The sequence below is a fragment of the Antechinus flavipes genome, chromosome 2, assembly GCF_016432865.1.
Source record: "Antechinus flavipes isolate AdamAnt ecotype Samford, QLD, Australia chromosome 2, AdamAnt_v2, whole genome shotgun sequence".
NCBI lineage: Eukaryota > Metazoa > Chordata > Mammalia > Dasyuromorphia > Dasyuridae > Antechinus > Antechinus flavipes.
In genome coordinates this window covers 630,422,679-630,494,767 of record NC_067399.1, presented here as the reverse complement: position 1 = coordinate 630,494,767, position 72,089 = coordinate 630,422,679, and the positions used below count along the sequence as shown (strand labels likewise).

Genomic DNA, 72,089 nt, shown 5'->3' with positions numbered 1-72,089 from the left:
TTTATATATTTGTGTGTATTACCTCTTGAGAGAACTCTATGAGTGATGTGTTAGACTCTAGGGAATTTGCCTTTGTTTCTATTTGGGGAAAAGCCTGGATACTTTGGGATGGATTCACCATAAAGTCTCCAAAACCCATATTAAGAGCTAGTAAGTAATCAAGTCCCACCACTCCCAAGCACCATACAAAGATCACTTTCTAATTCTACTTTTTAGTCATTAACAATTATGTAATGATTTTTAAGGTTTGCCAAGTGTTCTGCATGTTATCTCATTTAATCCTCTCAACAACCCTATGAGGTTGGAGTTATTATCATCAGCCCCATTTTATAGATGAGAAAACTGAGGCTGAAGGAATTTGGGCAAGGAAGAATTTGAACTCAGGTCTCCTTAACTACACCTCTAGTGCTCCCTACTCCATCCCTTAGCGGCTTACTGCACACACATTGCATTTAGAAAATTCTAATCTAGGTTGATTTCAGAAAAGCCTGGAGAGACTTACATAAACTGATGTTGAGTGAAGTGAACAGAACCGAGAGAACATTGTACACAGCAACGAAAAGATTGTGTGGTGACCAACTGTGATGGACGTGGCTCTTCAATAATGAGGTGATTCAAGGCAATTCCAACAGACTTCTGATGGAGAGAGCCATCTGCATCCAGAGAGAGGCTTGTGGGGACTGAAGGTGGATCACAACATGGTATTTTCACCTTTTTGTTGTTACTATTGTTTGCTTTTTTTTTCCTTTCTCTTGTTTTTTTCCCTTTTGATCTGATTTTTCTTACACAGCATGACAAATATAGAAATATGTTTAGAAGCATTGCACATGTTTAACTTATGTCAGATTGCTTTCTGTCTTGGGGAAGAGGAGGGAAGGAAGAAAGGAGAAAAAATTGGAACACAAAGTTTTGCAAAGATGAATACTGAATACTATCTTTTCAAGTTGTTAGAAAAATAAAATCCTATTAAAATTAAATGAAATTTTTAAAAAAGAAAATTCTGCTCCTAGTGCCTTTTAGCAGTTCACTTTATAACATCTGATGTGTTATAGTAAAAACTCAGTTTTTTTGTGGATGGTAACACTCAAGGAACCCAATTTTCAAATTTAGGGGCTGCCATTCCTTAGTTCTACCTATCTCTCACCATGGAGATGATGATGACCTTGAGAAATGAACATCTCTTTTCCACTGGGTTCCTGCGAGAGCTGTTTTGAATTCCAGTTACTCTGCCAAACACAAACACGCGCACACACACACACACACACACAGAAAGAGAGACAAAGAGAGAGAAACAGAGACAGAGAGAGACAGAGACAGAGATAGAGAGACATAAAGAGAGAGAGAGACAAAGAGAGTGAGGAAGAGAGGAAGAGAGAGAGAGGCAAAGAGACAGAGAGACAGAGACAGAGACAGAGACAGAGAGACAGAGAGAGAAGGGAGAGAAGGAGAGAGAGACAGACAAAGAAAGAGAGAGAGAGAGAGAAAGAGAGAGAGAGAGAGAGAGAGAGAGAGAGAGAGAGAGAGAGAGAGAGATTTATCTATTGGATAGGGGTAGAAAGGCAGATAGCTAGAAAGAGGGACTGTGCATGGGTCACTATGTTGACACTCATGATTCAAGACTTGAGAGCCTCTTCCTAAGCTTGGGCCATTCTTTCTGGCAGAGGGTGGGGTGAGAGAGGCTGGAGAGGACAGACAACCTTCTGGTCTTGCAGGATCAGCAGTCTGGCCCATATAATTATAGTGAATCATGGCAAGAACTGCCGAGAGGGGAAAGAGGAGGAGAGATGGTCACTGTGGCTGCTTCTGGGAAAGGACACATTCCCAGGAGGCTGGGGAGGAACATATCTAGACTCTAAAGTCAAGTATCAGGCAAAATTAGCCTCTCTTCTTCCACTCTGCCTAATCTGAATACCAGCCTTGTGCTCACATTAATATTCTCCACACATTATCATTCTTGAGCATCTGGTAGGAAGAGTATTTTTATTCTTGATCATCGTTCTTCTAACCCATTATTATATGGGCAGAACACTTTGCCTGAGAAATAAAATTCAGATGGCTTAGCCTGGCATTCAAGGCCCTCTACTATCTTATCTCAACCCCTCATGTGATATATCCGTATTTCTTATATCACACAATGTGCCTCTAACTACACTCCTCACTTCAGCCAAACTATCCAGTTCCCTGATCACATCTGATACTTTTCTACTTCGGAGACTTTTTCTCACAGTTATCTCAGTCTAGAATCCCTCAATTCCATTTGTATAAAAGCTATTTGTTCCCCAAAACCCAAATCAAAGGCCATTTTCTGCCTGTTTCTCCCCATACTTACTCCAAACAAGAAGTGCAGTCTGTCTTTTGTTATCATCATGTGTGGACGTGTCTTATGAAGCATTATTGTAGAAACTGTCCTTTACATTTTTTAATCTCACACAGTTCCTAGAACTATATATACATGTATTAGGTATTCATATATCTATGGAATAAATAGATAAATGGATGGATAACAGATGAATGAATGAAATAATTTCCAAGCTATTACAATTATCATTTTACAAATGATAAATTTAGGAACCTCAAGATAGCAGTTAGTGGTCAAGCTAGGACCTCTTATTTAGGGATTCTGAGCAGTGAACTTCCTACTATACCATCGACCATTTGCTATTTGCTACCAACACACTTTTCTCCTCATTAATTCATCTTCTGAAAAGTTCCTTTTACTGAAACGCTGTTCAAGGAAGCCTCAGAAGTAGTAGTTTGCCCTTTCCCTTGCATTTTGTAGCTGGAGAAACTGCAGCATAGGTTAATTAAAAGAACATCGTTAAACAACTTGTTAATTTGTCAACTGAACCCCAGGTTATGGCCACTATAATTTGCTCTGGCAGAACACATCTGGGGTATTGTGTTAGATTCAGTTCTGAATGGAGAAAAGCTGTATTGTATCCAATAGGGGGAGACCAGAATTCTACAACTAGTCGAAAGAACCACGAATGCTTACTATGGAGAAGAAAAGATTCTGGGCTCATAGGATAGAAGTCTTCAAATATCTGAAGGGCTCTCACACGCAAGTCTGTTTGAATACTGAGAACAAAGTTAGGAGCAAAGTGTAGAAGTTAACATAGTGTTAGATTTAGGCACGATATAAAAAAGAACAAACCAACAGAAGAATGGATAAATGAATAAACAAAGAGTACATAAGTAAATGAATGGACAAATAGCTTCCTGAAAGCTAGAATTATTTCAAAGTAGAAGTAATGGGTTTGCCCTCAGTGGAGGATTTCAAGATAAGACTGGTTGATTAGCTGTTGGAAGATGTTATAAAAAACATCCTTACAAAAGCTTTGGATTGGATTCATTGGGCCCTTCCTAGGCTGAGGAGGAAATAAGTCAAGAAGGTCTTTTCTAACTTGTAAATATAATTATTGATTCTGTGGGTGGTTGAGCATCTGATAAGTGCCCAGCCCCATGCTAAGTCAATCATAGAATGAGTCAGCTGTTGCTCTGTATCCAGGAAATCTAGCTCTCTGTAGGGTACACTATCCATCAGACCCCTGTCATTCTGCCCTGGGTTCGGATCCTTCTATCAATTACACGGGGCTGACCCAGGGAAAGTCGGAGGATGGTGTATGTCAAGAAAAGGCCCTCTAAGCAGCATCTATTGACCTGACCCATAGGAACAGAGGTCTACTTACTACTTACTAGCTCTGGGGGAGCTTCTTGTTTGGCTGCTGAATAGGCTGAGACCTAACCATATTAACCTGTCTCTTCTCAAACCTGGAGAATAGGAAATAGTTTAGAATGGAACATGATTGGCCAATTCTGTTTCCCCTAAACCAAGGCAGTACCCCACAAACTAGATTTACTCTCCAAATCTCAGCTTCTGCCTGTCTGGAAACCCCTCAGAGGTGAACTGAGAACAGAAAGGGGAGTCCAGGCCTGTCTGGAAGTAGCCAGAGTAAGGTTGAGTTTCCCAACCCTTCAACAGGCAAGTTCAGACCAGCTCAATTATCCACTAAAATTAGTTCAAGGCCTCAATTACAGGATGACTCTTGCTCTCTCTCTCTCTCTCTCTCTCTCTTTAACCCAAAATGCAGCCCAGCTCAAGAGGACAACACTTAACCCCCCTCCACCCCTCCATCTTTAAATTTAAGATCCATGATCCTTCCCCCTGCATAATCCCCTGCCTCCTACTGGCTAATGGAGACAGAGGGCCCATCTCCATTGAAGATGGGCTCACCAAGACTTTCATGGGATCTCTGGCCAGTGGTCATCTAGCTTCCATTTGAACTCTTCCCCCTGCCCTTCCTTTCCCAACACTCGCCCCTACCAAAAGAGAGCCCACTATCTTCCAAGAAAGCTTTTTTTTTCCATTTTGGACAACTCCATTGGGATATTTTTTCTTACGACAAGTAAAATCCATCTCTCTGCCATTGTTCTAATTTTGACTTTCTGGGTCTAAGCAGAACCAATCTAATCAATTCCCTTTCTAAAACAGAGTCCTTCAGATGCTTGAAAACAAACCCTCAGTCTTCTCTTCTCCAAACTAAACATTCCTAGTTCCTTCGACAGAGAGTATAGCATGGTCTTCAAGCCTCTAATATATATTCTCCTCTGGATACATTCCAATTTGCTTCTCTCCTTCCCAAAATACAGTTCCCAGAAATGAACATAATACTTCAGATCTAATCTGACTAGAGGACTCAGAAGTGATTACCTCCCTTGCTTAAGACACTCTATCTCTCAATGCAGTTTAGCATGCCATTAATTTTAGTTGTTGTTGCTCTGTCAAACTCCTGATTCATATTGAATTTGAAGTTCTCTTAAATCCTAGATCAGAATCCTTTACCTGAAATGCCGTCTAGCTGCATCTCCCTACATCCTCCCCATTGTACTTATAAAGTGGTTTTTTTTTAACCCAAGTGTTAGACTTTGTATTTATTCATATTAAATTTAATTTTCTTATAATCAGTCCATTGTTCTAGCAAGTCAATATCTCTTTGGAGCCTGACTGTCATCCAAAAACTCGCTATCCCAGCAGCCCAGTTAGCAGCTGGAATGAAGGGTATTTTCCTGCCCTCTCAGGCCCAGGCAGGAAGGCCAAATCTTGGCATTGGTTCAGTCCAATCCTATTACAAGCAGACCTGCCTGGCCCATAAAAACCCACTGAGGGCCCCAAGCTGTTTCCTGGCCAGAGGGCACGCAAAGGTGGGGGTGGGCTTCCTGCTCTAAGAGGACTTTCTTTTCCAGGTGATGGAATTTGTCAGTTGCTTGGGAAAGGATGGGAGGAGAGAAGTAGAGGTATGGAGCCAGGTGGAGGAAAAAACAGGAGAAAGGAAAGAGAAAACATGGAGAAGGGGGGACAAGTGAAGAGAAAGGAATTGAATGTAGAAGAGGGGAGAATGGGGGAGGAAAGGTGACTCCAGCCTGTTTAGTTTAGTTCAGTTTAAATTCAGGTTTTTCTTCTGGGGACTCCAGGATGTCTGGAGCTTGGCTCCCCAGGGGTCACCTCTGCAGGGCCCTTGGGATAGATAATGACTGCTGGAAGAAGGGAAGGAGCCAGGACTAGAAGAGGCCAGTCTGTAGGGAAAACAGCAGGGAGCTGATACTGTCTCTAAGGCAACTGAGATAGCAGAAGGGAGTTCTAGAAGGCCCATGGAAATGCTGGCAAGAGAATTAAAGGCTTGGGAGCCCAAAGGAGCATTGGTTGATCGGAAAGGTCAAGGTAGGGCCTCAGCTGCCTTTCCTAAACTGTGAAAGCTCAGGACCCTCTGGCTCAGGGAAAATCCCTGGCAGGGTAAAGGGGAATTCCTGGGGGGCCCACTCCAGGTCTGCAAGCTGGTTCTGTAACAGGAGTTAGCTGAATAGAGCAGATTCCTCACCTCTGGACTAGGTGGCCAGCAGCCAGCCCTCCTTCCCCTCCAGTCCCAGGGCCTTTCTTCTTGTGTAAGCAACCCCCAACATCAAGGAATTCTTCAGCTGCCCCCAGCTTCCTCACGGAGCAGCAATCCATCTTTTCTGAATTTCAGCTCCAGATCCCCAGGGAAAGAAATCTTCTCCTGTTTTTTCAAGAAAGTGCTGGCCCACCCCCAGTGAGCGCCAAAAAATAGCTGCAGGTACACAGTTAGTTCTCCTTTTAGTCTAACTTGAATCCCTTATGCTGGGTTTTTTTTTTAACATAAGAGTTATTTCTTTTATGACAAATCACAAGTCTAAGTAAACCTATCTCTAATCATCTGTGATTCTAAGTCCTGTCTTCAAAACTTGACTGTAAACTGTCAAGGGCCAGCATCATTCATCTTTATTATCTCCCCCAGTGTCTACCACAGTGCTCCATGAAGGACTGCTGATGAATGAATGAATGAATGAATGAATGAATGTACACTTGGAAACCCATCACCTTTAATGCTCTCTAAAGTCTAATGTATTACAAACCCTTTGTGAACAGCAGGAGTTCGTCGCAGATTCTGGTCCTAGGGTCTGTTGTCCTAGCCCCAAATCAGAGCTCCTCCCATGGACATAATCATCAAAATCCTCCTTTTAAAGGGGCTCCGAATGTGGGATGCAAAGCAAGTGCAAAGCAAAAGAGTGCTGCCTCTGATGTAGTTCTGAGCAAGTAACTTAATCTCTCCATGGGCCAAGTAGCTTTCTAAAATCTAAATCCAGGGTGTTGTGGAATTATAATGCTGGGCTTAGTTGGAAAGACCTGAATTCAAATCCAGTCTCAGACACTCACTCTCTCTGGGACCCTACTTAACTCTCTTGAGCATGGTTTTCTCATCTGTAAAATGGGAATTATAGGGGTAGCTAGGTGGCTAGAGTAATAGCCCTGAAGTTAAGAGGATCTGAGTTCAAATCTGCCCTCAGACACTTAATACTTACTAGCCAGGATGACCCTGGACAAGTCACTTAACTCCAATTGCCTCAGGAAAAAAAAATGAGGATAATAATAGTCCCTATGTCCTGAGGTTGTAATAAGATTTCATTGCACTCTTGAGATGATATTTGTTAAGCACTCTGTAAACTTTAATATAATAGGTTCCCAAGAAGTTACCAGTCAGCATTAGTAGAAAAAAAGCCTCTAATCCTCATTAGGGATTCCCTATATATCAGCAAAATCACAGATCTATATAAAAATTATTTTAAATTTAATTTTAATTAATTTAATTTAATTTAAAACTAAATTTAATTTTTAAAAAAAGCTGACATTTCTAGGGTATTTTAAGGTTTGCTAAATGATTTATACACATCATCTCATTGAAACCTCACAAAAATAATGTGAAATAAATACTGCTTGTATTTTTCTCCCTGCCTTTGACCCAGAGGGAAACAGAAAGGCTAGCCAAAAAATAGCTCAAAGGGCAGAAAGGAAGCTGATGTTGCGCTGTGAAACAAAACCGACTGTGTTCAGTGTTGCTTTCAGAGTCAATACTACTACCACCACCACTGCTACTATTACTACTAATAATAATATTATTGTCACTACTACTTCTATTGTTGCTGCTACTACTATTACCATCAATACTACTACTATCGCTACTATTACTATTGCTGCTGCTACTACTACTACTACAACTACCACTGTTACTACATTACAATGAATACTACTAACTATTGCTATTATAACTATTACTACTATTGTTACTACTATTATTATCCCTACTACTACTACTGTCACTACTCTATGACCATTACAATTATTACTACTATTACTTCTACTACCACTACTACTATCACTATTACTACTATTATTGTTACTCTTTCTATTACCACTACTAGTACTATTACTATCAATTCTACTACTATTACTATTATTACTATCACTAACTACTAGTAGATTGCTACTACTACTACCACTGTTACTACTGTTATAATCAATATCACTACTATTGCTATTATTACTATTGCTACTATTGTTACTACTATTATTACCTTTACTACTACTACTATCACTACTCTACAACTATTACTATTATTATCACTATTATTGCTATTACCACTACTCCTATCACTATCATTAATATTATTGTTATTCCTTATATTACCACTACTAGTACTATTACTATCAATTCTACTACTATTGCTATTATTACTATCACTAACTACTAGCAGTATTGCTACTGCTGCTACGACTGTTACTACTGTTACAATCAATACTACTACTATTACTATTATTACTATCACTTTTACTGCTAGTAGTATCAATACTACTACCACTGTTACTACTGTTACAAACAATACTACTACTATTGCTATTATTACTATCACCACTACTACTAGTATCATCTACTACCACTACAACTACTACTACTATTGCTATCATTATTATTACTACCACTAAAACTATTACTATCACTACCATTATTGCTACTCTTTCTATTACTAGTACTACTATTACTATCAATATTACTAGTATTACTATTACTATCAATATTACTACTATTGCTATTCCTACCACTACTAGTACTAATAGTACTACCACTGTTAGTACTACTATTCTTACCACTACCATCACTACAACTACTACCGTTATGACTGCTTTACTATTATTACCACGGACAGCGTGAGTTTAGGTGAAAAGAAGGAGGAAGGCTGGGGAAAGAGTAGTTGTGCAGTAAATGATAGAGTTAGTGGTGGTCAAAGGTTTTGTTTTGTTTTGTTTTATTTTTTTCTCACTGAAAGGCAGGAATGTGGGCAAGTGAATTGAAAGCAGTAACTTTGCCATTTTAACTTAGATTTTTGTTCTTGATTATTTTCATGTATAAACGAATAAGAGAACATTTTGAAAACTAATAACTATAGCTTCCACAGTTCCTATAAGGTTTGGGAGATATGTCTTTCCCTCAGGACACAAGACCCCACTTAGGGAATAAATAGGAGTTATAAGGAATTTCCTAATCCTAAATCAGAGAGTGGTCTGTGTAGCATGAGACTCCAAAATTCAAAATAACAGAAAATTTTAGCTTAGCACATTGAGGCTGGATTTTTTGTGTGTGCCCTTACCTAGATGTAATGGCTTTTACCTTCAGCCAGGGACTGAAAAGCTTTTAATCTGACCTTGTTAGGAAGAGGCTTTCTAGTCACTGCCCCTTACCAGATGAGAATGAGCCCAGAAGATAAACCTGAAAAGCTAAAGAACAGTAAGTAGCAAAAAAAGAAACCCAGTAACATTGAAACTGTTGGAAATACCCAGCAGAAACAAAGTAGTGTCCAGTGAGAAACAGAAGTGGAAAAAACCCGTAGGTGAAGCATGCCCATTTGAGATATTATCCAAAGGAGAGCAGAAACATAATACTCAACAACATAATTACTCTGTTGTAGTACATAAGCAGCCTCTGTAATGTCAAAGGTGGGCAATGTCATGGTCTTATGTGAACCTTCCACATATGCCCTGAAAGTGTTCCCTAACCATTTGTCTTTTTTCCATGTGTGTCCTCCCTATTGGAAGTATGGTGAATTGTAGTACATCAAGAGACTTAAATTGTTACTTTATTCGCTAGACTGTTTGATTTTTTTGTGTCTGTTTTGAATTAATATAGCTTTTGACAAGTTAGTAAAAGCAAAGACAATCTTGGGGCTTTATGAGCTATAATTTTGAGTGAGTTTGCAAAAATCCTTCATATTATTACACTTGGTCCTCATAGCAAATCTTTAGAAATTAATGCTGTTGTTATCTCCTCTTTACTGATGATAAAAAATGAGATTTAAAGAGCTAATAAGTATTTGAGGAACAAGTCAAACTCAGGTCTTCCTGACTTCAGATCTGGTGTTGTAGCTACTCTGGTACAATGCATCTCAGGTCTAACGTTGATGAGTGCAGTCTGAGCATTGAATCCTTGTGACTGGTAGAAGGTGAAGAGCAGATTTTTTAAAAAAGGGATTGGGGAAGGAAAGATGGAGGAGGCTTCATGGAATTCTTCACCAAACATGGCTCTGGAAGTTCTCTGGAAAGCTGGAGGGAGGGCCAGTATGATAATGAGATCAGCAGAAAGGTCCTTGGGGAGGATAGGGAAAAGCCCCATGACCTCGGATAAAAGACCATCACTAGAGTGATGTCCTTCAAGGAAGACTTTCTGAAATGACAAAGGGGGGTACAGTTGGAGCCCCCCAATTTGGTATTCTTCAGGCCCAAGTGCTCCACCCACCAAAACAAGCTTCTGCCCCTCTTTGTCCACAGAAACCACAACATCTGTCTGACTGTTGGTTACAGAGACACAGGGAGCCCAGCCAGAGGGAGGCAAGGAAGCAGCAGAACTGCCTTTTCCCTCTCCCATTCTTCACGCCAGCTCCACAGCCCCCACTGCCGGGGCCATAACTTGGATTTATGTTTGTGTTATAAATTAAATGACCCTCCACATATTCTCTTAAATGGGACTGTGGAAGAGATGCCCTCCCCCTCCCATTGTTTATCCTGGGTGGGGAGGTAGGGGGGTGCCGTGGGGCTCTTGGGGGAGCTCTATCCATCACCAGCCTTTGTATCACAAGACAAGGGAGAGGGCTTTAAAGAGAAGGGGAAAGAGGGGGTCTGGGCGATTTTTTATGGTCATCCCTCGAAAGCCAAAGGAAACAAATGATCCTGGAACTCTGAAACAAGAGGGAAAAACACACATGTACCAAGTCCATCACGTAGAACTCAGCGGATCTACTCCCCCAGCCTTCCTCCCTCTTCCCACTCCCAAATACAAGTGTTGGCTGACTGCAAGGAGCAGCCCTACAAACGAACACAGTCAGCTTTGTTCCACAGCCCAGTTTCAGACTCCTTTCTTCACCCAGATGAAGTGCTTTTCACTGAAAAATTACAGGCTATAATTTTTCCAGTTCTAGAGAGTATCTATCCTACCCACCACCCATCCCAGGGGTACTCTGACTGGCTTTTATCATCTGCCCATTTACAGATGGAGAAAATGGAGGTAGAGAAATGAATGTCTTACCCTGGGCCACATGGCTAGTTAGTGACAGAACCAGGGCTAAAATCCAGGTCCCTGGAGTCCCAATGTCTCCCACCTTTTCTCCTGGGCACAGGTCATCCATTCATCTTGTCTGAGATGCCCTCCTTTCTCACCTAAGCCTTTTCTCAAGCACAGCCCAGGTACCACCTCCTCCATAAATCCTGTCCTGATCTTTGCAATCCTTAGCTTTCTGCCCCTCTTGAAATGACATCTTATTTACTTTATGTGTGTTTTTGCATGTTGTATGCTCCATGGCAACATGCAAACTCTTTGACCCCAGGTAGCTTAGTATGCCTAGGGCAAAGCAGAGTGCTTTGCATGTAGTAAGCACTTAACAAACATTTGCTTAATTGAATTGAATTATTATCTAGTCCAACTACCTAATTTTATAGATGAGGAAACTGAAGTCTGGAAACTTAAAATGGTTTGCCAAAGGTCACGTAGTCAGTTGGTGACAGAGAACAGATTTTTAATTGAAACCTTCAAATTCCTAAGCCCGGTATAATGCCCACTCTACCACACTTCCTCCTTGTTACACCATGAAAAGCAGTTAGATGAGGGTGGGAGAGCCTTGGAGTCCCTCCTGGCTTCTCCTTTTCCTGATCTGAGCGTGAAATCTGGGTCTCTTTCCTCCCCTTCTGAGAGGATCCTTGAGACATAGGGGAGAACTCTGAGGTCCAGTGGGCCAATGGGAAGAATAGTCAAGAAAAGTCTGCTGCTTTTCTGTTTTCCCTGGGCAAAGGCCAATCTGAGGGAATGGCCAGACTTTTAGGGAGGTCAAAAGGTGGATAGTGATACCCTGGCAAGGGTAAGTGATGAAGGAATTGGCATCTGGGTAGTGGAGCACACAGCTGCATGGTTGGGTAAGATAGGCTCTTTGAGAGAAGACATGCCAGTTCTTGCCACTGAGCTGGGCTGCTCCCCAGGATTAGCAGCTGGAGCAGATGCAACCAGGGTGCCATTCCCAAGCAAGGGCACGGGCTGGGCTCAAGAAACTGCTTAGAGGTGAAGAGGTGGAGGCAGCAACTCAGGTTTCGAGTGGCTGGATTCCAAGTTAGCTCCAGGTATACTTGCACTGGCCCTCTGGGCTTTCATAGGTGTGGCAAAGAGACAGAAGTTCTACGTTTTATTTAGAACAGAGAATATCAATGTTGGAAAAAACTCCAGAGATCATCTAACACAATACATGAACAAAAATCCTCTCTTCAATGTTCTCCAACAAGTGGTCATCTGAATTTGGCTTGAAGACCTCCAGTGACAAAGATTCAATTCAGCAAAGGACAGTTTTATTGAGCTCCTACCAGATTGCAAGGCATTTGGCTAAGCTTGGTGAATACAAAGAAATATAAAGCATGATCACTGCCCTCAAAAGCCTGACAATCTAGCTGGAAAGACAAAAATTGCACACAGAGCTGTAGTTTAATACTACAAACCAGCACATGTCAAAATGACTGGTACATTAAAAAAAGTACAGTCCAAAGTTAGGAGTGAATAGTCATGGAAGACATTGTGGAAGTCCAAACATAATTTGGACCCTGAAGGATGGGAAAGATTCAAATAGATGGAGATGTCAAAGTAGGTATTCCAGCCTAGAGATCACTTCATAAGCAAAGAAAAAAGCAGGAATGAGTGTGGGATGGGATGGGAGGTATTTTTTATAAATCTCTCATCAGTCTCTTGGCTCAGCCTTTTGATGTGTTGGCCCATTTAATTACCCAGACTAAAAAAGTCTTACCAGGTCTCTTCTCCTTTTCCTTCCCCGTGGGTTACCAAAGAAACTCTGAGAGGATCCTACTCAGGAACAGCTCTCAAGCACTGCTGCTTCTTTGTCACGATACGGAAGCCACCTGCCAGTGGCTGCTGGAGAATAATCCAGAAAGGCGGGTATAATATGTACAATATAGATTTAGAGATGGGAGAAACTCATCTAGAGTTCATCTCTAAAAAAAAAAGATGAGTTTAGATCATCTAGAACAACTTCCCCATCTTACAGATGAAGAGACTGGCCAAGAGAGGGAAATGCCTTATCCTCGCTCTCACAAAGCGGCAAAGCTACGATTCAAACTCCAAATCACATACCCCACGTATGTAGACATGCAAATTATCTCTGAAGACTACATTTTCATAAAGCTTTTTATTTTCAAAATACATACATAGTCTTCAACATTCACACTTAAAAAACTTTGTGTTCCAATTTTTTTTCTCCCTCCCTTTCCCCCACCCTCTTTCCTAGACAGCAAGCAGTCCAATATGTATTAAACATGTGCAATTCTTCTATACATATTTCCACAATTATCATGCTGCTCAAGATAAATCAGATCAAAAAAGAAAAAAATGAGAAAGCAAATAACAACCAAAAAGTGAAAATACTCTATTGTGATCCACACTCAGTCCCCATAGTACTCTTTCTGGATCCAGATGGCTCTCTCCATCACAAAACTATTGAAATTGGCCTGAACTACCTCACAATTAAAAAGAGTCACATCTATCAGAATTGATCATCACATAATCTTGTTGCTATGTCCTGGTTCTACTCATTTCATTCAACATCGGTTCCTATAAGTCTCTCCAGGCTTCTCTGAAATTATTCTACTGATCATTTTTTACAGAACAATAATATTCCATAGCATTCATATACCATAACTTATTCAGCTATTTCCCAGTTGATGGGCATCTGCTCAGTTTCCAATTCCTTGCCACTACAAAAAGGACTGCTGCAAACATAGTTGCACATGTGGGTCCTTTTCCCTTTTTTAAGATCTCTTCGAGATACAGACCCAATAGAGACACAGCTAGATTAAGAGTATGCACAGTTTGATAGACCTTTGAGCATAGTTCCAAATTGCTCTCCCAAATGATTGTATCAGTTCACAATTCTATCAACAATGTATTAGTGTCCCAGTTTTCTCACATCCCCTCCAACATTCATTATTATCTTTTTTCTTTCATCTTGGTCAATCTGAGAGGTGTGTGATTGTACCTCAGAGTTGTCTTAATTAGCTTTCCTTTGGTCAATAGTGATTTTGAGCATTTTTTTCATATGACCAGAAATAGTTTTAATTTCATCTGAAAAAAAAATTGTTTGTCCATACCTTTTGACCATTTGTCAATTGGAGAATGACTTGCATTCTTATAAATTTGAGTTAATAATCTATATAGTTTAGAAATGAGACCTTTATCAGAATCCTTGGATGTAAACTTTTTTTTCCTAGTTTACTGTGAAGATTATATTTTAACACCTTATTCCTAAAAAAGGACCCTAAGGTCTAGCCCAAGTGAGTAGCCATAAGAGTTGTCTAACGAGATTAACTGCCCACCTCCAGACAATATCCTATTTTTAATGGATGCTTACATGGGTTACAGCTTGATCATGTTGCTTTAGGGACCCCTTTTGGGAATAAGTTGCTGAAAAGAAACACTCTTCAGAGAGTCTGGCATGAGGCTAATGAACTTTGGAGACTTCAATTGCATTTGGATTGAGAAAGAGTATTTAAGCTAAATCCATGTACTGTTCCAATTCTGTATATATAAAATCACCAGACTTGTATGACTTGAATAGTACAAAATGTAGAAGAGAACAGGATTGAACAGTTAAGCATGGAAGACTGGAGGAAGCTTGCAGGGACTCAGCTGGAGATCTTTCCCATTTTCCTCTGAATTTGTTACAGAATCTATTTGGTTTTATTTAATTATTTGTTTTTTGCAGGGAGGAGGAAAGGAGAGCAGAAAAAAAGGGTACAAAGCCAGGCTCTTTGTTACTGTAGTTAGAATGCAGAACACATTAAAGTGGGGGAGCAGAAAATCAAAGCAATGGTGATGAGTTCTGAGGATCTGGAGTAAGAGCCACAAAGATAGTTGATTTTCTGAACTCAGGTCCATTTACTATCACCTGGAAAATATGACTAGGTGGCAATCATATGAAATGATATGTATCATAGGTCCTTAACAAATGGTTGCTGATTGATCATTTGGTTGATTTGCAACCAGAAACACACCACCTGTACTCTCTGCAAAACATGGCTGGAAAAAAATGGATCCAGCCTCTGCCTTGCCCTCAGAAAGCTGATAATTTGATTGGGAATAAAAGCAACAAGAATATAGACAAAAAACTTATCACACAAAAATAATTGTAGCAAGGTCAAACAGACCCATATTGTATCCCCACACCAAGCACAGTGCCAGGCACAATGCTTCTTGATTAATTGACAGGTTCTAGATATATTCCTCTTCTTGATCCTTACTAATTAGGTGCTCTCTTTTCCCTAACCGAAAATTCTTGGACATTCAGAAATATTTCAACCAGATTTCTGATACTAGTCAGGGTTTGTCGCCACAATTTCCAAAATATTGATCATGCAACTTACAGAATTGTGCAGTAATCAAATTCAACTAACTCATGAAAGCTGGTATTTTCAGTGTGAACATTTATTCCTTGAAAAATTGGCAAATGCAACAAATCAAGTGTTGATTTGTTGTTTGTTTAGACTTAAGAGAGTAATAATGGAGAAAATATTTAAAACACAGATTAAACTGAAAATTGAGCTGTATGTTTTGAGTTTTGATTTAGTTTTAAGGAGTGGGTTTTGAAGAAGGTTTGGTTAGTAAAAACCTTTATTGGTAAGGACACTAGAGATGGAATAGATAGATCTGAGTTCAAATGTTGACCGAGACACTTATTGGATATATGAATCTATAATCCTTAGCAAATCTAATCTCAGTCTCTGATCCATGAGGATCAACATTAACACTGGGACCTACAATCAGTCAAACCACTACAGCCAGAATACATCTACTGCTCAGCAGCTCTAGAACCCACTCTTCCCTTCTCCCCTTACTCTCACAAGTCGACTCACTTGACTCAATCATTAAGCATTTATTAAGAATTTACACTGGGCTAACTCTGCCCCCACACTCCCTCCTTACTAGCAAGCATCACTTTTGAATATCCTCATCTAAAACTTCACCACATGGCTTCAAATTGCTTCATCAATTTTGCTCTTCACTCATACCAATAATCACTAACATCCTGACTCTGACTTTGTGCCCGCAGAACTCTAATCATTCAGCCACCACAGTCATTCAGACCAAACTCAAACTTGACTTTACACTTAGTCACAAAAATCCAGAGACCAGCTTATTAATAACCTGTTCCACCAATTACCAGTATCACAAAGATATCCTAATATTCTCTGAGCCCTTTTCACCTCAACGAATAATTGCCAACACTTCAAAATTAATGAGTAAACAGTGACTATTAAGTCCTAGAAAATTGAGAGGGAAAACAAGAGTTAGAGTCCTTAGGCTTGATCTGAGAACTAATTGAAGCAGATGCAGTTTGGTAGAAAGGATCAATAAGAAGGTTCCAGGTGCCCAATAGACACACACAAAAAGAGAAAAGTATTATTTTATTTTTTTGAGAATCATAGAACAATTAAAAAAAAAAAAAAACAAGTAGCACTACACCCAAACTCAGGAAAACCTGAATTCTAATCTGGCCTCAGAAACTTAATAGTTTTGTGAGTAGGTAAGTCCACTTATTTTGTTTGCCTCAGTTTCTTCATCTGTACATGTATCAAGAATAGCATCTAACTTGAGAATGTTGTGAAGATCAAATGAAATAATATTTGTGAAGCACTTTGCAAAGCTTAAGCATTTTATAAATGCTAGCTATGATTATTATTTATTATTATCATTAAACACAGCTGTTAAAAAATACAAAAACTAGTGGCTTTAGAGAACAGCAGCAACATCACTTAGTGATTAAAGTTCTGCATGTAATATCAAGAAAACCTGGGTTTGAGTCCTATTTTGATATTTAAAAACTAAGTATCCCTCACCAGTACACTTAACTTCTCAGAACTTTCTTTTTCTCATCTATAAAATAAGAACTACAAAAACACCTCCTCTTCAATTTGAGATTGAATATTAAATAAGATGATGTTAGCCATTATTATTAAAGTCAGAAGATAGGAGCTAGAATTTAAGCTTTGCTACTTAGTAGCTGTGTAACTCTGGGAAAATTCCTTGACTTCGATGGACCTCAGTTTCCTCATCTATAAAAGAAAGACAAGAATGCTTGGTGCTCTCTCCCTCCCAGCATTGTTGCAAGAACCAACTGAGAATAAGAACTAGTGTGTAAAATGTTTTTACAAATCTTAAAGCACTACAAAATTATAGCTATTTTTATTAGGATATTAAAACTGAAAGTGATCTAAGTCTAACAATATCTTTTTTTTTTCCCAAATGAAGCAACTGAGGCAAGAAAGATTGCTACCTTCAGTTATGGCTCTTGGAAGAGGCAACTAAAGGCTGACACTCAACTTATTGCCTCAAGATGGGCTGGGAGGGAGGACACTTGTATCTCCTTCTTTCCATTAGCTAAGAACTATTTCAAGCCTGGACCATGCTGCTGCCAAATTCCACTGCTTTTGATAATTGGGGCCTGGGGCTGAGCCCAGCTCTGGTCCAACACCCCAAAACCACACCAGCTTAAGTAGGGGGGAAAATGGGGATCAGAAATCTTAGGGTCAGCAGCCAGGAGACAGACGGGTTTCTCTCCAGGGCTTTGGGAAACCAGGCCAACATCTGGAGCCAACACCAGCCAAAGCAATCAGGCGGATTACTGTGAGCTGAGGGTTCCGGAGAGAGAATGTTTGGAACAATGGAATGGGGACAATTACATTTATGTGAGAACATGTGGCATGGAAAAATTCAGCTGCTAATGTGCAGGGGCAACTTTATTTATTTATTTAGGCTTTCTAACACACCCCTCGGTCTCCAACTGGCCGGCTGAGTTACATCTGTGAGTGCAATTTAGGAACACTCCTCGGGACCCTGCCAAATAAACAGCTGCAGCCCACGCTCCGAGGCCTGTTCACCAAACCCCAGAGCTACCCACAAGTCCAAAGCCACATCCCATCCCTCCCTCAGCGAGGGCCCTGCTGAGCCAGAGGGAGGGGAAACACTCATTAATCACAGGGAGAAAGCTTCCGGGCAGCCCTGAAGACAACCCAAGCTGGCCTTTTCTGGGAGGGAGGTCCCCAGTAGGAACCCGGGGGACAGACACAGCTTACATGCTGACCCAGAGTGTAGTGAACTGGCTGCTAGGGTTTCCTGACCTTAGAGAAATAACCAAAGGCCTAGAAGGCTCCCCCCAATGGGGTAGACAAGATAACCTTTAAGATTCACTGTCTTTCATTCATTTTATAGATGAGGCTATTGAATCACAGAGAATTGAGTATTATAGGTCATGAAACAAATGACTGTCAAAGATCAGCCTAGATCCCATGTCTCCTCAACTTCTAAGATCAATAATTTCTTTATTTCCCACTGCCAAGGTCAGGTAAGGAAGGCATTTTCCATTAGTAGTGTCACACTCATACAAAAATGAGGGCCATTAAATTGTACACAAGGATCGCTGCAACCACATGTTGACTTTTGATACCTTATATTAACATTATCTACGTTCTGACAGAAAAAAAAGAAAATAATAAATATTGATGGGGATGTGGAAAGTTCAAGACACTAAAGCACGGTTGATGGAAATATGAACTGGTCCAACCATTCTGGGGAATAATTTGGAACTGTGCCCCCAGGGCTATAAAACTCTGCATATTCTTTTACCTAGCAATACCACTACTACGTCTATAACCCAAGAAGATCAAAGGGAAAGGACCAACATTTTCTGACAAAAATATTTATAGCAGTTCTTTTTGTGGTAAGGAATTGGAAATTGAGGAGATGCCCATCATTTGGAGAATAGCTGAACAAGTTGTCATGGAATACAATTGTGCTATAAGAGATGACAAGGAGAATCGTTTCAGAAAATCCTGGAAAGATATATATGAATTGATGTAGAGTGAAATATGTAGAACCAGGAGATCATTATATATAATAAATGCAGTATTGTAACGATTAACTACACTGAACAATACAATGATCATGATAAAAAATAATAATTCTATCCACCTCAAGAGAGAGAATGGATAAATTCTGAGTGTAAATTGAAATATAATTTGTTTATTTTTCCTGGGTTTTGGCAATATGGTTAATGTAGAAATAGGTTTTGCATAATTTCATATGTATAAATTGACATCATATTGCTTATCTTCTCAATAGTGGGGAGGGACTGCACAGAAAGAATTTAAAACTCAAAAAAATTTTAAAGAATGTTAAAAAATAATTTTTTAAAACATTGTGTTCAATTGTATTTTTATTTACTTTGTTAAATACTTCCTCATTACATTTTAATCTGGTTCAGGCTGCAATAAAGAGCATAGATTGCCTGTTTTTTTTTTTTTCAGCTCTTTCAAGAATATTGGCTGAATATACTCATGGATTGTACCGTAGGTCTCCATCTTCAAAATAAGAGGATTGTTTTAGAGGATTATTGAAATCTAAGAGGAGTGTGATTAGCCAAACTACACTGCAAAACAGCAGAACCATGGCTCAAACCTTCTAGTCCAGTGCCCTTCCCCATGATCTAGTACAACTCTCTACCTTTATAGATTTATAGATCTGAGGATGTGCTCAAAAAGGAAAACACTCCAGTCTTGACCCAGTCTAGATTCCCAACTGGATTGGAGGAGAGACAGTTCTATTAGAAAATACCATAACTGCCCCCCCCCCAGTTTCCTTAATGTTCACTGACAATGAAGATAACAATTATAGCTGTCATTTATCTGATGTTTTAAAATTTAAAAATTATTTTACTTCCATTATTCTATTTGATCCTCATGAAGTGGGTATGATTACTTTCTCGGGCTTTATAACAGGTGCCAAATGTTATCCTAAGTTCCCCATTACCCTACATATATTATCAATTCAGCTCCTATCTTTACTGGCATCCCCTACACCTAGCATGGTGCTTGGCAAATAGTAAGCGATTGATAAATACTTTTTCATTCATTATCACCATTTTATAACTGGGGAAGCTAAGTTCAACAAAGTTGTAATTCCCCCAAAGTCATACAGCTAGTAACTATGGGTATTTGCTCCCCAGATCTTCCTAGTTCCAAATCCTCCAAGCCCAGCAGACCCAAGCTGACATTTGATTAGCATCAAAGGATGATTTGTTGTTTTGCTGTTGTTTAAAGACAATTATCCGCAGGCTTGAATATATTAAATGTGACATTTGAGGACGTGTTTTAAAAAAAAAAAAACAACTTGCCAGACAGTTTGTGGCTGGAGGCAGGTATACCACTTGCTATGATTAAAGAAGATATGGTAAGATCCTTGTTTGAGTCCACACATATCTCCTTTGCTTTAGTAGATTTTATTTAAAAGAATTTAGAAGCTCAGCTGCTGAAATAAAAGACATGCCATCAAAAGAGACAAAAAGCACAAGAGAGGAGAGGAGGTGAAAAGTCTATTTGATTTTTACTTTAGATTAATACCATCGCACGTCTAGATTGTCAATCTTAATGAATCAACAAACATTTCCTAAATATCAATGCTGTGCAAGCTATGGCTTAGACAAGATGATCTCGAAAGTCTCTTCTAGTTCTGAGTCCTATCAGTCAATTAATAACTATTTATTTTGCTGTTATTGTTTTGTGAGACAATTGGGGTTTGCCCAATTTTGGCCTGAGTTATACAGCTGACCCTTGTGTTAAGTGTCTGAGGCTAGTTTTGAACTCAGATCTTCCTGACTCCAGAGTTGATGCCCTATCCCCTGAGCCATCTAGCTGCCCCTCAGTAACCACTTAATAAGCATCTGCCATGTTCCAGGCTCCAAAGATGCAGTGCCTAATAAGAATAGTTCTTGTCTTCAAGGGACTTAGTAAATACTAAGTAATTTTTATTAGGGAAAGGCCTTGGCAGGTGAGGGGAGCTGGAAATTCTTCATATAGGAGATGGCCTGTGAGCTCAGTAAAGGAACTGAGAGGATGCGGAGGGTATTCCTGGAATTCAGGATTGTGATTACATACTGTTCCTAATGCATTGGGGCCTCCTTTGAACAGAGACTGAACATCTCTCATAATTCAAGCTGAGGTTTCTTTTTAATTGCACTTTTTGAAATGGAGATACTAATACACTCTTGGTGGAATTATCCATTGGTCTCCAGCTATTTTGGAAAACAATTTGCAACTATACTACAAAGTCACTAAATTATACATACTTTTTGATAAAATAACATCACTACTATGCTCAAAAAGCTATCAAACTGTGAAATCCCTTTGATCCAGCACCGTTACTACTGGGCTTATAGCCCAAAGAGATCTCAAAGAAGGGAAAGGGACCTGTATGTGCAAGAATGTTTGTGGCAGCTCTGTTTGTAGTAGCTAGAAGCTGGACACTGAGTGAATGCCCATCAGTTGGAGAATGACTGAATAAATTCTGACATGTGAATGTTATAGAATATTATTGTTCTATAAGAAATGGTCAGAGTGCTGAGTGAAATGAGTAGAACTAGGAGAACATTGTACACGACAACAAGATTATGTGATGATCAACTGTGATGGAATGGCTCTTTCCAACAGTGAGCTGATTCAGGCCAATTCCAATGGTCTTGTGATGGAGAGAGCCATCTGCACCCAGAGAGAGGATTGTGGGGATTGAGTGTGGATCACAACATAGTGTATGTTTCCTAATTGGAAAAAAAAGAAAGGAAAAATGTCCCCTTCTATAGGTCACTACAAGAGGAAGAGCTAAAGGTATATTAACCAAAGGAACAGAGTCTATGTTGGGGAACAGAATTCTCCCTAAAGGAAAAGGTCTAATTTAGGAAATAAATGATTACACAGAAAGATATGGAAAGCATCACTTAGAAGAACCCAGTCCCTAGAAGAACTAGTTCCAATTCAATAGCTAAAATAATTTTTAAAAATAATTTTTATTTTTTTAATATTTTTTAAAATATTTTTTTAATTTTAATTTTTTAAAAAATAATTTATCTCCCTCAACTTCCATTGGTCATCTGCTTATTGAGGAGGCCCTTGTGCTTTTATATCTGGGAAGCCAGCTCAGCCTTCTCATTTCCCAGTTTTCCTAGCCACACTTCCCAGGGCCACACAGACATCATCCTGAGCAGACTGGACTGGTATTACAGACAAAGCAGTACATTTGGAGTCAGCATCTGATTTTAGATTCTCTGTCTGCTACTGCCTGATCATTAGCTAACCAAGTTATGGCCAAGGCTTGATCCCCACTTAGTTTTTCTTCATGAAGAATATATGACCCTCTTTTCAGCTCTACTTTCTGAGAGAAAAGACAATTTAAGAGACATTCCAGCAAGACTTCTCTCCTTCCTCCTCCATACCACTGGCTAATTAATTTTCCTACACTTTTGCTATCAATGAGTGACTACTCTGATCAAAAACTGTAATAAGACTACCTGTCTCCCCAGGTTATTAAGTGGATAAAATGAGATACATATTAAAGTGCTTTAAGAATGGCTTCATTTGGGCCTGCATAAAATCACAAATTCATAGCATGTTAGATCTGTAAAGCACTTTAAAGACCAACTAATCCAAGCCCCTCTTTTTCTAAATGAAGAATTGGTCGTCCAGAAAAGGGAAGTGACTTGTCCAAGTTCACAGAATTGGTTGAAAGAACATCCAGACTAAAATTCAGGTTGTATCCTGACTTTTGATTGTCTCCTAACTGCTTCTCTACTAGCACCTGGTACCACCATCTCATTTATGTAGATTAAGAGATATAAGGTAAATCCTTTCCCGAGACAGATCAAGAGCATCAGATCCAGATAGAAGCTGGATCCCCTGATCCGGAGGAGGGCACTTCCCACTCACAACAATGTAGACACAAGCTAGGCAGGGAAGTCTTCCCAGAAGAGTAGAGCCCTCCACAGTCATCTGCTCTCAAAGAGAAGGAGAGAACATGGTCACAAAAAGCCGGTATAATGTGAAGTCATCGACTAGGAATCAAAGAAACTTTTAAAATTCCAGTTGTGACACATATCAGCTGTATTCTGGTCACTTCTTTCCCTCAATAGTCTCATCTGTAAAGTGGGGATAAGCCACCCACAGCTTCACAGAGATTTTGTGGAAAAAAAATGCAAAAGTGCTCAGATAAATAAAGAGTTAAGAGCTTTGAGTCAAAAGGTTAAAATTGTACTAAGAGTTTTGGGACACCCTGTTTTATTATAATAATAATAGTAATAATAACACATTAATTAATGCTTATATGATTCTTTGAGGTTCACAAAATGCTTCACGTGTTATCTCATTGCTCATTTGCAAAGGGGCCAAAAGAACAAGAGCATCCAGTTCCCAGACCCTTCTCCCACTCCCATTTCCCCTCTCAAACCCTCACTGTCGAGGCTATCAGATGTGAAACTGCAACCGCCATCTCCATCAGAGCTCTTAGCAAATTCCAGCACCCCCACTCACCAGCCCTCCTGAGCAACAATACACTCCAGAGAGCCAAGCCAGACCAAGCCTTGAAATAATTCTAAGCCACTTATTGGATGGGCTTGGGGGAGTGTTTAGGAAGTGAAGGGAACACATCCTGAATGGTTCCCCAGCCCTGCTGCCACAGCTGGAGAGGATTGTTCCTCCCTCGGGGATCAGAGATGATGATTGTTCCATCGTGAATCTGGCTTCATTCATCCAGTTATGCAAATTAGCCTATGAGCTCATGGCCAAAGCCTTAAAATGCCTGGCGGGGGGCCAGGGCCAAGAACTATTTAATAACACTCCCACCCCCAAAACTTGATACCTCTGGACTTGTTCTCATTCCTTCTGCAGGCCTTGGCTTTCCTATTCTGGCCCTTTGCTTGCAGAATTACAGGATCCTAATACGCTAGACCTGGAAGGGACCTTGGAGATTACCTCCTTCAGCTTCCTCATTTAACAGGTGAAGAAAATGAGCCTTGTGGAAATAGCGAGTGGCTTGCCTAAGTGACACAGTTCTGGGAAGTAAAGAGCCAGGCTATGAACGCAAGGGTTCTGGCTCTGAGGTTCTCCCACCTTCCCTCTGCATCCTTTCCTCTCCTCCCTTTCCTGTCCATTTGGACTAAAGCTTAAATACTTCCCTGAAATACATTTGATTATCTTCTTCCCTTCTATCTTTTTGTTTCTCAGTCCCCCCACACATACACCATCCCACCAAACCTCAAACTCTGTTTCACTGTTTAAAATTTCCCAAGGGGCTGAATAGACCTGTAATTGAGTTGATCATCTCTGAATATACAATTCTATCTTTTCCCTCACTCTGGGATCCAAGGATCAGTGTCATGGGATTGGGGAGTGGGATGTGCTGACAGTCTTGAAGTGGGGCATGGGCGGTGGGAGAAGGGAGAATTTGGCAGCCAGGCTCAATTCTAAACACTAAATGGTCTTGTATCTCATCAGTCTCTCCAAAGCAAGCACCAAGCCCCAGCTGGCTGAGTCTGTGTTCCAAATAATACCAAAAGAAAGAAGGCAAAAATCCATTTTAAACCTTCCACTCCTCCCTAAACATCATTCTTTGTTGTCTGAGGAACATCAAGAAAGACTTTTATTATTATCATTTTGTTAAAGCTTTTTATTTTCAAAACATATGCAAAGATAATTTTCAATATATACCCTTGCAAAACCTTGTGTTCTAAAATTTTTCCCTCCTTTCCCCCCCACCCTCTTCCCCACATGACAAGTAATCCAATATATGTTAAACATGTGCAATTCTTCTATACATATTTCCACAATTATCATAATGCACAAGAAAAACCAGATCAAAAAAGGGGGAAAAGTGAGAAAGAAAACAAAATGCAAGCAAACAACAAAAAAAGTGAAAATGTTGTGGTCCACACTCAATCCCCACAGTCCTCTCTCTGGGTGCAGATGGCTCTCTCCATCACGTCTATTTGAAATGTCCTGAATCACCTTGCTTTTGAAAAGAACCACAGCCATCACAATTGATCATCACATAATCTTGTTGTTGTGAGTAATATTCTTCTGGTTCTACTCACTTCACTCAGCATCAGTTCTCTCCAGGCCTCTCTGAAATCTTCCTGCTGATCTTTTCTTATAGAACAGTAGTATTCCATATCATTCATATACCACAATTTATTCAGCCATTCTCCAACTGATGGGCATCCACTAGTTTCCAATTTCTGGCCACTACAGAGAGGGCTGCCACAAACATTTGTGCACATGTGGGTCCTTTTCCCTCCTTCTCTTTGGGGTATAAGCCCAGTAGAAACATGGCTGGGGCAAAGAGTATGCAGTTTGATAGCTCTTTGAGCATAGTTCCAAATTGCTCTCCAGAATGGCTGGATGTGTTCACAATTACACCAACAATGTATCAGTGTCCCTGTTTTCCCACATCCCCTCCAACATTCATCATTATCTTATGCTTTCTCATTTCCTGCTCTCTTCTCTCACCTGAGAGGGGGTGGGGAAAGGAGGGAGGGAAGGAAAGAGGAGGGGGGAAATAAATAGATGGGACTGTACTGAGGTTCAAATGAAACAATGACAATGACTCAAAGCACTTTGAGATCCTTAAAAAACTTAATCAATGTCAGTTAATATTGTTGTTGTTGTCATTGTTATTGCTATTAACCTACAGTCACCAGAATTCAATTCCAGTGATGACTTCATTCCTGAGCCTTCTATTGCTTTTCTACTGAGCTCAAGCCATGTTTAGAGAATAATACAAGAACTTGCTGGTCAGTATTTAACAATTGGCCTTTCTAGCAAAAAAAAAAAAGTATGCATTACACACTTTTAAATTTAATTTGTTTTATTAAATTTTTAAGTGTAAACCCAATGACAAAAAAATCAATTTCTGATTTTTAAGTTGCTGATTTCCAAGTTGTACATACTATGCTGAAAATTTAACTATTGGCTCTTGCTAGTTAGAACTGTCTTGAGCATATAGTATATTTTACTAGGGATAATCCCAGGGGATCTCCTTTTAAGGCAAATTTGTTGATACATCATCATAAAGTACATTATTTTTATTCATCAACTAAAGAACTTACAAGTTTAATAATATTATTAATAACAGCTATTATCCGTATAGTATTTTGGAGTTTACAAAGTATTTTATATATCTCATTTTATCTTTATTTGACTTAAGGAATTTAAACTTAATTTTAATTAACAAAGTTTTATTTTAGTTTACAAATTTAATTTTTTTTTGAGATTTGGGTGTGTCTGGGCACAGCTGGCACACACTGGTCCCAAGTTCATGAACTTAATACTTGTCCACAAATTCCTGTGTGCAGGTCCCAAACCTCTCAATTAAAAAGAAACAAAAAGAAAGAAAAGAGAGGTCAGAGCTCAAACAAAGAGGGTCAGAAAGTCAGTCTGCAAAGGAAAGATTAAAGAGCTGGAAATTACTTAGTTTTATAGGAGTGTCCAAGCCCATGAAGATTTCTTAAATATTCCTTGTTAAGAACAGATGGGGTGGGGAGGGGATAACTAAAATCGTTCCTACATGGACTTGTCTCCCCTGTTGGAGTGTAAGCCCATTGACATCAAGGATGATTTCATTATGTTTGTATCTCCAGTGCCTAGCACATAGTAGGCACTTATAAATGTTTGTTGATAGATTGATTGGTTAAGGCTAGAGAGGAAGCTAACTGGCCTGAGAAGGAATGGTAAGACCCTGGAATGAGTTTCTAAAACTATCTGAAAGTGGTGGTGGGTGTTTTTAGTAGTACAAAAAGCTGATCAGATAATATCTATAAATGCTTAATTCTTTTCAAGGTTCTTTCTAATCGATCATCCCACAACCCTTCCCCATTGCAAGGCAGCACAGGCATTATTAATTTCATTTTCCAAAAGAAAATACTAAGATCCAATAAGTTTAAGTAAAACATGAAGCTCTAAATCTATTGACCAAAGACACAGAACTTCCTCTTCTACCACATCTCCCTAGTTCAATATGGCTGAAAACAGAGGGATGCCCGAGTTGACTCCTCCACTGCCCCTCCAGTTGCCTGTAAGCCTTCCAGGGCCCCAGTGGGCCACATCCCCAACTGAACCATGTACAACTGGAAGCTGGGAGGGAAGAAGAAACATGGCATGAAAGGGAACTTGGTACCTCACTTCTTCAAACCCCTCCTTTCTACCTTTGCATACCCTGTCATGTTCCAGTCCCATCTGAGAGATCAGTCAGTCCACAAGCATGTAATAAGCACCTACTGTGTGTCAGGCACTATGCCTGTAAGAAGGCAAAAGCTCAGTCCCTCAAGAAGCTCACATTCAGACTGGAAAGACAACAAACACAAAAGTGTACATCCAAGGAGCATGTGTCTGTGGGAGAATATGTTTCTCTGTGTGTCTGTGTATGTATATGTCTGTCTGTGTGTATATATGTCTGTGTGTGTCTGTGTCTGTGTGTCTCTGTTTCTCTGTGTGTCTGTATATGTATGTCTGTCTGTATGTATATATGTCTGTGTGTCTCTGTGTGTCTGTGTGTTTCTGTGTGTCTGTCTGTATCTGTGTCTGTGTGTCTATCTGTGTCTGTGTGTCTCTGTGTGTCTGTTTCTCTGTGTGTCTGTGTGTTTCTGTGTGTCTGTATCTGTGAGTGTGTGTTTGTGTCTGTGTGTCTCTGTTTCTCTGTGTGTCTGTGTGCATTTCTGTGTGTCTGTCTATGTCTGTGTGTGTGTTTCTCTGTGTGTCTGTGTGTTTCTGTGTGTCTGTGTCTGTGTGCATCTGTGTCTCTGTGTCTCTGTGTGGCTGTGTGCATTTCTGTGTGTCTATCTGTATCTGTGTGTCTCTGTGTATGTTTGTTTCTCTGTGTGTCTGTGTGTTTCTGTGTGTCTGTGTCTGTGTGCATCTGTGTCTCTGTGTCTCTGTTTCTCTGTGTGTCTGTGTGCATTTCTGTGTCTGTGTGTCTGCATGTATCTGAGAGCCAGGCAGCCCACTCTCTTGTGGTGTCGGGGAGCAGGACGGCATCTCAGCAGAACCTTTTCCTAACTTGTTTCCTCAACCTTCAGGCTCCAGCTCACCTCCTGAATGCCTAGGGATTGGATCTGGGCCAACTCCTTTTAAAACTGAAACTTTAGCTGGCTTTCTCTTCTCCCTTTGCATGAAGAGAGGGAAAACCAGGAGCAATGACCTTGGAAAACCTTCCTCTGTGATGTTTTCCAATAGGCAAAACACGATAAATCACTTTAGCATGGTTTGGTGCACTGCTTTCTCATTTCCTGCTCTCTGGTCTCACCTGAGCATGCAGGTGTTTGTTTGCTGGCTTGTTAGTCCTTCTGTTTGTCTAATGCGAAGCCATGTTCCTCGGTGCAGTGAGGTGGCTGGGCAGGCAGCTGTGAAGTCCCCCTTGGGCATTGCTCTCATGTGCCACAGATTTGTCCCCACTTCTATCACCCCGGAGAGGTCCTATAGTGCTGTAGAAAAAAAATGACAGACTGAGATGCCAAATTAAAATTCAGGTGTCCATACTCTGTGACATATGTTACAACCTCTCTGAGATAATAACACCTTCTTGGGCCTAACTCCCGGGGCTGCTGCTATGGAAAAAAAAAGAAGGAGGAGGAAGAAGAAGAGAAAGAAAGAAGAAAGAGGAAGAGGAAGAAAGAAGGAAGAGGAGGAGGAAGAGGAAAAGAGAACATTAATATGCAATTCTGAAATCTGCAAAAAGCTTTTGCACAAATGATCTCATTTAGGCAAATGAGCTCATATGTATATAAGTCCTTTATAATCATAAAGTGCTCTAAAAAGATGAGTTTTATTGTATGAATATGTACCTACTTTTTCCTTCAAAAGTATTTGTGAACCACAAATATAAAGTAGCCCAAGAAACTGAAAATGACTAACTAACCTGCAAGAATTCTGATTTCTTTCCTTACAGAAGGAGGGAAGTTACTCTTGACTATGTTTTTGTTGTTATTAGTGTTTGTTTTGGTTTGGTTTGGTTTTCTGAGCTGATTTGGGGAAATTAGAAAAGAAAATGGATGCCTTCTAATCCATCAGTTCTTTCTCTGTCTCTCTCCTCTGTTTCTGGCACTCTATCTCTGATTCTATTTTTTTTTTATTTCTCTGTCTCCCTACTTCTCTGTGTCTCTCTGTCTCTGCCTCTCTCTGTCTCTGTCTCTTTCTCTCTGGCTTTGTGTGTGTGCACACACACATGCACACATGTATGTGTCCCCCCTGCCCCCATCCTCACTCTTTCATTTTCTGAGCTTCCTTGTCACTTGTTCTAGCAGAGAGGAAAGAATTTCAAGGGGGAGAGTAGGAATAGTGTTTCCAAACCACTCCTTTAGCTTCAGATAGCATTGTAAATGACAAAATGATTAACATATGGTATTTATTTGATCCTCACAAAAAACCTATGTAATAGGCAGTAAATAGAAACACAGACAACCAAAGAGACAAATCCAAAGGGAAAGAAGAAATTCAGTGTTTTCTGTCCTCCCTGTCTCAATCACCTCAGACAGAACCTTGTGGGGAAGCTCCTATGTCAAGTGTGCAGATATGTAAAGTTATTCCCAGAATACTGGAGATCTAGATAAGCACTGGCAAGAATCTTCTAAATCATTCAATCCAATAGTTCCTACCTTTTTTAAGTATATGAAACACTCTTACACTATTTTAAAGACACAACAATTTAACATACTTATATGATACAGTTGCAATTTTAGTATTCATTGATGGAGGAAAGAATAATAACAAAAGTCTACTATCATGATTTATTGAATTAATAATAAATCATTTTATTATTAATAAGTAATAAATAGATAAAATAAAAAAGTAATAAATACTTTTAAATGAATTAGCATTTATTAATATTTGGGTAGGTTTTTCATACTGTCTGTAGATATTTATTTAGTCTCCAGATAAGACATTTGCTTGTTCATGCACTCTGTAATTGTCCCCACGGTCCCCCTACAGGTATCCAATAACATCAACTCGCTTTGTAAAGTGACTCACTCAAGATCACGAGGCTGCTCAGTGAAAAAGCCACGTCTAGGCTGGAGATTTCCCAATTTCCCACCTGGTACTCTCCACGAGATCCCCGTTTTCTTGGGGATAATGTTTTACCTCACTGTTTCCATTTTCCTCTCTCTCCCACACCTGATCGTTTTTGAAATGACAGGATGGCTAGGACACAGGATGAAAGTCTCAGTGATTGGTGCCATCTCCCCTCTTCCCAGAACCAGGGCTGTTCTGAAGGGGAAACATAAAATGACTAAGCAGGACAAAACCACTACCTGGGAGCAACAAGCAGCCCTCAGAAGGCCAGCAGGTAGGCACCCTCTTGTGCTTACAAAGAGCATCTTGTTGCTCCTGTCTGTCTGTCATCGGGTGTGGTGAGGAGGGCGTTTGGGGGTTGGTAGGGGAGGAGGAACAGGGAGAAAAGCTTGTCTTAGCATGACTGGGAAGGGCACACAGACAGGAACAAGTCCCTGCTGCTAATGCTGGTGCAGCTTGAGTCACTGGCCTGGGCCCAGCTGGGGCAAAGGCTCACAGTCCCTCCTCCCCTTGTCTCTCCAAAATAGGTGAAGATTCAGCACCAATTCTATAAGTCAGGGCAAAAACCTTCCCCACCACACCCCCAGAAAATGAAGTTTTGGTTGCTCCGGAGATTTTTTGGCTCTGCTCATTGTGTGTGTGTATGTTTGTGTGTGTACACATAAGTACATACACATACATGTGCCAGTCAAGCCAGGTGTTATGAGGGGGCAGGCAGGATCATCATCCAAGATGTTATGGCTGCAATCCCACATATCAAATGGCAATCAAGACCACACTAGTTGTTAACTAAATTAGCTTAAATTCACATTTTGTAGAGCAGCAAACAACCTCTACAAAGCAATACCTGAGCAAAAAGGAAAATGTCTTGCCCAGGAAATCACTTAGTATAAGGAGCTTTTTGAACCCCTATTCCAATGATAAAGTGGAAATAGTGGTCACTTCCCTCTCTGAACTTCCAGTTTTCTCACCAATTAAAAAGAAAGAGAAAGAAAAACAAGTCAGACTGGATGATCCCTAAGGCCCTTCCCATCTTAAAATCTTATGAATCAAAGTGTGGGAAATCTCATGGTCATCCAGTTGAACTTCACCTCATTTAATAGAGTAAGAAATGGAAGCCCAACACTGGATGGTGACTTGCATAGTCACATAGTTAGATAATGGCAAAAGAAGGATTTTAACCCAGTTTTCTTGATTTCTAATACAGGGATCTTTGACCAGTTAATTTGTAAAGCAATTAATTTTATTTCACTTCAACAAGCATTTTAAAATGCCTACTATGTGCCAGACCATCTAAGCAACTCTTGAAGAAAAAATACAAAGACAGTATTTTTTTCCCAAGGCATTGGAATTGTGACTTTCCCAGAGTTACACAGCTACTAAGTGTTAAGTGTCTGAGGCCAGTTTTAAATTGAGGTCCTTCTGACTTCAGGGCAGGTGCTGTATCTACTTACCACCTAGCTGCCCCTCAAAAATGGCACTTACTTTAATAGAGGAGTTTTCTCTTCTACACCATTGAAATCTTAGGTCCAGGTCCACACTCACTCTCTTCCAATGGACTAGATACTGTGCTAGGCACTGGAGAAAAAGAGATAAAAGTGAAAACCAATGCCTGTCTTTAAGGATCTAATGTTCTATTAACAAAAGCAAAATTTATATGAGGAAAACATAACATACACATATATGCTTACATAAATATCCACACTGTATACATACTATATAGAGATATAGGTGGGTAGATGTGTGTTTGTGTATGTATGTGTGTGTGTGTGTGTAATATATGGGGAGAAAGAATGAGAGAGAAGAAAGAAGAGAAGAAGAGAGATAGAAAGACAGAGAGAAACAAAGAGACACAGAAATAAAAAGAGAGACAGAGTAAAAGTAAGAAAGACAGAGAGAGAAACAGACAGAAAGAGAAGAGAGAGAAAGAGAAAGAGGGGGAAAGGAAAAGAAAGAGGGAGAGAGGGGAAAAGAGAGACAGACAGAGGCCAAGAGAGAGAAGAGAAAGAGATGGACAGATAGATAATAGATTTAAAGGCTCTATCATTTCTTCAGAACTAGGTAGAAAATTCCCAATGTGCTCTATAATTTAAAATCTTAGAGAGTTGCTTTGCCATTGAGATGTTAAATGGTTTTCCTAAAGTTACAATGCCAATAATGTCAGAAATGGACATTGATTCTCAGCCTTCCTGACTCCAAAACCAGCCCTCTATGCATTAGACCATGATACTGTAAAATACACAAAACTGGTATTTAAAGCATTTACTATGTGCCAGATACTTACTATGTGCCAGGCTTTATTTTTATTATTTCATCTGACTCTCACAACAACCCTGGGAGGTAAATGCTATTATTACAGATGAAGAATCTGAGGAGACTGAAGTTAAATTGTCTGTCCAGGTCACACAGTTAGTAAGTGTTTGAGGCTGGACTTGAATCCAGGACTTCCTGACTTCCGACCCAGAGCTCTATCTGCTGGGCTACCTAGCTTTACTGAAGTCAGTTCACGGAGGGTTTGTAGAAGGAAAGATCTGGAGGATCACAGCATTTGAAATAATCATTGAATGATACTAGGTTTCCAAGAGGTTTTGAGATGAGGAAGATGACTGTGCTAATTACCTCATCTCCTTCTGTTTTGTTTGTCCAGTTATCTATTTCCCTCTTTCAGGGTCCCCTTCTTTTTCTGTAAACCTTGGAGTTTAAATAGTAAGATGGTATAGTGAAAAGGGGATTTGACTTAAGAGTCAGGAAGCCCTGAGTTTGAATCCCACCTTAGACATTCATTGCCTACGTGACCCTATATATGCTCTGTCCCAGTTTCCTCATCTGTAAAATGGAAATAACAAGAGTGATAAAAATCATCTTCCTACCAGGTTGGTTGTGAGGATTTAAATATATAATACATACAAAGTATTTTGCAAACCTCAAAATACTATATAAATTCTAGTTATTATAATAAAAACCAATGTATGTTCAGTGATGGATTTCACCAATTCAAGAGTAGGACAAACATGAAACAGATTCCTCACCTAATGTTATTACTTCCACTAATTTCAATCTTTAAAGGATCCATGATTTCTTCCTCAGTATATCCACTGACACACAGATCAGTCCCCTCAATTAGAAGAAGATCTGTTAGCTCTGCTGTGAACAACAACATGAAAATTCATCGCAGAATCCTCAGATTTAAATGCTGGGTCATCTTCGACCTCAAGGAGCTTATATTCTAATGAGGAAAGACGACCATAAAAATGAATTGAAGGGAGGGAGGGAGAGGTGGTCCTACTAGGCAATTCATTCCACTTTTGGATATTGTTAGTTGTAAGGAAACTTCTCCTTGATATCAAATGCCCATTGTATAGATGGGGAAAACAATATCATTGATTACAAGTCAGAAGTATAATAGATGCAGGAGACAATATGATTGGCTGGAAATTTGGAATTCAGGGCTAGCAACAACCCCTCCTTCCAAATGTCTCCATAGAAAGCTCATTAGTGTGTCTACCTTTGTGTAAGAAAACTTCTTATATCAAATCTAAATTGCATAGATGGGAAAACAATATGATTGATTACAAAGTTAGATATGGGGGACAATATGATTAGATAGAAATTTGGAATTCAGGGCTAGCAACAAATTATCCATCCATCTTGTCTCTACGGAAAGCTCACTAATGGAAAACTTCTCCATAGAAAAATATGGTGTCCATCCACATCCACGGCGAGTTAATGTCACATTGATAACAGACCAAACTTTCTTGAAGGACAGTCAGAATTGCAGAGATAACAGACCAAGTCCCTGGTATCCACCTTCATCTTTCAAGGATCACAGATTTCCTTGTCACAAGAATAGAAAAGTGATTAGCAGGAAAGGGAACTTCTAAACTTAATTCATGTGACTTAGATAGTTACACAAAATGGTGATGATAACAAAAAGAAATCAATTACAGAATAGAATCAATTTGACTCTCTTGATTTTCACTTCCATATCATATTGTAGACTCTTGATTTTCACTTCTATATCATGTTATCATAAATCATATGTGATAATAGACTATAATCTTTTTCATGATCAATGACTAACCTGTTAACAAATCTCTTTGAATATTACTAGGCTAGTCCTAGACTGGCCAACAGAAATACTATTTAGGCCAGGCCATTTTTGCTTGGTAGGATCTGAAAGAGTTTGTCTTTGAGAATCACTGAGGCCTCAGGGGATATCAGTGAAGATATCATAGCAGTTCACATTATCTCTTTGTTTTAGGGTTTGCAAGGTACTTTTCTCATAACAATTCTGTGAGACAGAGGTTGTGAGTAGTATGAGTAGCACTATCTCAGGGGAACAAGAGCCAACCTGGAAGCCAAGACATGGAGGAAACAACATGAAGCCACTGGATACTCCAAATAGGAGTATATTTGTAGGAAAGTTCCCTAAGTAGGAAGCAGAACTTCTGAGAAGGGAAGGAGAGCATAGACAAAAGCCTAGCAGCTTTATAGCTTTGCTTGCAGCAAAACCTGGCCACTCAGTTTGGGTTCCATGATGTGAGCATCCTGGCAGAAATAAATGGATGTAAAAGATTTATTTATGGATAACAATGAGGTACATCAGAGTCTCAATATAAATTTCTAATGGTCAAACCAATACTAGATAGTTTGATATTCCCTTAACATTTTAGGAACCTAGTTATCTACATTTAAATTCCCAAAAAGTTGTTTGTTCTTTAATCAAAAGAGATCCTATGAAATATCATAGGTAGTTTCTTCCCATAACTCTCAGCTCACATAGCTCTTGATGGTGAAAATCACCATTTGTAGGCAGGCATGAGTGGAATGTCTTAGCATGGGACTCCAAGGTAACCATACAGTGCTAGACCAAAAAGGGACTGACAACTAGCCAAGAGGGTCCCCATGTGTATAGCATTTTACAAGTCTTAACACATTTTCGATTAATAGCCTAGAACATTGTCAGAACTGCCCTGGGTTCCGCAAGAGATAAAAAGCTATATAGGCTATAGCTAGAAAGAGCTTACAATCTAATTAAGAAGACAATGCTCAATGCATGAAATAACATACATAAAAGAAGTAGATAATGTAAAGTACTATTTTTAAATCTTAAAATCTATGTATTTATCAGTGACTGGAGTCAATATTGTAGTTTACATTTCTTCCAAAACAGCCCTTTTTAAAACTTTTTGTATTTCTGTCAAAGGCATCGTCTTTATCCCCAGATTCATGATCTCTCTATTATTATCATCTCCTTACTCTCTGTCACCTCGATATCCAATCGGTAGCCAAATCTTGCTATTCGATTTCCACAGTACTTGTCATGTGATAATCCAGATCTCTTGCCCACTTTACTGAAATGATCTCCCAGCTGGTGGTCCTTCCTCAGGTCTCTCCCCATTCCAGGCCATTTTTCACATAGCTGCCAGCTGGAGTTTTCCAATGACTCTTTGTCACCTCTAGGATAAAATATAAATTCTGTTTAGCTTTTAAATCCCTGCACAGTCTGACGCCAACCTTTCTTCCCAACCTTAGTGGACATTATTCTGGGAGCCAGCTAAACTGTTCTTATCTCTGTTCCTTACACCCCAAATTCATCTCCTTTGCAATGGATGTTCCTAAGCCTCCCAGAACCCTTCTCCTCCTTCAAGATGCAACTCAAGCACTACCTCTCAGAAGCTTTAACTGATCTCCTCAACAGCTAATACCTTCCCTCCCAAACTTCTGGTAATTAACTCTTCCATCATTTTTGTAGTCATCTTCTACTCTTTGTAACCCCAGGATTTCTTGGCAGAAATACTAGAATGTTCAGTTTACATATGAGGAAATCGAGGAAATAGGGTTAAGTGACTTGCCCAGAGTCACACAGCTAGGAAGTGTCTGAGCCTAAATTTGAACTTAGGAAGCTGAGTCTTCTTAACTTTAGGCCCTCCACAGAAAGCTATATACCACCTAGTTACCCTGTATTTTACTACCTTTCGTTTATATTTATACTTATTCTGTATATTACTTATGTGTATACAAGTCATCTCCCTATTGGAATGCAAGTGCTTCAAAAGTAGTTATTATTTACTGTATTTGTATCCCCAGCATTTAGCATAAGACTTAACACACAACAAGTGCTTAATAAGTGCTTGTCGACTGCTTTGTTGAAATCTTCATTGTGAAAATAATTAGCAAATAAAAACCTTTATAATCAAAGTGACCAAATATATGGTATAGGTACTAAGTATTATAAAGGATTAGAGAAGAGAATAATCAGTTATGCTAGAATAGATAAGAAAAGCATCATGGAAGTCATCACTTCCCAATAATCATGTGAGCTGGACAAATCAAACATGCTTATCCCCATCAATGATGATAAAACTAAGGCACGCAAAAATTGACTGACCTGTCCTCAAGCCACAAAAGAAGGAAAATAGAACCTATAATCTCAACCCAGAGCTTATTCTCTACTATGACACTAAATAAAATCCAAGAAGCTCAGGGTTGGGAGGGACTTCAGAGATGAACTAGTCTAACCTACACCAGAATGGGAATTCTTTCCTTAATATAGTACTCAGCCAGGCTTTGCTTGCAGAGGTCAGGAATGGGGAGTCACCTACTGCTCCCTGGGGCAACTCATTCCAACTATGAACAGTTCTAAGAATTATGATTTTTTTTTGTTACTATCACTTTTTATCATCATTATTCAATAGACACCTTTTTTTCCCCCCTTTTACACTGAATGAAATGGCACAGTAGACAGAGCCTGGATCTGGAGTCAGAGAGATGTCAATTCAAATCTGGCCTCAGTTTCCTGTTGGGAAATGGAGATAATAACAGCACAGGACTATTGTGAGGATGAATTGAGATATTATTTGGTTAAATGCCTCACAAACTTAAAAAAAAAGAAAAAGAAAAAGCAGAAAAACATCGAGGTTGCTGGTAGCAACTCTTTTTGTGGTTCAAAATCTTTGAGTGAATGCCCATCAGTTGGAAAATGGCTGAACAAACTGTGATATATGAAAGTAATGGAATGTTATTGTTCTATAAAAATGATGAATAAACTGGTTTTAGAAAGTCCTGGAAAGATTTACACGAACGGATGCTAAATGAAACAAGCAGAACCAGGAAAACATTGTATACAATAACAGCAAGAATATGTGATGATCAACTCTGTCAGACTTGGTTCTCAGCGATTTAATGATCCAAGGCAGTTCTAATAAACTTTGGATAGAAAATGTTATCTGCCTCCACAGAGAGAACTATAGAGACTGAATGTAAATCAACATAAGCTATGTCCACATTTTTTTTTCTTTTTCTTCTGTTTTTTTTTTTTTCCTGTCATGGTTTTTCTCTTTGATTTTTCTCGCTCAACATGATTCAAAAAGAAATGTGTATTTTTAAAAAAAATCAATATACATGTATAACCAGCAAAAAGAAAAAAAAAATTTTAAAAATCATCAACAATTAAAAGAAAAACATTGAGGCTGCTGGAGGGAGCAAAAGGAAGAATAGCAGAAGGAAATTATTCTGGGATATTGCACAATAAGGAAGCAAGTTATCTGCTAACTTTCTATCTAAACTAATTCTTTTTGTTGTTGTTGTTCTTTTGAGGCAATTGGCATTAAGTGACTTGCCCAAAGTCACACAGCTAAGTAACTGTCTGAGGTCAAATTTGAACTTAGGTTTTCCTGACTAGAGGACCTGTGCTTTATCCACTGAATCTAGCTGTCACTCTTTGAATTAGTTCTGCTTGATAAATAGAGGTAAATTCTGTGCAAGCAGTTTCTTTGCTGAAGGATTGTAAATATTTTCTGTGCCCTCTATAATTCAGAACCCTGGGTCAGAGCCCCAGTAGCTCCTGTCCTACTTCCATCACTCTTAGTGAAGTGCCTTGCACTTAGTTGTGTCCAATACAACTTATATCATACATATATAATTACTTTTTTCCCACAGATTTCATGAAAGCAGTGACCTTCACTTTCTTCAATAAGCAACCATATGATGCAGACCAGCTTAGGGAAAGACAAATAGACTGAGTCAGAGCAAGGATTCAACTCAGAGATTGTCAGTTGACAATATGCAGGCAAATTTAAAAGTCACAGAATGGAAAATTAGAAGTGACCTTAGAGATCATCTAATCCTAAGGCCAAAACACAGTATGTCCCAACCTGATTAAAATGTAATAAGGAAATATTTAACAAAATAAAAATACAATAGAACATTTTGTTGCTGTTGAGTCATTTTTCAGTCATATCTACCTCTTCATAATTCCATTGGGATTTTCTTGGCAAAGATACTTCAGTGGTTTGCCATTTCCTTCTCCAGTTCATTTGACAGATAAGGAACTGAGGCAAATAGGGTTAAATGACTTGCATAAAGTCACACAGCTAGTAAATTCAAAGCTCAGGTTTTTCTGACTCCAGGACTGGTGTTCTATGCACTGAGTCATCTAGCAGCCCACAATAAAACATAAGTAATGTTAATATGTGATTTTCTAAATCAATAGGTCTCTCTCTCTCTCTCTCTCTCTCTCTTCTCTCTCTCTCTCTCTCTCTCTCTCTCTCTCTCTCTCTCTCTCTCTCTCTCTCTCTCTCTCTCTCTCTCTCTCTCACACACACACACACACACACACCAGATCCTTGTGTACAGTTTAGAGGCCCAATTTCTATTTGCACAGATCCAAGCTGAGCTTTTATAGATGAGAATAGCAGACAAGGGGAGATGATTCAGTCAAAATTATAAAGCTAATAAACAGCGGAGTCAGAATTTGAACACAGGTCTTTGGACTTCAAACTCTGCCTCCCATAGAAAATCAATCTAGATGGAAAAATCAAACATATTTTATTCCACAATCCACATTATGTTTCAGGGAACTGAATGAGTCATTTACATTCCTGACTTTCATTTTCCTCATATAAAAAATGGTTACACAATTATGTTTACTACCCTCCTTATAGGATCACTGTGAGGAATGTGTCACATAAATAGGAGTTCCTGTTTTAATATCTCCCATAGCTCCCAGCAGTATTCCACCTGTGGCCCTGGCAAAAACAGAGAACATCATAACACACATTCAGAATATTATAGTAGACCCCTGCTCATGACTGGGAATATAGTGGGTCTCAGTAAACGAATAGAGACAAAAGAAATTTCATATAAGGTAGGTGATGGATCAGGGTTTATGGAGGAGGAGGAAGAGGAGGAAGAAACAAAAGAGGAGAAAGAGGAAGATGTAGTAGGAATTTTCCACTCATCCTCTCCCTCATCTTTCCTCTGATATTACCTTTCATTTACCGCATGTATGTGTGTACATACACACATCTATATATGTGTGTATACACGTGTGTGTCTAGTATGCGCATTACAGATGCGGTATTGTCATTCGAGTGTCAGCTCCTTAAGGGCAAGGTTGCTTGTACCTTTCTTTAATTTTCCAGGACTTAGCACAGTGCCTGGCCCATCAAAAGTGCTAAATAAATGCTTGTTTACCACTGTGCTCAGCACAGAGAAAGTGCAGTTCAATCTTAGGCATGCAAATTAAGACTTTGGGAGGTTTAAGTTTACAACAGAAAGTTATGTTCTTTTCTTCCAGGAGTGAGGAGCTAGGTCTTTAAACCCCATCCCTGATCATCCTCCCAGGCTCCCATCTGGCCTTGGCAAGGACAATTGTCCTCTGCTAGCCTCCCGGTTAACCCAGGAAGCCACTTTGGGGCCACGTGACTCCAAATGATGGCTTCTGACCACTGTTCCTGTGGCTCAAGGATGAGCCTGAGTCCTCTGGCTGCAAGTGACCCCTCCCACCCAGACCTCCATGATGAATCATGGCTTCATTGGTGCCCACAAATAGATCCCACTGAACACAAACTAAGCAGAGGAGATGTCCCCCTCTTGTACCAAAAGTTCTCTGCTAGGATCAGGAATGACACAGAGCGTGGGCACACATATTATGCATGGGCCCTGCATGTGTGGACGAAGCATACAACATGGATCGCATTTACAAACGCCCAACGCATGAACATGATGCAGAACACTACAGATGTCTGTCAGCACATGTACACACTACACACCCCCACATTCACTTACAAACCTTCTCCTCTACTTATTCCAATTACATTCTGCAAACTCCACACACAAATCACTCTGCATTCTTATACATATTGTGCTTCTATACAATAAGCTTCATAAATACTCTGCACATCCTACACACTCATCCCACACATACCACACACTTATTGTGCACACACAGCATGTATAGCCAAGTACCCCATGTTTTACAGACAGCTCCCCCACATCACACAGATGCATATGTGCACCCCATACTGCAAACAATGCACACAAATCACTCCTCATTCTTATACATATTGTGCTTCTATACAATAAGCTTCATAAATACTCTGCACATCCTACACACTCATCCCACACACATCACACACTTATTGTACACACACAGCATGTATAATTATGTACCCCATGTTTTACAGACAGTTCCCCCAGACACATGTGTGCACCCCATACTGCAAACACTGCACATAAATCACTCCTCATTCTTACACATATTGTGCTTCTATACACAAATACTCTGCACATCCTACACACTCATCCCACACGACCACACACTTATTGTACACACACAGCATGTACATCCAAGCACCCCATGTTTTACAGACAGCTCCCCCACATGACACAGACGCATGTGTGCACCCCATACAAGCATGCTCCTAAACCAAGCATGTATATGAGCACAATGAAACACACAACGCCCAACTCAGATGAGGATGCTTTCCAACCGGTGGCCCTGAGGGCAGATAAATCGGCTGGGAAAGGGGATGCTTTGGGGGGAGGAGAACAGCAGGAGCTGTGACATGCAGCCCTGGGCACCCCCGGGCTTCTTCCCTGCCAGCCGAGATGGCAGCAGCCCAGGACGGAGAGCATGGGCAGGCTGAGAATCTCGCGCCTGCCCCGGGATCGCAGGGGAAAGTCAAGGTCAGGGGGCCCAGAGCGCGGCCATTCGGATGGCACCGTGTACAAGCCAGGGAGTTTCGATGCCTCACTCAGAGGGAGGGCAGGAAGTCGGCCTGCGACTGACAGCTTCTCTCTCTTCTCCCCCTCCCCCCCCCCCCCCGCAATGTTTGTTTATTCATGAGTCATCCGTCTCCACAGACTGTCTTCTTGGGGGAACGGGAGGGGGGGTGAGGAGAGCAGAGAGAGGAAGGGCAGGGAAGGGAGAGAGGGAGAGAGCCCAGACTCCACAATAAACAATGAACAAGCCGGGGAGAGCACTGCAAACAAGCAGCTCTGATATTAGCCATCATGTCAGCTCGGGTTAAAGGCGCCTCCCAGCCTCCCAAGTAGCTGCTGCTGCCGCCGCTGCTGCTCTGGGCACGCCTCGCCTCCCCCTGCCCGCCCTCCGCCCCCCAACATTCTGCCCGAGTCCTGCCAGCCTCCGGGTTGGAGAGCTGTAATTGGATCTTCTCTCCTCCCCCCCCTCCTCCCTTCCCACCCCCAAGGAAAGGCAGCTAAATGCAGGGTACCTTTTCAAAACAGTGGGATCAAAACCTATTATTTGGCTAATGGGTTTCCCGAGCGTGGCTCCCAGCGCTTCCCGCAGACAACGGGCCCTCCTCGCTCTCCGGGTTAGAGCCTGCGATGCCGGGCGGGGTTCGAAGCCTATTGTCCTTTGGCTCAAAGGGGGCCAGAAAGACTCTTCCCAAAGCTCCAACAACTGGCTCAGCCAAGAACTGCCCGACCTCTATTTCCCTGCTTTCCAGCTAATCAGAGGCGTATGTCTTCCTCTTTATAGGCTTTCTCTCTTCAATCAATCAGTCAACGTCCTACGAGCATCTCTTAAGCATCCACCAGGAGGGAGGTTCCCGGGACAAGAGAGTGAGAGGGCAGCGGTCCTCGAGGAGTTTACAATCTAATTAGGTGCAATATGTTACCAGTTCATTCGGGATATAATAACAGTGTTGATGGCCATAATAGCTAACATAGCCATGCTGTATTAAGCACTTAAAATTATTGTCTCATTTGATCTTCACAATAACCCTGAGAAGGGGGGACTTTTATTATCCCCATTTTACAGATGAGAAAAGCTGAATAATATAGGCTAAGAGATTTGCCCAGGGTCACACAGGTAATAAAGGTCTGAGGTGGGATTTAAGCTATAAATATACAAAATGAACACTCATTTGGGGGGGCAGGAGGTATTGCTAACAACTGAGAACATCTAGAAAGACTTCTAAAGGAAATGGAAATTGATGGAGCTGAGCCATGAAAGGAGCTAGAAGTTGGGAGACAGGGATGGCATTCTGGTCCCTGGGAAACAACCTGTACAAAGGCATGGAGTTGAGAGAAGATATAGCTGTTTGTGAGGATCAGCAGGAAAGCCTGGATGGCTAGAGCACAGAGTTAATGTCAAAAGATAGACTGGAGCTAGACTGTGAAGTTCTTTAAATGCCCTAAAGAGGAATTTATATTTTATCAGAAGAGCAACACCTAAGTGGGGAAGGTGGGGGGGGGGGGGGAGGGAGTAAGGTGAATGGTATTACTTTGTAGAGAACTCCCAGGAAGCTAGAGACTTTCATAACTGGAATATTCCCCTCTCCCAAGATAAATCAAGGCCGACACTAGCCCATTTGCCTTGTGCTGGTCACAACATTACTCCCCATTAAGAGATGAGCAAACTGATGTTTAAAAAGGTTGAGTGGCTTATGGATGGACACATAGCTACTTAAACTCCGGAGGTACAGCAATGTAAATAGATGATGGAATGATAGGATTTGAAATCAAGAAGCTCAGACTTGAGTTATTTAAGCTTATTTAAGACTTAAGATCAGATAGCTGGTTAATGGCAGGTCAGTTTTAATCAGAAATTCTCTTTTAAAAAAACTCTAATAAGTCAAGGGAGATAAGTAATCTACAGAAGTTTTCTTTGTGGAAGACAAGCAAAATTACAAAAATGGAAGAAATTTTGTTCCTGGGTTTGTTTTTTTCCTATATTCCCTTCCCTCTTCTCCCACCCTCAGTCTTGTCTGGCCAAAGAGGGATCTTCGTGGTGTTAAATAAATTGGAAATATGGTTGTTCATCTGCATAAATAAGGCAAGTAAATGGCAGGTCTAAATATAAAGTCTGATTCAGAGAAATTCAAAAGAATGAACAGGCGACAGGGTTGAAGCATCCAAGAAAATCACTTCCCAAGATGCCCTTCTGAGTCACATCTTGCTCCATGTGAAAAAGGGAAAAACAAAAAACCAACCTCCCCATGATATGTCACATGCTGGTACCCATCGAATCGTGCTGGTGCTGGCTGAAGTCAGAGGGTTTCATCATAAGAGCTGAGTCATATCCCATTCACTGGCCCATCTTTCTTAATCCGAGGCCTTGTTTGGGGTCATTCCTATCAAAAGGAAAACCTATCGTGTCTTGGAGCTGGAAAGAACTGAGTTTAAATCTGCCCTGGATACTTACTTGCTGGTTGATCCTAGATATGTCACTTAACCTCTGTGACCTGAGATTTTTTCTATAAAATGATATGGTTGACTTTGTTGGCTTTGGAGGTTCATTCCAGTCCTAAATCTTTAATCTTATGATCTATCCTGTCTAGAATAGAGCTTATGTATAATTGGGGTGATTTGAAGGTTGTGAGAAGCATCCACTGTCCTAAAATAACTCTCCCACTGGTGTATAAAATTCCACTCAATATTTCTTCCCTGATAAAGCAGTGCTGGCCCTATGCTGAAATCTTCTTTATAAATGCTCCCACCCTTCTCAATTAAATCTTTTCAGGGCATTGAACCAGAAGTCAGATCAGTAGATCTAGACTGTGGTTCTGTTTCTCACATTTACTCAGTAACCTTGGGCAAGGTCAGGTCACTTGCCTGACCCTCAGAGATTATTCTCTAATCAATCAATCTGATTTCATAATTGAGAAAACTAAGGTTTTTGTCTTGTTTCTACCAGTCTCCTCTAATACCAGTAAAGATCCCTTTATTCCTTAATAAAAAGAGACCAGCCAGCCTAAGAATATAAAGAAAAGAGATGAGTGGGAGGAAAGAGTTACCACAGAGGGAAAAGTGAGAAAGGAGTGGAGTTGAAGGCACCAATCACAAACTTCACCAATTTCTGAATTTTGCTGAGGGTTGGGTTTATCATTCATTCAATAAATTCCTTCCATAAGCAATACTCTTACCAAGTAGAGTTTAACAGTGATTCACCTCTAGTCTCTACATAAATATAAAAAAACCCTTTTAGACTGTCCCTCTGCCCCCCAATGGAATAAGGCTGCCTCACTGGATAGTAAGTTCCTCATCAAGAGAGATATTCCACCGGATACCACGCAATTACTTGGCAAGATTGTTCTAATGGCAAGATTCATTCTTAGCCTGAGGTTGGACTAGTTAACTCTGAGATGGCTTCCAACTCTGGGATTCTATGACTCAATGGCACTTTGTGCCTCCCTAGCATCCCTTGATCCTATAGAGATCTATTAAGTCAACAACTTCAACCACCTACAATGGGTTGATCCAGTTTATCTCCCTTTTTGGGTGTGAGTAACTTAAGAATTTTGGTTTGAGTTTCTCCATGACGTGAAGTGCCTTCAGAGACCAAATACAACATTCACTTCCAGGTAGCAAGTAGGCACTCCATCAGAGTGAATTTGGCAACAAAGAATGGAAGTCTTAATTTGCGAGAGAGAATTTTCATAAGGAGACTTTGTATATACCAAATCTTCCCCTTTTTGATTCACTGAGTCTCTGCTGACTCACAGCACTCTAAATTAGAGTGGTCTTAATGGTCTTTAATGGTCTTAAAATCATCTAGTCCACCCCTCTTCTTTTACAGAGGAAGAGACTGAAACCCATTGAATTTAAATGATTTGGCCAAGGACATCCAAGTAGTAAATAGAGGTGCATTTAGAATATACACAGAATGGATACACATTGTTGTGAGGCGGGGTCATTAGCACCAGGAGGAACCAGAAAAGCACTCTAGAAGGAGATGACAGTTGGTTGAACTGAACTTCAAAGGGAGCTAGTGATTGGAAGAGGCAGAACCAAGAAGGGATGGTATGGGGCAGACGACCACAAATCCAAAGGCTTAGAGATGGGAGATGGCCCATTTGCGAGGTCAGTCAAACTTGGGTTTTTACTCTGATTCTCCATCTCTAAAACCCCTGTACCACAAAAGCCACAGCTAGGAAAGCACCAGATTGGGAGTTTTGAGAACCAGATTCTAGTTCTCACTCCAAAATTAACTGTGTGACTTTAGGTAAGTCATTTAACTGCTCTCAGGTTCAGGTTCCTTCTCTGCCCAATGGGGAAATCCATACTTCCCCCATATTGTTGTAAGGGCGTGGATGGATAATTCCCCATGCATCTGTCAAGCATAATTTACTGAGCAGAGCTTTGTTTTTAGCCACTAGTCAGGCCTTGGTTCCATTTTTCTGTTTCCTTCTCCAGAGAAGAATGACCCTACACAACCTTAGCATCCTCCCTACTGCCTTTCTCCTCCTGCCTGGTATTTACCCCGTGCCTCCCTCCAGAACCCCAGGGAGTGCAACAGAGGAGTTTGAAATTCTGCCATGGAAATTTTTTTTTGGCAAAACCTGAACAAAAGCAAGCCTGCTGGGTCTCTTTCAGCTCCAAGTCTGGAGGAATAGCAGCCTTCAGGCTCTATTTCTATCTCTCTCCCCCTCCTCACCCACCTGCCCCCCTCTCCTTTCCAGCCCCAAACCCAGACATCAAATTATCTGAGCGCTCCCTGACTCAGAGCCTGCCTGACTCATTCTGTGCATACAGCATCAGCACAATGTGATAGAAAGAGCCTTGGGGTTGCAGTTAGGAGGCCTGGGTGCAGGGCTTGCTCTGCCATGAACTTGCCAAGCTGTTGTAGGTTTTGGACTCCTGGGAAATGAGGGGTTCACTGAGGCAGGCTAGTTCCTGTCGACACACAAATCTGCCAAGCATCTTCCAACCTTCAGTCCGATGGGGTTTTTTCCATTCAAATTATTGGTCACAATTAGGAATAGCATCTGAGTGACTTCCATAGCTCCAAGAACCCATTCCAAAGTCCTGAGGAGTGCCAGTCCAGAGATCTATCCCCCAGTACTGCCTGCTGTCTGTCACCTGTCCCCTCCCTCTAGTTTCCCCCTTCTCTTGGGAGCCATCTTTCTTATTCTTTTGGCTGCAGTGCAGAGACTGGCAGCCAGTACTAGTTGAAAATAAATACAGGGCAGGATTCATCATTGACAAAACAACCATTCAAAAATGCTGGGAGTTAGAGAAAGGGGCGGTGGTGGTCAGAAGGAGATGGAAGGGGGTAGGGGAAAGGGAGAATCCATTTCTGTTGATTTTTCCAGTGTCAGATCTATTCCAACATCTGGTGTCAAAATAGTTTATATTACCTTTTGGGACAAGTCTAAAGCACGTCCCAGAGACATGCATTAAAATCTCTTAGATTGAAATTTGTTTGAATTCATTGAAAGTACTCCCACTATGGACTTTTAACTCAAAGCAGCAAACATGTGTGAAGAACTAATTTGTGCTAAGCCCTGAGGTAACAAAGATGAAATAAGTCAAAAGTCCTCCTCTCAAGGAGCCTACAGTCTAAGATGGAAAATGCAATACATACACAGCTAAGTGCCTATATGAGAGAATGTGATAAAGGCAAAGAAAACTTTGAGCAAGCTCTTTCTCACTCTCTGGGGCATAATCTCCTGTCTATAAAGTGAGCACGAGACTAGAGGATCTCAGAGGTCCCCATCTACTCTAAATCTTGTAAGATATCTACACAAAATGGACTTAAAAAAACCAGTTGAAGAAAATCACTTTCACCTGGAGGATCAGAGAAGGAGGGAGAATATGAAACTGGGTCTTGAAGAAGAATATTTCGACATCTGGATAAGAAGTGAGCTCACTGTAGGCATGTTGCCTGAAAATTAGAGATCTACCACTCGACTTAACAATACCTGTCGATGAGAACACGCTTCCCTTTGACTATCGACTGATTGTTTGCCTACAAGTGCTTCAGCATCGAGTAGGAGCAAAGGGTTTATTAAAGCCGTCCAAGTTCCCTGAGCAACTTTGAGGCAGAAGGCTTTGCACAGGACTGGAAAAGTTACAGTCTGACTTTAATATAAAGTGATACTGTTGCTTCCTTCTATCCTGGAGAATGTTCCAAGTCAGGGGCTATTTTGCCAGCTTTTGAATGCTTTCTTTCTGGTAGCCCAGTTGGTCGGAAATGCTTACCTCCCTCCTAGGACAGAATGAACTTAGGTACCAGCCAGAGTAGCACCTTGGAAAGGGGTGGAGTGGAGAGAATGATGTTTTTGTTGGGATCTGTCCATCTCTCTTCACCATAGTGCCCTGTCCTCCCCTCTTCTCTTGAGCACGGGCAGAAGAAAGCCCAAGAACTACTGTCGTGCTTTATGAAACATGGAGAATCAGGGGAAAATCCACCGGAAGAAGGAGACTGGAGGGTTAGGGAAGGATATGAGTCACTGTTCTCAAAGGTTATCCCCTTTGAGATACCTACAAAGAAGGTTGTATTTTAGAAACTCTCTCTGCATGTATCAGCAGTTTTGAAAACTTATAGGATCATATATTTAGAATACATCAAGTCTAATCTTGTCATCATACAGATGAGGAAACTGAGGCTCAGAGAGACTAAAGGATTTGCCTAGTCACAGAATTAGTAAGTGTCTGAGGCAGGAAATATATGAACTCAGATCTTCCAGAATCCAAATCCAGCTCTCTATCTACCATACTATCAAATTACCCATAAAACAGCCAGATCTGTAAAGATTACATGTTAGATTTTTCAAAAGATCACCAACACATAAGGAAAAGACCATAAAATTAAATCCACAAAACATCAAAATGGCATGCTAATCTGAAGATCCCTTGGCAAGTCATCAACATCCTTCCACCTTCCTGAGCATCTTCCCTGTTCCTATCTATATAGCATAAGGATCTGATATATTAGGTCAACCACCATGTTGTCCCTACTACAGTAGAGGGCCAACCACCATATTTTCCCTGCTACAGTACAAGGCCAACTACCCATTGGTCTTATTACAGTATAGGGTCAGCTATCATATTGTCTCTGATACACTACAAGACCAACCACCATGTTGTGCCTATCACAATATTGGACCAAGTACCATGCTATCTCTGCTATAGTACAGGTCAGCTACCTTGTTGGTCTGTTACAGCACTGGGCCAACCACCATGTTGTACCTACTATAGCACAAGACCAACCACCATGCTGTCCCTACTATAGCACAAGACCAACCACCATGTTGTACCTACTATAGCACAAGACCAACCACCATGTTGTACCTATCACAATATAGGACCAAGTACCATGCTATCTCTGCTATAGTACAGGTCAGCTACCTTGTTGGTCTGTTACAGCACTGGGCCAACCACCATGTTGTACCTACTATAGCACAAGACCAACCACCATGCTGTCCCTACTATAGCACAAGACCAACCACCATGTTGTACCTACTATAGCACAAGACCAACCACCATGTTGTACCTATTATAGCACAAGACCAACCACCATGTTGTACCTACTATAGCACAAGACCAACCACCATGTTGTTCCTACTATAGCACAAGACCAACCACCATGTTGTTCCTACTATAGCACAAGACCAACCACCATGTTGTTCCTACTATAGCACAAGACCAACCACCATGTTGTTCCTACTATAGCACAAGACCAACCACCATGTTGTACCTACTATAGCACAAGACCAACCACCATGCTGTCCCTACTATAGCACAAGACCAACCACCATGTTGTTCCTACTATAGCACAAGACCAACCACCATGTTGTACCTACTATAGCACAAGACCAACCACCATGTTGTTCCTACTATAGCACAAGACCAACCATCATATTGTACCTAATATAATACAAGACCAACCACCATGTTGTCCCTACTATAGCACAAGACCAACCACCATGTTGTACCTATCACAATATAGGACCAAGTACCATGCTATCTCTGCTATAGTACAGGTCAGCTACCTTGTTGATCTGTTACAGCACTGGGCCAACCACCATGTTGTACCTACTATAGCACAAGACCAACCACCATGTTGTACCTACTATAGCACAAGACCAACCACCATGTTGTACCTATTATAGCACAAGACCAACCACCATGTTGTACCTACTATAGCACAAGACCAACCACCATGTTGTTCCTACTATAGCACAAGACCAACCACCATGTTGTTCCTACTATAGCACAAGACCAACCACCATGCTGTACCTATTATAGCACAAGACCAACCACCATGCTGTCCCTACTATAGCACAAGACCAACCACCATGTTGTTCCTACTATAGCACAAGACCAACCACCATGCTGTACTTACTATAGCACAAGACCAACCACCATGCTGTCCCTACTATAGCACAAGACCAACCACCATGTTGTTCCTACTATAGCACAAGACCAACCACCATGTTGTACCTACTATAGCACAAGACCAACCACCATGTTGTACCTACTATAGCACAAGACCAACCACCATGTTGTTCCTACTATAGCACAAGACCAACCACCATGTTGTACCTATTATAGCACAAGACCAACCACCATGTTGTACCTATTATAGTACAAGACCAACCACCATGCTGTCCCTACTGTAGCACAAGACCAACCACCATGTTGTCCCTACAATTGTACAAGACCAAACACCATGTTGTCCCTACTATAGCACAAGACCAAACACCATGTTGTCCCTAATATAATACAAGACCAACCACCATGTTGTCCCTACTATAGCACAAGACCAACCACCATGTTGTACCTATCACAATATAGGACCAAGTACCATGCTATCTCTGCTATAGTACAGGTCAGCTACCTTGTTGATCTGTTACAGCACTGGGCCAACCACCATGTTGTACCTACTATAGCACAAGACCAACCACCATGTTGTACCTACTATAGCACAAGACCAACCACCATGTTGTACCTATTATAGCACAAGACCAACCACCATGTTGTACCTACTATAGCACAAGACCAACCACCATGTTGTTCCTACTATAGCACAAGACCAACCACCATGTTGTTCCTACTATAGCACAAGACCAACCACCATGCTGTACCTATTATAGCACAAGACCAACCACCATGCTGTCCCTACTATAGCACAAGACCAACCACCATGTTGTTCCTACTATAGCACAAGACCAACCACCATGCTGTACTTACTATAGCACAAGACCAACCACCATGCTGTCCCTACTATAGCACAAGACCAACCACCATGTTGTTCCTACTATAGCACAAGACCAACCACCATGTTGTACCTACTATAGCACAAGACCAACCACCATGTTGTACCTACTATAGCACAAGACCAACCACCATGTTGTTCCTACTATAGCACAAGACCAACCACCATGTTGTACCTATTATAGCACAAGACCAACCACCATGTTGTACCTATTATAGTACAAGACCAACCACCATGCTGTCCCTACTGTAGCACAAGACCAACCACCATGTTGTCCCTACAATTGTACAAGACCAAACACCATGTTGTCCCTACTATAGCACAAGACCAAACACCATGTTGTCCCTACAATTGTACAAGACCAACCACCATGTTGTTCCTACAATAGCACAAGACCAACCATCATGTTGTCCCTACAATAGTACAAGACCAAACACCATGTTGTCCCTACTATAGCACAAGACCAAACACCATGTTGTCCCTACAATTGTACAAGACCAACCACCATGTTGTTCCTACAATAGCACAAGACCAAACACCATGTTGTCCCTACAATTGTACAAGACCAAACACTATGTTGTCCCTACTATAGCACAAGACCAATCACCATGTTGTCTCTACTATAGTATAAGGTCAACCACCATGCTGTTCCTACTAGAGTCTATAGTCTACCATACCATCTCTGCTACAGGACAAGGTCAATCACCGTCTTGATCCCATAACAAATTCCTCCTCTCATCTGGTCTTGGCCTTGATTCAACACAACATCAGCTTCCTCTTCCAGTTCAAAGATGACTGGCCTCCTAGATTATCCTGGTGACTTCCAGAATCAGAGCTTTCTGAGCCACCTGGCCACTTTCTCCAGATTCCAATCAACAAATGAATATTAGATCATTTTGCTTACCAGTAAAATGTCTACCTGAAAGTCTGTCACATCTCTTTATATGTAATGAATAGGGATTATTGTCTTTAGAATCACATTGGCATAGTAAAAGGAAGGTTATTTCTTCATCCAAACAGTACTTAAATGCATCAGAATTTCTGTTGTTCTCTATGAAATTTTTTGGGAGAAAAATCATTTATAGGAGTCAGATTTTAAGTGATAAGTTTCTCTGGATTTTAGGCAATGGACATATCCCTATAGAAGAAGGTCTTCCAGTCTAATAGAACAAAATGGAAGCAGAATAGAAGGAAGAAAAGAATTTTAGACTTGGAATGAAAAAGATCAGAGTTCAAATTTTATCGCTGATGACACTCATTAGCAGTATAACCTTGGTTCAGTCTTTCTGAAAATCACTCTAATGATAGTTACTATACGTCCTTCAAAGGGCTGTTATGAGAATGACAATGAAATCAAATGAAATGATGTGTGGAAGCTCTTTGGGAAACTTAATGTACATTAAACAATAAAGCAGTTAGGTGGCTCAGTGGATAGATTGCCAGGTCTGAAGTCAGGAAGACCTGAGTTCAAATCTGTCCTGAACATTTAATAACTGAATGAACCTGGACAAGATACTTAAGCCTGTTTGTCTCAATTTCCTCATCTGTAAAATAAACTGAAGAAGGAAATGGCAAACTACATCTGTGCCTTTGCCAAGACAATCCCAAATGAGGTTGCAAAGAACAAAATGTGATTTAAAATTACTGAACAAAAGCATTATACTTTGCTAGCATAGCCTTAGAGAACCCAAGTTCACCTGCATACCAAATTAAGACATTATAGGCCTCTATAAAGAACTATAATAATGGTAAGCAGTATATGATGATGTCATCTTTACATGTGAGTCCATCTTTCCTCTCTTTATCAAGTATAAGCTCTTAGAGGCCAAGGATTATGTTCTCTTCTCTTTTCCCCAGCACAGAGAACAAAGGTTGAGCTTTTGGTAGGTGATCAATAAAAGCATACTGAACGGTGAAAAGAATGAATGAATTGTATTCTTGTCTACTCAGAACAGAGACAAAAGCAACTAATAGTCCCTTTCCATAGACACTCATTAGCTAGCAGCTTCTAAGCAATCCCAGAAGGCCCCTATCACCCTTTCCTGACTTTGGATCAGAAATCAAATAATTCAGCACAGGGGTTAAAAGAAGTGATTTATTTATGAGAAGCTGAGACCCTGGAGACATCACTCAGATACAACAATGAAGTGTACAGGGCAAGCCTTCCACCGGGGAAGGTAAGGTAGGATAAGGTCCCCAACTCCTATCACACTCTAACCAGTCAGTCAATCATTAAATATTTACAAAGTGCCTTCCATGTGCCAGGCACTGTGCCAAGAACTGAGAATACAGAAAAAGGTCAAAGACAGTCCCTGTCTTCAAGGACTGCTAAAGGGTAAGCCATTTAACTCTGTTTACCTCAGTTTCCTCATTATAAAATGAGCAAGAGAAAGAAATGACAAGCCACTCCAGTATCTTTGCAAAAAAAAAAAAAAATGGGTTCACAAATTGCCATACACCATGTTTAACATCTATTGGATTACTTGTTGTCAAAGGGAGAGGAAAGGAGGAAAAGAGGAAGAAAAATTTGGAACACAAGGTTTTACAAGGATGAATTTTGAAAACTATCTTTGCACATATTTTGAAAATAAAAAGCTATTATTTAGAAAAAACAAAGAGAACACAAGTGAAAAACTACTGAATAACAACAAAGTCTTCAAGAACCTAACAATCTAATGAGAAAGACAACAACAAACAAACTCTAGACAAGATAAATCAAGGATTAATCAACAGAGGAAGGCACAAGGATTCAGAAGAATATAAAAATCTTCCTGAAAAAGGCAAGATTTTAGCTGGGATTTGAAAAAAGCCAAAAAGATATAGACCAAGTCCTTCACTACCCTACCAATTAAATTCAACATTATCCTCTCCAAGCTCACATTTTAAAAAACAAACCCTGGTGGGAAGGAGACATCCTAGAATTTTAGAGTTGGCTGGATCTTTGTTGACCATTCTCTTTCAATTGTACCTGGAAAAGATCCCTCTGTAGCTCACCCAACAAGTATTCATCCAGTCTTAATCTGAAGGCTTCCAGTTTGATGGAACTCAGAACCTTCCATTCTACTTTTTGATCAGCTTTCATTATAAGGGAGTTTTTTCCTGATAGCAAGTTTACATTTGGTATTTTGTAATTTCTAATACTCCTAGTTGTAACTAAGCAGAATAAGTCTAATCCTTCTTCCACATAACAGTCTTTTAAATACTTGAAAGTAATTATCACATCTCTTCTTCTCCTCTTCCAGTCAAGTGCTTCTTTCTGCTGAATCTCACATGGCCCATTTTCAATATCCTTCCAGCTTGAACCCTCTACTCTAAGTGTTTTCTTATTCCTTAATGCCCTCCAACAAATGAAGAGTCTTTAAAGTTACTTCTGACAACTTGATGTGAATAAATTGAAGGACATTATGGTAATGGTTCATAGGTTCATAGAGAGTTGTAAGAACTTTATCAACTATCTGTCTAACCCCCTTCTTTTTTCACCAGTAAGGAAAATAAGGCCCAGTTTAATTGACTGAAAGTTTGAAGATAAGAGAAAAGGATAATATGGATAGATAATATCAGAAACAAACATTAACTTGGACACACTTCAAGAAATAGTAGAGGATAGAAAGTGCTGGTGTACCATGGTCCATGGGATCATAAAGAGTTAAATAGGATAACATATAAATAGCAAAAAAAAAAAAAAAACTAACATTTGTGTGGAGTTTGCTCATAATAGCCCTAGGAGGAAGACGTATTTTTATACTATAGAGGAAGTAGCCAAGGGAATGCCCATATGACAGTGGTTTTCAGTCAGAGCTGGCCATCATAGAGGCAGAAGAGCTAGAAGCCATGGTGCCTAATAATGATGGCTCACATTTTTTTTAAATCACATTTCTAAAACACTTTATAATTTTTAATGTATTTTCATCACAACAGTCCTGTGCAAGTATTATGCCTTTCATTTTGAGGTTGAGAAACACAAAATCACACAATCATGAAAGAAAGAAAGAAAGAAAGAAAGAAAGAAAGAAAGAAAGAAAGAAAGAAAGAAAGAAAGAAAGAAAGAAAGAAAGTGAAAGACAGAGAGACTTACAATGCATAAGAGAAGGGCTGCAACTCATTCCAGATGAGGAAGCATGTTTTGGGAAGGAAGTCAATGGATTTTTACATTTAATTTAGTCCAGATCTATGATTTCTTCATTTATGGGGAATTCCCAGCATTGAAACTCCCTCTCCTGTGCTGATCAGCTCCCTCTCCCTCTCCCATGCTGATCAAAAGCTCTTCTGGAATGAATAATCTTATGAAGTTGCTGGGGGCACTTCAAGATTTAGTGATTTGTCCATGGTCACTCAGTGTGTCTTGGTGAGACCAGACTTTTCCTGCCTTCCTTTCACACCACTCATGGAGTGGTACTTTGTCCACAAAGTCACACTTTCATATGGAGAAAGCACAACCAATGCTTAAAACAGCACCTGATTGTAAGTAGATACTTAATAAATTTTATTAACTGATTGGTTTGAATGACCAGAGTAATGAGAAGGATTGGCCATTTTGTCTGGTCACAGCAATGTGGTCCATTGGTAGTCACACAAGATGAAGACAATTCAAGGAAGTCATTTGGCATATTGGAGGAGGTCCTGCCAAACTTGTCTGAGAAGAGCCCAGGATGAACAGACATGAACAAAGTATGATCTCTGGTTCTAGAGAAGTCACAAATCCTTTGACCTTATGGATATTGGAGCATGAAAAAATTAAAGCTTCAGAAGTAAAATACGTGGTCATGGTTAGCAGTTACCATACAATATAATCCCAGATTTCCTTGCTCCACATCCATTGCCTTTACCAACAGATTGTGACCCCAAGTCACAGGAAGAAAGAATCAGGCTAATGCTGAGTAAAATTCAGGGGTTTGGACTTAAGTAAACTTTAAGGTGCCTTCTAATCTAATCCACTTGAGTGCCTCCTTTCTTTTTATTCATCAGTCTAGGAAAGAGACCTGTCACACAAGGAATCCCTCTCAAAAATACCTATACATCCCCCAGGTGCCTGTGGCTTCATGCAATGACTGTGTTCCTGACAGATCAAGTCCCATTTTATAAAATGGAATCACTTTTTGCCCACAGCCTTTCATAGTTTATGAGTGCTTTATCCCTGTCTAAAGATCATTAGATATCTGACTGAAAGGTTAGAAAATAGATCTGAAAGCTGTTGCCATGGAAGATCCACCCAAAAGAAATACTAAAATACTCTGGGAAAAACAATTGTTTACAAAAAGGCTCAATCCAAGATTCCAACTGAAGACTCCTCTACCAATAGCACATTGTCTCATGCACAATCCTAGGATTGGGAGGAGGAGACAATAATTGAACAAAGAAACAGAAAGATATAAATCCTTACTCTCAAAGAGCTTACATTCTCTTCTATAAATCAACACCCAGAAACATCAATGCCGAGGGATACAAATCATTTCAAGTTCAAAGCAGATGATACCAGAGCTGTGTGTTCTGAAGGAAGCTAGAGGTTTCAGGACTCTCAAGTTAAAAAAGAGAAAATTCAGTGGGCAGAGAAGAGGTATGAACCTATACAAATAGTTTCTGATACTGGAAAGTAGGAGATGGCACGTTGTATATGAGGAACAACAAGTAGGACAATAAGAGTGGGAAGACAAAGAATGTGACATGATACCGAAAATGTAGATAGGAACCAAATTGTACATGAGTCTAATTATGTTTTGAACTTGGGAGATTTTCAGGTGTCAGATTTTTTTTTTCCTAATGAGACCACCTTATTACCTGCCTTCACCAGTAGAGACAGTCTTCATCTTTGTATCTCCACGAGATCCTAGGACAGAGCTTTACACATGGTAAGTGCTCAAGCTGGTTAAATGTGTAAAAGACTAAATCTTAAAAACAGCATATATGCTATATTCACCATACCCATGAGTATAGTCAATCTGCTACTGTAAAGAAAAATTTGGAGAAAGGGATGAGAAGTGGAGAAATGGGACATGAGCATGGCAATAATAACAATGATGGCTACAAAGATCAGGAATCAACATAGAATAGTGGATGCTGAGTTAAAGGTGGACCATGAAGACCTGTGATCCCATCTTTCTGGCTTTGTGACTCTGAGCAGGTCATGCAATCTCTCCATGTCCCAGCCTAATTAACTCTCCAAGGCAATAATACACAGAGAAGTCATGACACGATGTCAGCACCAGTGAAATCACATGTCCAGTGGCTATTTATTATAACAATGCAAGATTTACACTGTAATTTTATATATATATATATATATATATATATATATATATATATATATATAGACATATAGACACATGCATATATATAATATATAGACATATGCATATAGACATATAGATACATGCATATATATATATATATATATATATATATATATATATATGGCATCCCAGAAGTCTCAGTGCAGTTTTATGCTTCTATTGCTTAAATAAATATATAATATATTTGCATATGATTTATATTTTATAGTATTGCTCAGTCGCTTTAGTCATGTCCAACTCTTTGTGGTTTTCTTGACAAAAATACTGGAGTGATTTACCATTTCCTTCTCCAGTTTTATTTTATAGATGAGGAAATTGAGGCAAATAGAGTTAAGTGACTTGCCCAGAGTCACACAGTTTGTAAGTGTCTGAGGCCAGATGTTAACTCAGGAAGATGAATCTTCCAGACTCCAAGCCTAATGCTCTATCCACTATACCACCTAGATAACCAATTTACATTATATGTATATATTACATGTTGTTCAATTGATCATCTCTGACTCAATATAATCCCATGTGAGTTTGCTTGGCGAAGATATTAGAGTGGTTTGCCATTTTCTTCTAAGGCAGAGCTTATGGGACTGGCTCAGGTGTCACATAATTACTACATTTGAACTTGGGTCTTCCTGACTCCAGGCCCAGTGTTCTATAACTGAGGCACCTATTTGTCTCTCACATATATATATATATATATATATATATATATATATATATACATATATATATGATTCAACATACAATGTTACATGTTATATAAATATGTGTTATATTTATTTAAATTGTTAAATATATTAAATGTTACATATATATTATATAGTATCAATTCTATAAAATATCAAAGTATAATCTTATTTTTTGACTCTCATAACAACCTTGTTAATAGGTTGTACAAGTATCATTATTCCAGTTTTACTGCTGAAAAAACTGGGACTACCAGAGATTAAGAGATCTGCCCAGAATTCCACAGTAGAGATAGAAATGGCAGGATTCCAGGTGAGGATAGATTCCTCATCTCAGGAATATCAAGGTGTTTTCAAACTCTGAAGTCCTCCACTCTTTACACATTACAAGGCCTCACTCCAACAGACAAGAGGACTTTTCAGAAATCTTCAGTTCTTTTTAACCAGGATGGAGATGAGGGAGCCCAGAAAGTGAAAATGGATTGAATTGCACATGCTCCCTCAAAGCTGCTTTATATCAAGACAAAGGGCCAAGTTGGTGTCATAATTCCTTGAAAGAAGGGGTGCCAGAAATAAGGGCTCTAATCTCTAGAGACACACCCCTGCTCGGGCTAGCCACCTTGGAAAGAATGAGAGAGACAGCTACATTCATTTAAGTCACCAAGTTTTGACAGAGCAGGTTATACTTGCGCTCCTGTGCTAACTGTGAAAACAGATCATGGAGTCATAGAATGTGAGACAGAAGGGAGCTTAGAGATGATCTTATCTGCCCAGCAAAATCTCCAAGAAGGCCTACAGGGATGTCTAAGAAAATAAATAAAAATACAGGACAACATAGATGATGTTATTATGGCTTTCTAAGTCAATACACAGCCTGAAAGAAACTTTTTTCTTTGCCTTTGACACCTATGAATTATTCTAACCCAACTCCCTTATTTTACAAATGAGGACTGAGACCCAGAAGGATGGCCAAAGCCATATTGCAAATTTGCTTAGTCTAGTCTCAGAAACTAGACTAATACTAAAGAGTGATTCCCAGGTCTAAATTTCCTTCTCCTACTTGGCTTTCTCTTGCCCACTTGTGTGTGTGTGTGTGTGTGTGTGTGTGTGGTAGGGGCTATACAGAAAAGAATTGGGTCACTGTTTTCCCTTTAGACATGTCTGGATAAGACATCTCTCCTTTCTTCTCATATTTCATCTCTTCCCTTTCCCTCTATTCTATCTCCCCTTCTCTTTCTCTCTCACCTCTCTCTGTCTCTGTGTGTGTGTCTCTCTCTCCCCCCTCTCCTTTCTCCTCCTCTTCTTCCTTCACTATCCCTTCATATATCTTTCTCTCCCTCCCATCTTCCATCTCTCTCTGTCTATATGTCTCTCTTTCCCCTTTCCTCCCACTTACCCTCCATCTTTCCCTCCCCTATCTTTCTCTTTCTCTGTGTATGTCTCTGTCTGTCTGTCTCTCACTCTCTAGTGCTTGCTGTCTCTGTCTCTCCTTATTCTCCAGCAGTAGCATTTCTAAGCTCCAAAGCAGAATTTCCAACATATTTTAGTACATCTTCTCTTATACATACCACTAGCACTTCACACTCAGTAGAGTAAAAATGAAATTCATTTTTCCCAGTCAAATCAATTCTTTCTGCTGACTTTCTTATTTCTATTAAATAAGTTGTCCTAGACATGCAAGTTTCAGACTTCTGCTCTCTTTAGTTGGGAGATGGGATGGGGTAGGGAAGATTCAATCTGTCACTGAGTCCTGTAAAGATGTAGCTCTTCCAACTCTATCACAAATCTTCTTTCCCTCAGCCTACTCATCCCTGCTGCAACTGTCCTCAATACCTGGATCATTAAAATAGCCTCCTAATTTGATCTTCTGGATTCCACTTTCATCTCCCCTGTCTATTCATTTAATTTTAAAAATTATTAATGCCTGTTGTTTTTATCACATTTCCAAATATATTCCTTCCCCTTTTAACAAAGATTTCAAAAGAAAAAAGAAAACAAACCAACTTGTAGCAGTTCTAACAGTATCTGAAATATCCTACACCCATAGTCCCTCACTCCATAGTGAAGGACAAGAGATTCATTTTCTTAACTCTTAGCCAGGACCACATTTGGCTTTTATAGTGGGACAGCTTCAGCTCAATTTTCTTGTGCTGCATACTTTGGCAGAGTCATTGTTTGTCTTGTTTTCTTGGTTCTGCTTATTTAACTCTGCATTAGTTCAACTCAGTCTTCCCATGTTCCTCTGAATTATTCATATTTGTTGTTTCCCGTAGCGTAGTAACATCCCATTATAGCAATGTACCACAATTTGTTGAACCGTTTTCCAATCATTGAACACCCCCTTTGTTTCCAGTACTTTGGTGCAAAAAAAAAAAAAAAAGAATGTTTTGGCACAAATGAGATCTTCCTCTCACTCTTGGCCTTCCTTGGAGCAGAAGCTTAACCATTCTCCAGCTCACTCTTGCACTGACATCAGACTGATCTATATTATTCTCACTTCTAATATCATCACTACCTGCTTAAACATACAAACAAACCTCCCTTGATTTCCACCAGCTATAGGATAAAATCCAAACTCCATTAAATAGCATCCAAAGACTCTCTCCCACCACTCCCCTATATATGTGCCTTAGCCCTGCTCTTCCTCCCTGAACTCTTCTCCAAACCTTCCAGTCAAACTGGACTACTTACCATATTTCCCAGAGTGCTACCCGTATTTACCCCATACCTTTGTTCATATTGTCCCTTTCTTTTTGGAAAGCCCTGCTTCTGATCTCTGCCTATCAAAATCTCATTATCTGCAGAGCCCAGCTCAAAGGCCACTTCTGTTATACATTCCCTGACCACAAATTTTTTGGGATGTCTCTTCCCCCCTCCCTAACCATGACAGTTATTTAACTTATATTTATGACATTTCTGATTCACATTATTACTCTGACATGGTCTAGTCTTCTCTCTCCTAGTGGACTGCATGCTCTTTAAGAGTAGGTATCTATCCTTATTCGTCTTTTGTATACTCGCAGGCACCCAGAAATGTTCCTACCCAGGGTAGGCACCCAATAAATAGTTGCTGAATGAATCATCTAGCCTCATGAAACAGAGAACAATAGAGAAGAATTTGTAAGTAAGAGCTCAGTTGGGCAGCATCAGGGAAGGGAGGGATGATTGTGAGATCCAGGGAAGACTCAAGCGGGACTTTGAAAAAAACAGAACTACTCACTTTCTCTGGAAAAATCTTCCAGAAAGGACAAAAAGGTTACCCATCCATAAATATATTTCTCTCTAACTAAGCTTCCCCACAGACGCTGGTTCCTTATAACCACGTAATCACAAAATAAATACTTAACTGTTCTGTTGCCTCAGTTTCCTCATCTGTTAAATGATGACTTTAAAAAATGCCTTTTAGATAGTGGATAGAGATTGGGTCTTAGAGTTAGAGAAGCTCTGCCTCTATCTTAAGCAGATCATGTGAATATGGACAAGTTCCCTAGCAACTTTTTAAAAATCTAAAACCTTCTGATGAGAAGCCCATTGGCAGAGGTGGAATGTCTATACTGAGAGCTCCCCACACTCATTAAATAAAATACTTAATATGCTTATCAATGAAAATTATTTATTAAGTAGCTACAGTGTATCAGGTATTATGCTATACATGGAATAGAAATATAGAGAAGAACTAGACCTATGGTTTCAGGGAGCAATCCCCCTACCATACTGATAGTACCTCTTCTGCAACTAACAGTCTTAGAAAAGGAATATGTAACCTTTTTGTGTCATGGATTCCTTTGGAAACCTACAGACCTCTTATCAGACTAATGTTGGGGAGTTTTAATTAGAAAAAAATCCCCCAAATACATAATGATGTCTTTTTTTCCCCAACCAAACTCACAAACTCCTGAAAGAATCTATGGACCCAATTAAGAAATCTTGCTTAGGCCTAAAAGACAGACAGTTTCTGAAGTGTCTGTATAGCCTATGTAAATATAAGCTTTTATCAAGTTTCTAATACATGACACCTCAAGGGCAGCCCAGATGAGGTCATACTGTGTAAGACTCAATATCTGCCCTCCAGGAGTTTACAATCTTCATGGTAGATGAGATTAATAACACTTGATCCCAGGTGCACATACATAGAGTAACTAGCTATTTAGCATTTGATTTTATTCTTCCCATATTTCATGCTACCAAAAATAGACAGAGAAGGAACTGAGATGAGAAGGACATCATTGTAAGCTTGGGAGAGTCAGCAAAAGTTTCCCAGAGAACGTAGGCTTTGAGCTGGACCTTGAAGAATGAGGAAGATATGGCTCAACAGAGGGGAAACAACATTAGTTTATGATATTAACTTAAGAGTAGTCCTAGCTCAAGTAAAATCAGGAAAAAGTGGGCCTAGAGAACTAGAATTTTTTTTAAATGTTCAGCCTGACAGAAACTGTCTGCATCAAATCTAAGCTAAAATTGTTTTCTGGAATCCACAGAGTGACTAGGAAGACAGTACTAGAGGACTCTGCTCTTAGAAGTCTAAGAAAGACATTAATGGCTCAATTCAAGTTGTCAAATTTATATAAAGTACCTTTTGTATACAGAGAAAGAAAGAAAGGCATCGAGCTTTTACTAAGCACGTTACTAGGTACCAGGCATTTTACAAATATTATCCTATGTGATCCTAACTGCATCCCTGGGAGTTTTGGTGATGCTCTTATCCCATTTTACAATTACAAGAACTAGAGCCGACTGGTGACTTGTCCAGTTCTGAACTCAGATCCTCCAACTCCAGGCCCATCCCCTGGCTATATCACCTGCCCCACCTAGTTAGTACATAGTTCTGTGCTAGGCACTGGAGAAGATACAAATTTAGAAAAGGCTTAATCTTATCTAAATTTAGATAAAACCCTTGGAAAGCAAACTGTGGTTGGGGGTGGAAGGAATATGGCAAATACATAGCAAAGAAGCACGGATCTTAAGCCAAGGTTTTTAAAATTTTCTGTGTCATGAACCATAATGAAACCCTTCTAAGAATAATGTTTTTAAATGCATAAAATAAAATATACAGTATTACAAAGAAAATCAATTATATTGAACTACAATTATCTCTCTCCATACCTATATACATACATACATACATTTCTTTATTTCTCGATCTACATTTATAATATAGATGATTGATAGACAGAAAGACAGATATTTTAATTTGCAGATACTCCTGCTTTAGAGGTGATCTAACAACTAGATGGTTCAGTGGATAGAGTACTAAGCCTGGAGTCCTGAGTTCAAAACCACCTTCGAACAATTACTAGCTATGTGACCCTAGAAAAGTCCTTTAACTCTGCTTGCCTCAGTTTCCTTATCTGTAAAATGAGCCAAAGCGGGAAACAGCAAACCCCTCCTTTATCTGCCAAGAAAATCCCATATGTGGTCATGAAGAATTGGACAGGACTAAAAAACACCTCAATAACAAACACAATCCTATTATTTTACACATGAGAAAAATGAGTCTCATAGAGGTGAAATCACCTGCTTCAGGTAGTATTATGAGGAATGGGAACAGATTGTCAAGGTAGGGAATTGGGGATGAGGAAGAAGGGAAGGAGATGGCCCTTTAGACGAATGGGTTGTGCTCAGCAAGAAATTCATGTCAGCACATCCATGCCTTCAGCTGCCGCCCGTCAGTTACTCCTCCAACCTGTCTGGGGCTTTGCTCTCCTAACTACAAGAAAACAAACAGACCTGACCTCGTGTGACTCATACGTATTGTCGCCCGTCCTGCACCGTGCTCCAGATGGACAAAGAACACCCCGTACTCTTTGGGACGGACAGGCACAGACCACCCACCAGGTGCCAGGACATGGCAGGCGGCTCAGCGGGAGGGAGGGCAGGACAAGACCAGGAGGAGCTGCCCAAAGGGGCATTAGTATGCAGAAGGGCACATAGGAGAGTCAAGGGCAGGCACAGCATGGGGGCAGGCTTGGTCAAAGCAGGGCTCTGTCTGCTTCTGATAAAATTCTCCCCTTGCAACCGGAGAGGGCACTTTCCTAAAGGACCCAGGACAGACCTCAATAAAGACAAATATGTCCTAGTACCAGAGAGGGCTTAGACAACCTGGAAAACATCCAGTCCAAACCCTTTATGGAATCAATGAGGAAATTAAGTCCCAGAGAGACAGCATGACTTTGTCCAATGTCGTTCATCTAGTAAGCTCTGACTCCAAATCTTGACTCATCACAGGGTATGAAGAGATTTCCTGACATTAAAAAACATTTTATTTTTTTAAAGTCAAATTAATACAGAGGTTCTTAAAGAAAAACAAACTCTTGTGGGTCCAAAAACTAGTTTTTCAATATTTTGACAACTGTTTTCAATAATGATGTTATTAATAAATTATGTTGTGTTATTACATGATATTATTATTATTTAAAACATTAACAATATTATCAATAATGACAATAAGTTTCATTTGCAATGCTTGTTTTATTTTATACATTTAAAAACATTGTTCTGAAAAGGTGTCTGCAAGCTTTGTCAGACTGACAAAGAGATTCATAACACAAAGAAGTTTCAGAATCTCTGGATGAAAGTGTCATTTGATTACCCTCCCTTCCTCCCTCCCCACAAACACAAATACACACAAACACAAAAATATATACACATAAACACAAATATACATATGTACATAAACACACATATACACAAATATATACACACAAACACATATGCACACAAACACACATATACATATATACATACACAAACATTCACATATCCACATACACACAAACACTTCATGTTGTATCTTAGATAACCTTAAACCACCAGATCCCGCTTCTTCATGGGAGTCCTAAAGCTCTTGAAAGAAACAAAAGGAAACCTAAAGTGATGATGAGAATGAGGAAGGAAACGACACATTCAATCTGCTTGATTTTAATTCTTTACACCCACTAGGTGAGAGGTATAAAATTAATAGTTCAGCCAACAATAATGTCCAATATCGCCAGATCGCAAAAGGAAGATTCATCATCTCTTTCTCTCCTGTTACTGTCACTGAGTCTCTAATCTTTGCTCTCATCACCTCCCACTTGGGCTCCTGAAAAAAAAAAAAAAAAAAAAACCTCCTGGACTCTACTACTCTCTTACACCATTGGTTGCCTAGATATTAGCAAGATAATATCTTGCTCAAGTATCGCTTTCATCCCCACTCCAGAACTGATAATGACACTGAATAAAGTTCCTAGTCCAACATAGAGAGAATTCTTCCTTGATAGCAATCTACATAGACAAGTGAAATCACAAGTCCAGGCAACAGAAAAAAATATCTACCCTCTAGGATTGTTGTAACACTAAAACAACATGGTCCATAAGCTTTTATAGAATGCCTACTGTATACTCAGCATTTCATATCTTAATTTAAGGACTAGCAATTCATATCATATTACCAAAGGAAGCACATAATTTTCTGACAATCTAAAACTACTACCTAAATGACAGTGATTATTACTATTGTTATTACTTCTCAGCCTACATCCTTTCTCCACACCTTCCTTCTTTTCTTTCTTTCTCTTTCTCCTTTCTTTCTCTCTCTCGTACTTTGTTCCTTCCTTTTTCCCTTTTCTCCTTTCTTTCTTTCTTTCTTTCCTTTTCTTTCTTCCTCCTCTCCTTCCCTCTATTTCTCCCTCTCTCCCCCTTTTTCCTTCCTTTCTTCCTCCTTAGCTTACATTCTTCCTGGCAACCCATGACTCTTTTTATTCATTTGTATTCTGTTAAAGATACATCTACCCCAAAGAGAAAATGCCTAAGTCTTAAATTCTTTTGTGATTAGTTGTAAAGTAATAATAATAATAAGCTAACATTTATATTCTGCTTACTATGTACCAGGCACTGTGCTGAGCACTTTACAATTGTTATTGCATTTGATCCTTACAACAAATCTAAAGAGGTAAGTACAATTATTATCCTCATTTACAGATGAGGACACTGAACAAAAATTAAGTGACTTGCTCAGGTCACATTGCTAGTAAATATCTAATTTTTGCCAGATTTGAATCTGAGATTTCCTGACCCCAGGTCCAAGGTTCTATCCACTATAACACTAACCAGTTTACTTCCAGAAAACAAGCTTTTTCAAAAGAGGTAAAAGGTAAATGTGGAGTTCACTGAGCACTGAGGGGGAAAGGAGGGCCTCTGAAAACAAATAACAGTTCAATGAAGGGAGGCCATGAATGATGACAACCAGCTTCACTGACTTCCCAAGTCTTCCCAAGCACCAGCAGTAGCCCCTGATACCAAGTCTAACCCAGGACTCCTGGAGGCCAAATTGAGAATCCTCCAACTGCCTGATGAGCCAAAGGTTAGCTACATAAAGGGACCACCCTCTGAGTCTGACGGTTCTTTCTCCACACCATCATCCCCTACCTGGGCGTCAGATGTTGGACTGGGTTCAGAAACCAAGAAGTTTTCCTCCAGGTATTTTTTTTTTCATTCTGAATTCCCAGTCTGAACTTTAATGCCAGGCTGGCATCAGATAAATTGCTGATTCACCATTGGAAACCAAAACTGCCTTTTCCAAGAGAAAAAAACACCCGTGGAGCAAAGGAGCTGTGGTTTCTTTGAACCCATCAGGGAACCAGCAATGAACCTTCCAAAGCTTCAGCAAGATATATGAGTGAGAGCTTGTGTTCTAGGGAAGAAATGCTTATGAGAGTCTGGAAACTTAATTCAATGAGCTGTTATGACATGTCTACTATAGACTCAGCATCTCATACCCTAATGGAAGCAATTCATGGCAGTACACAGACCTAATGTGTCTGATATTTGGATGCCCTAGATAATTCCACTTTGCCATCATTTTGAAAATGAAGGCTGCTTCCCTACCTCACTCCCAGAAGCTCAGTCTCCCCCAATATGTTTAATAATAAAGGTCACTTTCAGATGAGCTGACTACTTACTCACTCAGCTTTATTGAGAAACCTTTAGTACCAAGAATCTAATGGAACATAGTTCCAGCTAAGTGAGTTTTACTTCCTTTAGGGTAGGGAAGGTATCTAATAATAGCAGAGATCAGTTCCAAGAGGTACAGAAACAAAAGTGATCACAAGTCATAGAGAGGAAAGAGATTTTAGAGGTCCTCAAATCCAACACTTCCATTTGTAAATGAGGAAACTGAGGCAAAAAGATGAGATAATTCACTAAGGGACACAAAGCTGGGAAATAACTGAAATATCTGATATTGATTTGAATCCAATACCTTCCTCACTTCCTCCATACAATTCCCTATCATGGAATCTTAAAGCTGGAAGAAACATTGGAGATCACAGGATCATTGCTCTGGAGCAGTGGTTCTCAAACTTTTGTTTTCAGTATCTTTATCCTATTAAAAATTATTGAGGATCTCTCCAAAATGTTTTTGTTTATCTGGATTATATTTATAGACATTTACTATATTGGAAATAAAAACTCTTTTTGAATTTGTAGACCCTCTAAAAGGGTTTCAGAGATCCCCAGGATTCTCTAGACCATACTTTGTGAACCACTGCTCTAGAGTCTTAGCAACCAGAGCTATAGTGACTCCAGTTCAATGCACCAAATCATGATGCCTTTCAGTGACAGTAAACTTGCTAGTTATAGGATTAAGTTAAGCCATTGCACTTCCATAACTCTTGTCAGCCAAAATTGGGGTAATGCCAAAAACTACAGGATTGTCGTTCAAATGAGGTAAAGATAAAGTTTACAAAGACTTTGGTCTCATTATAAATAACAGTAGCTAACATTTATAAAGTGCCAACTATGTACCAGACACTGTGCTAAGTGCTTTACAAACATTATTTTATTTTACAACCCTAGGATATAGATTCCCTTATACTTTGTTCTATTATCCCCTTTTGGGACTTTGGGATTATCCCTATTTATACTCCTTTCTTTATCTCTGAAGGGGTCCCATTGACCACTACTTAGCAAAGTTGGGGGCAGGAGGAGAAGAGGGGATCCTTCTGGGAAGACAATCAAAGTTCTTTATTATGAAATATTTCTGACTTCCTCAGCAGAACATTGTTTCTCCTTGACACAAGTATGAGAAACAAAGTCACTGGACTGAGATGGTTTGGAGGCCAGACCTGTTTGCTGGGAATAGTATTGATGTGGGCTTTCCAGTCTCTGATGGTTGCCAGTCTTGCTGACATGCAAATCTCAGGGCCAGGTGCCTGGACTGTAGAAGGTAGCCTGGTGAAGAGCCTGGGGGAACTGTGGGGATTATCACAAGAAAACACCAAGCACTATTTCTGCAGTTTAAGAGCAACCAGGAAGCTAGGAGCATTTCTCTTCCCAGATAAGATATAAACTGGCAGACTGTAGGTTGGGCTGCTGGTAACATCTAGCCCCTTTGTAATTCAGTAATGAAAGGGTTGCCATGAACAAAGATCCTTTCTACCCTATCTAGTACCAAATAATTACTCCTTTTCTCATTTTTCTTTCCCTTTTTCTCTCTCTGTTCTTTTTCTCTTCACTTTTTCCTTTCTTTCTTTTATTGATCCTCTTCTTCCTTCTCTCCCTTTCTTCCTTTTTTGCTTTTTCTTTCTTCCTTCCTTTCTTTCTTTCTTTTTTCCATCTTCCTTTATTTCTATATTCAAAATGCAAGAAGGAGGCAGATTTGGGGAATAGCAGGCAAGGCAAGGATAGGAAGAATAGATCCTTGCTCTGAAATACTAACATCCTTCCAAATGTTCGATGTAGGGCATCCACCAGTATGCTGGTTCTTCCTTGGGTTCTCTTCATGTAATGTAAACATCAATGGTGCATACAGACTGACTGCCCATTTCCCATGCTTTACTCTCATATAACTGGCCATTCTTTTTTCCAGTCATGTATTACTTTTATGACACCCTTGGCTCGCCATCTCCTGTCTAGCATCATCCATGCCAAGAGTGTGCTTCTCCATGACCTTGTAGTGGATTGTCAGCTTCAGTTCCTTACAAAAAGTAGACTTGCCAGTATGCAATATCACCAGAAGGATATTGGAGAGATCACAAATGGACAATGAGCGTGGCCCCAGATTAAACAGGATTTCAATTTTAGAGTCAGTTAGATCACCTTTGGGAAATAATAAATTTGTTGGTTTTATGAATTTTTTTTACCTCATTCTTCTTTCTGAAAAGAAAGCCCATCTTTAACACCAATACTCTATCAATGATAGAAGTATTACAGGTATGAATTATTAGCATACCCATTTTACAGATGAAGAAATAGATCCAAAGAGTTCAAGTGATTTCTACACAGCTAGTAAAAGTCAGAGAAACAGGTTTGACTTCATTTCATTCTTTTAGGTTCCAATTTCAGTGCTCTAAGCATGATGCCATACTGCCTTTCATGACTTTTCAACCTTCCTTGCTTCAGGCTTCAGTTTCTTTGCTCCTAGTCAAAAGTCCAGTAGAGTGAGATTTAAAAAAAAAAAAAAAAGGAGGATCCTTATCTGTAAAATATCTCTAGGAGACATTGCCACTCCAACAGTGTGGCATTATTGTCAAAGAAAACTTCAGTACTCTGCATTTGGGGGGAAAGCCTGCCATTTTAAAAGTAAATTATTTCTATCCTAAACACTTTTGTTTGGGAAAAATCCAAAGAGCAAAGTTTTCCTATGTCTGAAAATTTGCTTTCTGATCATGACATTTTAAGGTTACTATTCCCAAATGATAAGAAAAATTCTGCTATAAGAGAAATATATAACAAAATTTTTGATAAATTCACATTCATCAAACAAAATAAGTCTTTTAAAATATATTAACATCTTTGAGAATTACTTTTAATTATTTTTTCAATTAATGAGCCTTTTTTTTCCACCTTTGTAATATTCTTCTCTAAAGTGTAATGTTTTCTGGGAGCAGGTTTCTTGGAGGCTTCTGGAGGCAGCCTTAGTTTCAGTTCAGAGTAGTCACCCCAAATGCAGCCGGGTATTAAAGTCCATTGTTTCCTTCAAAGTCTTGTCTCTTTTGGGGGGCCCGGTTAGCTTTCTTTTTTTTTTTAATTTTATTTTATTTAATAATAACTTTGTATTGACAGAATCCATGCCAGGGTAATTTTTTACAACATTATCCCTTGCACTCGCTTATGTTTCGTTTTTTCCCCTCCCTCCCTCCCCCTCCCCAAGATGGCAAGCAGTCCTATATATGTTAAATATGTTGCAGTATATCCTAGATATAATACATATTTGCAGAACCGAACAGTTCTCCTGTTGCACAGGGAGAATTGGATTCAGAAGGTAAAAATAATTCGGGAAGAAAATCAAAAATGCAAATAGTTCACATTCGTTTCCCAGTATTCCTTCTTTGCGTGTAGCTGTTTCTGTCCATCATTTATCCATTGAAACTCAGTTAGGTCTCTTTGTCATAGAAATCCACTTCCATCAGAATACATCCTCATACAATATCGTGGTCGAAGTGTATAATGATCTCCTGGTTCTGCTCATCTCACTTAGCATCAGTCCATGTAGGTCTGTCCAAGCCTCTCTGTATTCATCCTGTTGGTCATTTCTTACAGAACAATAATATTCCATAACATTCATATACCACAATTTACCCAGCCATTCTCCAATTGATGGGCATCCATTCATTTTCCAGTTTCTAGCCACTACAAACAGGGCTGCTACAAACATTTTGGCACATACAGGTCCCTTTCCTTTTTTTAGTATCTCTTTGGGGTATAAGCCCAAAAGAAACACTGCTGGATCAAAGGGTATGCACAGTTTGATAACTTTTTGGGCATAATTCCAGATTGCTCTCCAGAATGGTTGGATTCGTTCACAACTCCACCAACAATGCATCAGTGTCCCCATTTTCCTGCATCCCCTCCAACATTCATCATTATTTTTTCCTGTCATCTTAGCCAATCTGACAGGTGTGTAGTGATATCTCAGAGTTGTCTTAATTTGCATTTCTCTGATCAATAATGATTTGGAACATTCTTTCATGTGAGTGGTAATAGTTTCAATTTCATCCTCTGAAAATTGTCTGTTCATATCCTTTGACCATTTATCAATTGGAGAATGGCTTGATTTTTTATAAATTTGAGTCAGTTCTCTATATATTTTGGAAATGAGGCCTTTATCAGAACCTTTAATTGTAAAGATGTTTTCCCAGTTTGTTGCTTCCCTACTAATCTTGTTTGCATTCGTTCTGTTTGTACAAAGGCTTTTTAATTTTATATAATCAAAATTTTCTATTTTGTGATCAGTGATGGTCTCTAGTTCATCTTTGGTCACAAACCGGTTAGCTTTCTTAGAGGCCTATCTCTCTCCTTGGTTCCAAGAGCTCCTGCCACTAGTCTTTTGTCTCTGCCAGCTTCTGTCTCTAGTTCCCTCTGAATCCAAAGGTCTGTGCTTCAGTCTCCAGCCAGCAAAAAGGTGGAAGATGGAATGAATCTGTCTCCTCCTCCAAGAGGTTCTAGTGGACTTGTGTGTCTGGCCCTGAGAGCTTCTTGCTTATATGCTGTAAACTGAGTATACACAATCATTATATCACTAGGAAACCATTATTTGTTGTAGGATTAAATCAGTGCTAAACTAGATTTAACCACCATCTCCTCAATTCCACTTACTTAGCACCTTGTAAGAATCCTAACACACCTTCTCTTCTCCATCACAGGAAAAACAAAAACAAAAACATAATGAAACAAAAATTAAAACCTTGTAAAAAAATATAGGCATAGTCAAGCAAAATAAATTTCTATATTGTTCATATCCAAAAATGTCTTTTTCATTCTGTATATTTAGTACCTCACTTTTCTGTCAGGAAATGGGTAGGGTTGTTCATCATCTCTCCTTTTAGAATCATGATTTATTGTTCATTGAAGAGAGTTCTTAAATGGTTAAAATTGTTCATTTTTACAACATTGTTTAGTGGGATTTGAACCCAGGTTTTCTTCACTCCAAGCCCAGAATCTTAACCATTGTGCCACCTTGTTCTCAAGTCACATATCTTACAACAAAGGCTTTAGGCCATCTAAGAATGTGACTTTTAAACCTTGCCAAGAGTATGTGTATTCCTCCAATGTTCCCTTCTACAAAGCTCTTCCCCTGACTTGACAGGAAGACCATGGGGAACTATCTACCATATGAGACAGAGCACAGGCTTTGTTGTCCATAAGTAATCGCTATAAGGTTCCTGTGCCACGTGCCTGATCACCAAAGTACAGTTAGAATATCCTGGTACAACAAAGTTAACAAATTGTAATTCCAGCTTCTGGGGGGCGGGGGGGAAGGAGTGGTAAATTCCAGATAGGTCTCATGGACCACAGTGTTGCAAAAGATCAGCAGAAGAGATCACTGGAGATTGAGGAAGCCAGTGAAAGTCTCAAAGGATGAAGTGAACAGCACTTGGGGCAGGGGACACAGGATGTAGAAAGGGTCAGAATCAGGAATGTATCTGGTCAATTTGAAGGGAAAATGCAGGAGTATTTCACTGGATGACTTAGAGGAGGGCTCTTAACATCCATTATCCCATTAGATTTAATGAGCTGGAATAACCTAAGGAAATTTAGTTCTCTTTCTGTTTATAGAATCAGGCTTTGGTTTCCCCTCAGGCCATACAAGAGGCTTCCTCCTGCAGTCAGTAAATCCCACATATAGATAAAAACTGAACTTTATACTTTTGTACCTTGAATCTACCAATACATCGCCAGAGTTACTTAGTAATGTCTTTGGATCCCTATATTGTATCATATATCTAGAGTGGAAAGGTACCTTAGAGTCCAGTTGGCTCATTTTACCGACAAGGACACTGAGGTGACTTGCCCAAGATCACACAACTTTTTTTGCTCTTCTTGGATAATGAAGGACAACAAACAAACAACCAAATGTCTGAAGCAGAATTTGAATCCAGAATTATCTGTCTCTTAAGCCTAGCATTGTCATCACCACACTATGCTGCTTCACCATATAGCAATCTTAGCCTTCCATTGGGGTTTCTAGTATCAGTTCTGCCATTCATTAGCTACATGATCTTAAATGTGTCATTTCTCTTTTTGTAACCTTGCATAGGAAATTGGGAAATGAGCAAGTGACTAGATCA

General features: G+C 39.8%; 1 long non-coding RNA gene across 1 annotated transcript; it reads right to left on the bottom strand.

Annotated features, from left to right (window-relative positions):
- Positions 1-24,491: 24,491 nt before the first annotated feature.
- LOC127551875 (uncharacterized) lies at positions 24,492-33,811 on the bottom strand. Its single transcript, XR_007951194.1, has 4 exons — positions 32,851-33,811; positions 31,307-31,399; positions 28,059-28,236; positions 24,492-25,267 (listed from the first exon to the last, which is right to left on the bottom strand). It is a non-coding gene; the product is annotated as an uncharacterized LOC127551875 (long non-coding RNA).
- Positions 33,812-72,089: the final 38,278 nt, after the last annotated feature.